The following is a 72,089-nucleotide window of genomic DNA, read 5'->3' on the forward strand; positions in this document are numbered from 1 at the left end:
CCTTTTTACCACTGTTTTCAGCCTTTTTTCTCAAGAATTACGTTTTCTTATTGTATTCTTGTACATTCAGTCATGAATTTCTGTCTGCCTTAATTTTGTCTTTCTACAAGAGATCTAAAGAACCAAGCCCATCAAAACAGAAGAGTATCAATAAACTATCACCAGCCTTTACAGGAAAAAGTTAGTGTATTTGCCTATTCCGTGTCCTTCTTCGTAGCATATCTGAGAAATGATTATATTAAAAACAGGCCCAGAGTTAGGCAGTAATATTGAAAATGATGGTAGGAAAAGGAAGTACGTTTGGCATGGAGAAAACACTAGCATGGACTAGTCTTCTGTTCATAACAGGCCTGGCTGGAATGTGGTCAGTGTTCATTTCTATTATGTTTATTTTCTAATTTCCCGAATAGCTTTCAGCTTGAACATTCTTTTAAAGATAGAATTATTATTGGAGGAATATGAAAGTTGTTTACTTTCTTTACCTTTTATTTTTTTTTTAGAAAAATTATTTATTTATTTATTTATATAGGTATATATATATATTTTTGGTTGTGTTGGGTCTTCATTGCTGCACGCAGGCTTTCTTTAGTTGCAGTGAGTAGGGGCTACTCTTCGTTGTGGTGCATGGGCTTCTCACTGTGGTGGCTTCTCTTGTTGAGAGCACGGGATCTAGGTGCATGGGCTTAGTTGCTCCGCAGCAGGTGGGATCTTCCTGGACCAGGGCTCGAACCCATATCCCCTGCATTGGCAGGCAGATTCTTAATCACTGCGCCACAAGGGAAGTCCCTACTTTTCTTATTTCACCTGTTTTTTTCTTAGGAAATGTATAAAGGCAAAGATAGGAAAAGTATAAATTATTTTTAAAGATATCTCATACATTTATTAAGTGATCTGCACTCTTCAAGTACAGAGATGTGTCATATTATTGCTTTAAGTAAACACTCAATGTACATTTAAAAAACTTGGTTTAGTTTAGTTTTCTTCCACTAAAAAAATTAAGGATTCATAGTTTTCATATTTGGTAGATGAATATTATACTATTAAGAGCCAAGTAATCTTGAAATATCTGAGTAAATTTATTAAGTGAACAAAACTGGGCCTTTTAATCATTTGCAGTTAGGGAAGAAGAGGAGATCACAGCTAACTAAAAGAAAGATTATTTCCCAATCATCTCTTTCTTAGTCCAATATATTCTTGTATAACAAAAGATGCTGCAGTGGTGGTGGATTACGTGTCCCAGCAATGTCCCACACAAGTGTTGTCAGGTTAAAGGAAATTTTACTGACCTCCTGTCAAGATGCAGGAATAGCAAAATACATGCACAAGGAAGGCTAATCCAGAGAGTAACCTGCAAGTTCTCTCTTCTTGGCTTCTCAAATGCACAAATAGGTGATGAGCTCCCTGCCATCTTGCTTACCTTTCTTTGAATTGACCTTTATTCACAATTACTTTAATATTCCATTCCCTGAGTTTGTCTTTGATCCCCCTCTGGAAGGAAGCATGAATGTGCACTTCTAGTTCCAAGGTATATGTAAAACTATCACAAAATCCATAATTTTATGCTCATTACTTTCCTGTTTCAGTTATACAGACCCTAAATTCTCTAATCTCATATGCTTGTAAAATGAATTAAGAAAAAAAAGTAACTCACGCTTATTAAATTGGGACATACTAGTAAACACAAGGGACCCTCACTCTTACCTGTGATTGTAAGATTTCTTTGCTATAATGTAGCCCAATGCAATAGAGGGAAAAAAGAGAAAAAAAAAACCTGAGTCAATAAGTGTTTTGCTTTTGAAAAAAAAAGATAAACATTATGTACTTCCATGCAGCTGTCAAACAACAGAGAAAACTGACTTAATTAGGACAAACTCAAGGTCAGTTTACAAGGCTAGGCATTGATTACTAAAATGTCACCTATTGACCTCCTCAAATAATTAGATTCTCCGTTTAAATATTCACTGAGAATGCATTTTAAAAGGCAAAATAACTGCCATTAAACCATTCTGTTTTACTTGAGGTCTCAGACACTGTTTTGTCACCTCCATAGTGTGCTGTTAGGAATTTAAATAATTAAGCTTTGGAAGACTGGTATGTTAATTTAATTAAAACTTCTCTGACAATTGTTCTTCCTGTTTTTTTGCCATGTGTCATTGCTAGTAATTTCATACACTGTGGAAGCCGTGAGGAAAGAGTTTATAATTTGCAATGAATTGCTCTTTCTGTTGAAAATGAGAATGATTATAAAATTTTATTTAGCCATTTATCCAAGATGGCAATACACTACACCCAGGATTATAGGCCTGTAAGTTTGAAATCTTTCAGTGATTTAATGCTACTGTCCTCTTCCAGCTCCATGGTAACCTGATTATACTGCCTTGAAGTAGTAAACATACTGCCTGATATCTAAATACATGCAGAACTTTTGCCAAAGTCACAGCATTTACTTATGAATTTCAGTGGTGTCGGTCAGGGGAGTGTTAGTGAAAGCCAAGGCTTTAACTTGAGCCTTGATACTGATCACCAAAAGAACTTGGCTGGAGACAATGTCTTTAAGCCACAGATTTTGCAGGTGAATTAGCAAATTAAAGGTGACAATATGAATTTTTTAAAAGTCTGAATAAATGCAAGTGTAGGCAGTGACCCAACCTAGGAATCAGAAGACCCAGAACTAGGCCATGTTCCATACTTTGAAACTTTGCGGAGAAATACATTTACCTTCCAGAAATTATTTACAGGGATTTTGATTTAACATGAAATAAGAAAGCATAGGACCTACTATAAAATGCAAATATAGTTAGGTACTATTTTTTTTTTTTGCGGTACGCGGGCCTCTCACTGTTGTGGCCTCTCCCGTTGTGGAGCACAGGCTCCGGCCATGGCTCACGGGCCCAGTCGCTCTGCGGCATGTGGGATCTTCCCGGACCGGGGCACAAACCCGTGTCCCCTGCATCGGCAGGCGGACTCTCAACCACTGCGCCACCAGGGAAGCCCAGTTAGGTACTATTAACAGATGGGAAAAGAGGCTTAAAGAAATACAGTATTCAGTACAAGTTAGTAATTGGGAGGATAAGGATTTAATACCAGGCCATTGGATGTCATACATAAGCCACAAGCTTAACTTTTTACACAACATTATATTTGCTCCAAACTGATAATTTAGGGGTCAAGTAGTGGAGGTAAAGAAAACTCAAAATGAATAAGTCATCTCAAATATTCCACTTTCTACCTTTCCCAGAAGTGACCTAACTCTCTTTATCTCTTACTGGCCAGGGCCATTCACTCTGGTGCCTACTAGAGAGGCCATGGGATCACTCCCTGCTCCATCCACAATAGTCAAAGCCATCTTAGCTATCTTTATTTACACAAGGAAAAAAGAAGGTAACAGTGAATCTATGAAAAAAAAATCTTTGAAAACATGGGAAAAGAAGGTAAGCCCAAGCTAAGTGTTTTGTAATCATTTTAATTCTAAAGTTGGCTGATGAATTAAAATATTATGAATTATTTGACACGCTTACAGTGAAGAGACCTCTCCCCTTGAATATGGGCAAACTGTGTGACTGCTTTCACCCATTGAATATGGAGAAAATGATGTAGTTCCATCTTCTGGGCCCAGGCTGCTTTCACTTTCTGTCTCTTACGACACACATCTTTAGAACCCAACTATCATGCAGTGGGAAGCCCAAGATACACTAGGATCCATGCAGGGACAGTGCATTCTGCAACTGTAGCTGAGCTCACAACCAACAACCAGGAGTGCTTCTCAGCAATGTGAGTGAGACATCTTGGATATCCTGCCATGTTGGACTTAAAATGGCTCTGTTCCCAACTACTCTTCAACTGTATTCACAATGAAAGGCATCAACCAAGAACTGCCCAGCTGATCCTAGCCAACTCAGAGAAACATGATAGAAAATAATACATTGTTTTGCTTTAAGCCATTACATTTTGTGCTGTCTCAAATAGCAAGAGACAATTGGAGCAGGTTATCATATACCCAGTTATCTATCCATCACAGCAAGTGTAATGCTTTATACCAGCTAAAATATACCTGCACCTGGCATGGCCCAACTCTGGCATCTGTTTAAAATTTGTTACCCAGGATCCTGTCATAACTTGACCCTCAATCAGTATCTTGATGTGTCTCAACTATTTTGGATTTCTCTATGAAGAACTTCTGCAGGCAGTTCAAACTTAAGTAAATTTTACCTTCCTTCACCATGTCTATTTCTTCCTATATTACTTTCTCAGGTTAATGGAAATAGATCTTTAGAGGATATGTGACTCTGAAATTCGTTACTTTTTGCTTGAAACGTTTTTGGAATCTGACCTCTTTCTATTCCCATATATTGAATAAAGCGTTTCATATCCAGAGTTTCTCTGTCCAATTTTCCACTTACCAATTTACCTTCTACATAGTTCCTTGGATTGTTTTTCCGGAAGCAAAACATAATAACGCCATTACTACACTTAGTTGATTCATTGTAGAAAACATTTTTTTCCCTCAATCTGTAAGATGCCGGGTAAAAGTTGCACTGGACAGATCTCTGAAGGTTCAGACTTCGGGATTAACTAAGATTCAGAGAGCCAATACATGTCTTTGCAGGAATAAAGCCACATTAAAAAAATAGTAAGAAGAAATCCTCAGGTAATATTAACGATGACAGATACTGTTCTAAACATCCTTCATATTTTTACTCATTTAATCATCACAATATTTTTATTAGGTAGGTACTATTATTATCCCACAGAGGTTAAATAATTTGGACCTACTGCACACCTATATCCCTTTAGAATATGAATGCTTGATAAGCATTTGAAATCTCTAACAGTTTTCATAGATATCATGAGATTTATGAAATACATGAAAAAAAGCAAAGCATATAGATTAGGAAATCTAGGTCTGCTTCAAAAAATCATAGTATATAGATATCAAGTTGCTCCATCAAAGCATAAGAGTATACTGGACAGGACTTCAAAGTCATCTCCAGAGCTAGGAAAATTTTTGAAAGCATACATTTTCATAAAAGGAGGAATTTTATGGGAGCAGCTTCTGTAAAACTGAAATAAATGGTATAGAAGGTGTGTCCTAGAATATAAACTCATGATACTGGTCAATTTTTATTAGCACTTCTCACCTTTTTCCCCTAAATGTGCATAGGTAAAAAGATACATGTTAGAACCCAGAGTAAAGGATGTGGGTCACAATATCTCTTTATTCTGTCCCTCCTAATGTATGTTACATGTATTACACATGTATAGTAGAAGTCATAGAAATTTCATTTTTTTTCTGAGATTTTTGACTCAACTCTGAAATTTGAGGACAATAGGAACTCTTGAAAAAGAGTAACCCAGAAGCTGACAGTGTCACTCACCCTCAAGCCTTGCTGAGAAATACACTAACTCCTTAACATCACTTCCTTCACCCCATCCTATCTATATAATCAGAAGAGACTGGATAATCTATATAATCAGAAGACTGGAATTCACTGATAAAGGGAAATCATTGGAGTGGTGAGTCCTTTGACTTTTCCTATGACTCTGTTGCATATGAATAATGAAAATAAGATTTTTCTTATACTTGAAAATTAAGATATAAGAAGGGTGACTTGATATAAAATGGCTGAAAAAATGATGAAGTGACATATAAAGACATTTCTATTTTAACAGAGTCCATATTTTTTAATATATTAGTATCAAATAGTATAGAGCAGTTTAGGAATAACAATCAATAGCACATGTGACAACCCAGTTCTCCACATATTTCTCAAGGTATATTTTCTCTTTAAATTTCTACTTTCGTTTGTTTGAGAATTAGCTCCATACCTTTATATGGTATAATACCACTACTTTTTTATTTTATAAGAGAGTATTGATCCCTACTATGGAAGATGGAAATTCTAACTCACTTGGCATCTCTCCATTGCTGACCTCAAATATGTTTGAAAGTTATAATATTAATTTCCATTCTTGTATTTAATGGAAATATCTTAAAATTAATGTTCTTTTCTAAGTTACCTTTGCACAGAGTTAATTATTTAGTTCTAAAAAAAAATCAGCCTGACCCAGAATCAAATTACTTTCCATTGCCTACAAGCTATAGCTTTCAACAATTTTAGCTGATCATTTTGGCATTTTTTCCCCTGTCTCTAAATTGCATGCTTATCTTGCTACTCTTTTTTGTATGTTTTAATCACTAATTACATTAATCTGTGAAATACATGAGTTTATTCTACCTTTTCCATTTCTCTGGCTTTTCATCTTCCAAGCCTCTCAAAGCTGATATATTGTAAATTTTGTTAGATCACTATTCAGTCATTATAATGTTATTACCACATGAATATGTCCAGCAATGCTTCATTCTTTCATTTAACAATATTCAGTAAGTGCCTATTATGTGCTAGACAATCTTCTAAGCATTTAAGATACATTGGTGAGTAAAAATAAAAATGCTTCACCTTATGGAGTTTACATTAAAGAGAAGAATATAAACAATAAACACAATAAGTAAATTTAAGAGAGTATTGGAAGGTGATAAATACTATGGCCAAAGTAAAAAGTGGAGCAGAAAATAGGATATCTGGAATTGCCTGTAGGAAATGTAGGATACAATGTAAATAGGGAGCCACGCAGTGAAAGTGACACTTGAGCAAAGAAGTGAATGAAATAAAAGGATCACCCATGCAAATACATTGGTCAAATCATTCTAGGCAGAAAAAATGGTGAGCGTTAAGGCCTCTTTGGCTGGAACACATCTAGATTAAATCCAGGGATTTAGCTAACAGGTTAGTAGTGGATGTGGTGTGGGAGAAAATAAATGGCTAGATCATGAAAGGCCTTGTGAACTATTGTCCAAACTTTGGTTTTATCTATGAGGGGAATGAGAAACCGTTGCAATATTGTGAGCAGGTAAATGCTCATACTTAAAAAAAAAAAAAAACCACCTGGCTGCTCTGTTGAAAATGGAACGCTGGGCAGCAGCTGAAGGAGTGGAAAGAACAGTGATAAGCTCACAGCAAATAAAAAATGATGGTAGAACAGACTCAGAGATAGCAGCTGAGATGGTGAGAGGTGCTCGGATCTAGATGCATTTTAAATGTGAGCAAACAGGATTTTCTACGTGATTAGACATTAAAAAAAAAATGAGGATTCAAGCATGACATCACAGTTTTTGTGATGAACACTTGAAAAGATGGAGTTGCCATAAAATGAGAGGCATGGCCTCAGGAGGAGCAGATTGAGGTAAAAAAGAAAATTAGGAATTCATCTTTACACATGTTGAGTTGAGATGCTGGACAGATAAACTTGTAAGCTGAAGCTGAGACAAAGGCCAGTATTACCAGTGGAATCATGGAACTTAGAATATAGATTAAATGCATGAGACTGGAAGAGAACACCAAGGAAATGAAAATAGAAAGAAAAGTTCTGAGTATTAAGCCCTGGGACACTTCAACATTAAAAACAAAATGGAGAAAGAAGGAAGAATCAGCAATAGATGACAAACCTACAGCTAACATCATACTCAATGGTGAAAAGCTGAAAGCATTTCCTCTAAGATCAGGAACAAGACAAGGATGTCCACTCTCACCACTTTTATTCAACATATTTTTGGAAGTCCTAGCCACAGTAATCAGAGAAGAAAAACAAATAAAAGGAGTTCAAATTGGAAAAAAACAAGTAAAACTCTCACTGTTTTCAGATGACATGATACTATACATAGAAAATCCTAAAGATGCTACCAGAAAACTGCTAGAGCTCATCAGTGAATTCAGTAAAGTTGCAGGATACAAAATTAGCACACAGAAATCGGTTGCACTTCTATACACTGACAACAAAAGATCAGAAAGAGAAATTAAAGAAACAATCCCATTTACCATCACATCAAAAGGAATAAAATACCTAGGAATAAACCTATCTAAGGAGACCACAGACCTGTACTCCAAAAACTATAAGGCGCTGATGAAAGAAACCGAAGATGAAACAAACAGATGGAAAGATATACCATGTTCTTGGATTGGAAAAACCAAGTGTCAAAATGACTATCCTACCCAAAACAATCTACAGATTCAGTGCAATCCCTATCAAATTACCAATGGCATTTTTCACAGAACTAGAACAAAGAACATTAAAAATTTGTATGGAGACACAAAAGACCCTGAGTAGCCAAAGCAATCTTGAGAAAGAAAAACAGAGCTTGAGGAATCAGGCTCCCTGACTTCAGACAATACTAAAAAGTTACAGTCATCAAAACAGTATGGTACTGGCACAAAAAGAGAAATATAGATCAATGGAACAGGATAGAAAGTCCAGAAATAAACCCATGCACCTATGGTCAGTTCATCTATGACAAAGGAGGCAAGACTATACAATGGAGGAAAGACAGTCTCTTTAATAAATAGTGCTGGGAAAACTGGACAGCTACATGTAAAAAAATGAAATTAGAACATTCTTTAACACCATACACAAAAGTACACTCAAAATGGATTAAAGATCCAAATGTAAGACCAGATACTATAAAACCCTTAGAGAGAAACATAGGCAGAACGCTCCTTGACACAAGTTGCAGCAATATCTTTTTCTGTCTCCTACAGTAATAGAAATAAAAACAAAAATAAACAAATGGGACCCAATTAGACTCAAAAGCTTTTGCACATCAAAGGAAACCATAAACAAAATGAAAAGACAACCCACAGAATGGGAGAAAATATTTGCAAATGATGTGACCGACAAGGGATTAATCTCCAAAATATACAAGCAGCTCATGCTGCTCAATATCAAAAAAACAAACAAACAAGGCAAAAAATGGGCAGAAGACCTAAATAGACATTTCTGCAAAGAAGACATACAGATGGCCAAGAGGCACATGAAAAGATGCTCAACATTGCTAAATATTAAAGAAACGCAAATCAAAACTACAAGGTATCACCACACACCAGTCAGGATGGCCATCATCAAAAAGTCTATAAACAATAAATGCTGGAGAGTGTGTGGAGAAAAGGGAACCCTCCTACACTGTTGGTGGTAATGTAAACTGGTATAGCCACTATGGAGAACAGTATGTAGCTTCCTTAAGAAACTAAAAATAGAGCTACCATATGATCCAGCAATCCCACTCCTGGGCATATATCCAGAGAATAACATGGTTCGAAAGGATACATGCACCTCAATATTTATTGCAGCGCTGATTACAATAGCCAAGACATGGAAGCACCCTAAATGTTCATCAACAGAGGAATGGAAAAAGAAGATGTGGTACATTTATACAATGGAATATTACTCAGCAATTAAAAACAATGTAATAATGCCATTTGCAGCAACATGGATGGACCTGGGGATTATCCTACTCCAGGTAAAGTAAATGAAGTAAATCAGACAGAGAAAGGCAAATATCACATGATATAGCTTATATGGGGAATCTAAAAAAAAAACAAACATACAAATGATCTTATTTACAAAGCAGAAACAGACTCACAGACTTGGAGAACGAACTTATAGTTAGCAGGGGAGAAGGGTGAGGGGTACAAAGATTGGGAGTTTGGGATTAACATGTACACACTACTATAGTTAAAATAGATAACCAACAAGGACATGTATAGCACAGGGAACTCTGGTCAATATTTTGTAATAACCTAAATGGGAAAAGAATTTGAAAAATAATAGATACAACTATATGTATGACTGAATCATTTTGCTGTACACCTGAAACTAATACAACATTTTTAATCAACTATGCACCAATATAAAATAAAAATTAAAAAAAAGAAAAAGAGACTAAGAATGAGTTTCCAGAGAATAAGAAAAACTCAAGGAGTGTGAGCTGTCTTGGAAGCAGAAGAGGGACATGTATGGATGAAGAGAGTGATAAACTATCAAATTATGTTCCTAGTTTTCTGAAATGTTATGTTGATATGCTTTGCCGTAGGTCTTCATTGGTTCATTTGTTGGCACTCTAGGCCTGTCACTCTTCCTTTCTTTGGCTCTGTGAACTCCTCTCAATGTTCTCTCTTCTAAAACTTCTTTTATTTCTGTGTATACTTTGCAGATGGATTGTTTGATTTTTTTGTTTTTGTTACTTTCTAATAATTTCCATTTCATCTTTTCTATTTTATTAGAGATTTCTTGTTCTTTTATTTAATGTCTCAAATTATTTTTTGTCCTCTGAATATTGCTTTTAATGGCATCCACTTGACTAATGCTGTAACCTTTTTTTAATGTCCAGAAGCTGGCCATTTTATCTTCCTGAACAGTTTCTGATCTTTACCAACTGTTTTTATTATATCCTTTTTTGTTTATTGCAGTCTCAATCTATTACAATAGAGGCTTTTTGGTTTCATTGTTTGTTTTTTAAAGCAAAGTTCTAGTGATCCCTGGCTGTTTTCTTATCTTTAAAAGCAGAGTTATAAAAACACTGTTTGAAAATTCTGCACTTACAGATGGGGCTTCTTTTCTGTGGTCATTACTGAGGTATCACCTAGCTGAGCCATTTCAGTAGGGAATCCTCTATGTCAGAACTTTTAGTCATTCTTTGAGCTAGTAAGGTTTTCTAGCTTGGAAGAATATATGCCTGGCTAAGTGCTCTCAAAAGTTGTACAATTGTAGCAGGAAAAGACATTAGTGGGTCCCAACATTTATAATATTGGTATGTAAACTTTCCTTTAAACAACCATACCTGTTACCTGTCAGTCCAGGGCCTTTAATTACCCTCTTCAGAGAATAATGCTTAGTTTCTGCTATATAGAAGTGGAATCATCCCCAGGCTGCATGGAATGAGGCAAGTGAAACATGGGTATAATTTCCTTTTAGATATACTGTCAATCAATCTTCCTGTTTTCATATCAAGTTCACCCCCACTTACATGTTTGTTACAGCCAATTCCAGAAACTGATGGGAGTTCAAACCCACAAATCAGATTGTTCCTCGGCACACTATACAGTTTCCAGAACATTGTTCCTGATTTTTCCTCCCCTGTTTCCTTTTTAATTTAGTCCTTAAAACTTACTCAATTGGTATATTAGGAAGGTTTTGTGAGTTTGTGGAGGTTCAGTGCTGTCTGACATGAAGATGTCTCCTGTAACATTTTAAACTTTAATATGATACAATATTTGTGTATTTCCTTTCATTTTTGCCTTATCATCCATGTTACTCAAATTAGCAACATTCTTAACTTTACACTAACACTTATATCCTGTACTGAAATTATAATACTTATCACTTTTCTAAGTTTCCTAAAAATACTAGAAAACCATAGACCTGATTTAATCAGATTTATAGTAACTTTGTCATGTCCTATTGTTTTCTTTCTTTCCCTATGAGTATTTTAAAAGTAGCTCCAGAATATTTGAAGAGAATGTTTTTAGCATCTCCAAAAAGTGGATTTACTTTTCTTACATTCAACTAATTTCTTAAAACCATTCTAAATTATAATGCAGTGATTTATGTTCATTTTTTATTTGGTTGACTGTTTTTGTTATTTATGGAGGTTTATTTGCCCTCTCTGCTAATGGAAATATGAATAGTACGCCTTTTACACATTCTCATGTTTATAAGTTTCATCATTATACCTATTGCATAGAATCCTATTTATTTCTGGAGATATCCACTTGTGAGACATATCATGTGGAACCAAAATGCCCATCTTCCCCTTATCCTTTTCATAATTAAGTATGCATTTCTTTGAACAGAATTCCTTGGTCTGTTTATATTGTACAGACATTTTTGTTCTACTTTTGGAATTTCACATCATTGTTTTCTAACCCTGCTGGTCTTTCTTCCCTGATTGTTAATCTAATATTTCTGTGATCCTATTAAGTACTGTAAGGTAAAAGAAAACCCATAGAGTTTATTCAATTTTACTAACAGTAACTCATGTACCCTTAGCTTCTTCAAAAGGCTAAAGGAACAGAGATTAGACAATAGCTACTTTCCAGAAATAATCCCATGATCTGACATTTATTGCTAGGACAGCTAATATAGTCTAGTTCCTTATGTTGGGAATAATTCAGTATTTATGTGGCACTTCATATCTTCACAATGATCTTCAATCATTAATAAAACATTTCCCATGACATTCCTGTCAGAGAGGTCAGTATAACTATCAGTAACAAGAACCTCTTAATAACAAAATAGTAAAAGAGTTACCATATCCTCTTTGTTTCTTGGTGTTAATTTTTAAGCATGTAAAATTTGAGCATTTATTAAATCCATTGACAATATTGCATTAGATTCATAAATTTTCAGTAAGGATGAGTTACTTTAAGTGATACTGTGAAAAGTTTAAGAAGTAATAATTCCCCTTTCAAAAGCAGGCTGCATTCAATAAAGTCTGCTAATAAACATAAATAAATAAAATAAATCCACTCTCAACTAAGGACTATTTGTTTAATTCAGAGAGGAGAGAATTCTAGAGTATCTAGTGTTAGCAATGCCTTGCCTAGAATTGAATAATGTAACAGAGATTGATTAGAGGTTAAAATCATATTTGAGAAAGACTGTTTTTCAAGTCAGTTTAATGAAAACCTAAGTCAGCATTTTGCAAATAGATAGTGAAAAATATTAGGCAGTATATCCAGATGCTGATGAACTAAGACATCTGGCAAACATTATGTTCTTGTGCTCAGTTACCACACAATAAAATTGCTACAAAATTTTATTTTTATCTTGGCTTCGTAAAAAGACTTTGGAAGTACACCCTCTATTTTTATTCTCCAAAGCTATCTGGACCTGATTTTTTTGTTTGTTCTCTTTTTATTTAATGCAGGGTAATCAATAATAACATTTATTTCTAAGTAGAAATATAGATATTCATAAATATTTTTTCTTTCTTGGCAGGTTTTTTTTTTGACAAATTTGTTCATTTCATCCCATATGTCAATTGTCTTCCCAAAAAAGTGATATTAACATATTATTTTCTAATATTTGTATTTTTACAGGTAACTCCACTTTTTCATTCCTAATATTTTTAATTTGTGTTTTCTATTTTGTCTGTGATCAGTCTTTCTCGGGTGTAGTTACTGTAGCAATTCTTTCAAGTAAACAAATTTTGGCTTTAAAATTTTTTTCTATATCAAGAGTTGGCTTTTCTTTTCCTGTAAATGGTTAGATAGGAAATGTTTGGGGCTTCATTGACCATACAGTCTTTATTGCAACTACTCAAATCTGCCATTTCATCATGAAAACCATCATAAAACACATAAATGAGTAAGCATGGCTGTGTTCCAATAAAACTTTGTTAAAAAAAAAACAAACTTCATTGCTGTCATGAGTTCAGTAAACATTTGATAACAGAAATACCAGTGCTTCTTTGAAATATCTCTGTGCAATGTGTCACATCATCTACCTGAATTTTAGAAGTAAAAACTGGCAGGACTTGGCTTAGAGGATGATTCTAAAGTTTCTGACAATGAAAATCAGAACCTATAACTTTCTTTCTTAAAAATCTCCAATCACCACTTGCTTCTCATTTTTAATTAGAGTAAACCTACTGGCTCACTATGGTCTTTAAAACTCTACATGATCTAATTTCTTTGGACCTTGAGCCAGTCTCCCTCAATAACCACTTTCTAACCGCACTGACATGCTCTTTATGCCTTGATAAAGCCAGTTTATAGTTACTTGGCTCCTTTTGTCCTTCTGACTGACCCATTCTTCCTTCATGTCTCTGTTTACCTGGCTTGGGTGTAATGTAAAGGCTAGGACCACTGGTCTACCACCAGACCATTCTCATATCTCATAAATTTGACACCTAGAGGTCATTTGTAACATTCCCCTTTCTCCATTTGGCATTTTTAATTTAACTTTATTTTTTTGGTAATAATCATGGGATGAAATAAATAATGATAGTGGCCAGAAAACAAATGTAGGCAGTGAATACTTTCTTTACCGAACTTCATATCTATAATCATGTACTAAATTAGAATTTAAAATAAATAATAAAATAATAATTTCAATATAAAAAAGAAAATAAGAAATGGATTAATGTTCTTTAGTTACAAATATGCAGTTCCTGAAAAAAGAAGAAGAAGAAAAAAAAATGAAGACAGCAGCCATGCTCATGGAAGCCAGCATCATGACCAATTACCTGTTGACTGAAACACCAGGCCTGCCTGTTTGCCCACAGATCCCTTAGCAGCTGGTCCACCCATGGTCCCTGCCACCTGGCCCACCAGAATCTCTGGCCTGGCCTGACTGTGAAGGGCTTTCCCTTTCAAGGCCAATCTGCAAAGACCAGAATTGGTGACTATTTCTTCAAACGTGCAAGCAACAATAAAAGGATACAAAGATCAATAGAATTAGGAAAGCATGATTCTACCAAAAGAGCAAATTACATAAAGCACCAAAGAAATGTTATTGAACTGCCTGAAAAACAAAAAAACAAAAAACAAACAATCATCTTAAAGAAGTTCAGTCATCCATTAGATAAGAAACTAAATGAAATCAGGAAAATAATACATAAACAAATGAAAAGTTCAACAAAGATATAGAAACCATAAAAAAAAAAAGAACCAAACAAATTCTGGAACTGAAGAATAAAGTGTCTGACATAAAAAATTCAACAGAAGCCTTCAAGAGCAGACTTGGTCAACCAGAAGAAAGAATCAGTGAAGTCGATGCCAGATCATTTAAAATTATCCAGTTAGAGGAAGAAAAAGAAAAAAGAATTAAAAAAATAAGGAAGACAGTGTATGGAACTTATGGGACATGATCAAGTGAACCAATATATTCATCAGATGAGTTCCAGGAGAAGAGAAAGAGAAAGGGGCAGAAGAGTTATTTAAAGTAATATTGGCTGAAATTTTCCCAAATCTATGGTGAGCAACCAGCTTCATGAAGCCCAAAGAACAAAAACTGAGGGAACTGGTCACTAGACTTGACTTACAAGAAGTGCTAAGGGGACTTTTTCAAACTGAAACAAAAGAAAGCAACAAGAAAGCATTTGAAAGCTCCCTATTAAAGTAAATGTATAGTCAAATTCAGAATACTCTAACATTGTAATGGTGGTGAGTAAAGCCCTCTTATCCCTAGTATAAAAGTTAAAAGACAAAATTATTAAGAATACCTATAATCCAAAAATTTGTTAATGAATATACAATATAAAAAGAAGTAAATTTTGACATCAATAATAAAGTGGGGGAGGAGGAGTAAGATTGTTGATTTTTTGCATGTGATTATAGTTGTTACCAGCTTTATTTTAACTATTTATATAACTATAAGAAGTTTTATTCAGACTTCATGGTAGCCACAAAGAAAAAACCTACAGTAGATACAAAAAAAAAAATCAAAATATATCATTACCAAAAAGAATCACAAAGGAAGACAGTAAGAGACGAACAACAGAACTACAAATCAGACAGAAAACAACAAAATGACAATAGTAAGTCCTTTCAATTATCTGTCAATAATTACTTCAAACATAAGAGGATTAAACTCAAACAAAAGATAAGGAGTGGCTTAAAGTACTAAAAATCAATAAGATCCAACTGTATACTGTTTACCAGAAACTCAATTTAGATTAAATGACACAAATGGGCAGAAAATAAATAGATGGAAAAAGATATTCCATGTAAATGGTAATCAAAAGAGAGTAGCAATGACTGTAATAATATTAGACAAAATAAACTTTAAGTTTAAAACTCTCACCAAGAGACAAAGAAGGTCATCACATAATGATAAAAGGTCAAATTGACAAGAAGATAAAAAACACATATACATATATATATGTGTATATATATATATATAGTTGACCCTTGAACAACATGAGTTTGAACTGTGTGGGTCCACTTATACACAGATTTTTTTCAATAAATATAGTACTTGCATTTTTATTTTTACAGATCTTTAAGTGTGTGGGAATAGTTTGTGTTTGATAAAAGATCACAATATGCAGAATCAAAAGAAATTAGAATTTGAGTCCTGATTATATCCAAACTGCTTCAGCTTCCTGGCCTTGGGTCAGTCATTTATCAACATTTGCTTTTGAGGCAGAGATAGCAGTATGCAGATTTTCAACTGTGTGGGGGGTTAGTGCCCTTAACCCCACATTGCTCAAAGGTCAATTGCACATCCAACATCAGAGCCCCTAAATATAGAAAGCAAGTATTGAAAGATCTGAATTCAGAAATACACAGTAATACACCAATAGTAGACTTCAGTACCCCACTTTCAATAATAGATCATCCAGAGAGAAAAGTCAATAAGGAAACAGCAGGTTTGAGCAATACTATAGACCAAATTTACCTAATAGATGTACACAGAATATTTCACTCAACAACAGCAGAATATGCATTCTTCTCAAGAGCACACAAAACATTCTCCAGGATAAATCACATACTAGGTCACAAAGCAAGTCTTAACAAATTTAATAAGACTGAAAACATTTCACATATCTTTTTCCAACCACAATGGAATGAAACTAGAAATCAAACTGGAGGAAACAGAAAAATTCAAAAATACATGAAAATTAAACAGTATACTCGTGAATAACCATTGGATCAAAGAAGAAATCAAAACAGAAATAAATCTTGAGACAAATGAAAATACAATGTATCAAAACTTATGGGATACAGCAAAAGCAGCACTAAAAGGGATTGTTTATAGTAATAAACACATACATTTAAAAAAGACTAATTTCAAATAAACAATTTAACTGCACCTCAACATGTAAAGAAACTAGAAAAAGAACAATCTAAGGTCAAAGTTGGCAAAAGGGAGGACATATTTAAAAATAGAGAAGAAATACGGGAAATAGAAAATAGAAAAACAATAGAAAAAACTGCTAAGATTGAGTTGAACTTTTGAAAACATAAAAATAATTAACAGAAACTTAGCTAGGCTAACCACGTAAAAAAAGAGAAAAGACTCAAATAAATAAAATCAGAAATGAGGGCTTCCCTGGTGGCGCAGTGGTTGAGAGTCTGCCTGCCAATGCAGGGGACATGGGTTCGTGCCCCAGTCTGGGAAGATCTCACATGCCGCATAGCGGCTAGGCCCGTGAGCCATGGCTGCTGAGCCTGCGTGTCCAGAGCCTGTGCTCCGCAACAGGAGGGGCCACAGCAGTGAGAAGCCTGCGTACCGCAAAAAAAAAAAAAAAAAAAATCAGAAATGAAAGAGGAGATGTTACAACAGATGTCACAGAAATTTTTAAAAGATCAAGGCAAATTATTATAAATAATTATATGCCAACACATAGGATGACCTACCAAAGACTGAATCCAGCAGAAATAAAAAGTTTAAAAAGACCAACAGCAACATAGGAGATGGAATTAGTAATCAAAAACTTCCCAACAAAGAAAAGCCCAGGATAAGATGACTTCCCAGGTGAATTCTACCAAACATTTAAAGAAGAGTTAATACCAATTCTTCTTAAACTCTTCCAAAATATAGAAAAGCAAACACTTCCAAACTCATTCTGTAAGGCCAATATCACCCTGTTACTAATGCATACCACAAGAAGACAAAACTATAGACCAATATCCCTGATACACATGTAGGCAAAAATTTTCAACAGAATACTAGCAAACGGAATTCAATACCACATAAACATACAGGATCATACACTATAACCAAGTGGGATTTATCCCTAGGGTGCAAAGATGATTCAATATACACAAAACAGTCCATGTGATATGCCACATTAACAGAATGAGGGATAAAAATCAGATAATCATCTTGATAGATACAGAAAGGACATTTGAAAAAATTCAACACACTTTTATGATAAAAAAATTTCTCAGCAAATTAGGTATAGAAGGAACTTATCTCAACAAAATAAAGGCCATTTAAAATAAGCTTACAGCTAAATTATACTCAATGGTGAGAAACTGAAGCCTTTTCCTTTAAGATCTAGAACCATAGAATTATACCCACTCTCACCACTTCTATTCAACATAGTACTAGAATAACTAGCCAGAGCAATTAGATGAGAAAAAGAAATAAAAATATCCAAATTGGAAAGAAGTAAAATTATTTCTGTTGGCACGTGGCATGATCTTATATATAGAAAACCCTAAAGAATTCCACCAAAAAATACTGCTAGAATAAACAAATTCAGTAAAGTTGTATTATACAAAATCAATATAGAAAATCCAATTGCATTTCTATACACTAAAAGCAAACTATCTGATGAAAGAAATTCAAGTAGACACTAATAAATGGAAAGTTATTCTCTGTGCATGCATTGGAATTACCATCTAATATTGGAATCTCACTTTTTTGGTTATATATCCAAAGGAACTGAAACCAGGATTTTGAAGAGATATATGAACTCCCTTGATCATTTCATCATTATTCACAATAGCCAACATATGGAAACAATTTAAGTGCCTATATGTGGATGAATGTATAAAGAAAAGAGAGTATGTACATATGATAGAATATTAATCAGCTTTAACAAAGAAGGAAATCCTGTCATTCACAACAATGTGGATAATCTTGGAGGACATTATGCTAAATGAAATAAGCCAAAAACAGAAGGACAAGTACTACTTTATACTACTTAGATTAGGAATCTAAAATAGTCAACTCAGAAGCAGAGAGTAGAATAATTGTTCCCAAGAGCTACAGGTAGGGGTGAATGGGGAAGCATTAGTTAAAGGATACAAAGTTTCAATTATATGAATAAGTACTAGAGAGTCACTGCACACTATAGAGCCTATAGTTAACAATACATATTATACACTTCAAAATTTCTCAGAGTGTAAATCTTATGTTAACTGTTCTTACCACAGAACAATGACAGTAATAATAAAGAGATCATGAGGAAACTTTTGGAGATAATGGTTTGTTTAGGTCACATATTGTGGTTATGGTTCTACAGATGAATATTTATCTCTAAACTCATCAAGCTGTATACATTGAATATGAACAGCTTTCATATATATAAATGAAACCTTAATAATGTGGTTTAAACAAATGTAAAGAAGTGTTTCCAAAAGAATAACCTCCACAAAGCTCAGAGAATGATTTGCACATATACTGACAGCTTTAGTGCAAATCAAATTGTTTCTTCATCTTTATGAACACTGAGCTATTATCCTTTCTTTGAAAACTACTGCTTAAGCACACTAAAATTCAGACTATAGGGTGTGGGGACAGGAACTGCAACTGACTGAAACCAAGGGGAACAGTTTCAAATTATTATGTACTGGCTCTGAAAACAAAGGTCTATGGCTGAAAGTGGTAATGTGTGGGAGAGGCTTATAACTGGGGATTCTCTAAATCAGTTTTCATGTAAATTATAATATTTATTAAGGAATAAGTAAAATGTATAAATATAACCTGCCTGTATATTACTATAATGAACATTACTGACAAGAATCATTTAGAAATTAGGACACCAAAAGTTTTTTTTGCAGGTGATAGTAATTTATCACTGACAATAATTCTGTTTAGATTTATCAGTAGTGCTGATAACAAAAAGTAGACTAGTGTTATTTGGTTTTCTTATTGTTTTTACATGCAGACAATGCATCCCCTTCATTTCTGCACCCAGAGCAGTACTACTCCCATTATAGGACCTTTGCCCCATTACCTTGCCTTTATTATGCCACTGAGTAGAAGGGTGACTCAAATCCAGGCCCTATCATTTACAACAATATGACTGTAGGAGAGAGATTACTTAACTTTCTGTAAGTGGGGAAGTTTTTTCTCATATGATTAGTGTGAGAACTAAGTTAGTACATACATACACATATATATGAATATAAATATTCATTTGAGTATTTATATACTTGAGAAAATATGTCTATTCACACATGAATATTTATATACAAATATGTTGTCTGTGGTATACGCACACACACACACACACACACACACACAGATAATTTGCACTATTTTACCAAACTATACATTGTAATTCTAATTCATAATCATTCTCATACTGATATCTTGTCCTATTTAATTATTTTTTCTATATGAAATTATATAATTACAATATTATGTGTATACCATTATGATATATTAATCATATCACATATATAATTATTTTCTCTTGCTCTTTATAGCATATGCACATGAAATCAATCCTTAGCAGTCCTTATCTGTCTTTTTACCATTTAGAATGATGTTTGACAAATAGTACAAAAGTACAAACTCAAATATTTCTTGAATTAAACAGTGCACATATATATGTAGAGAGAGAGAGAGACAAAGAGATAGCAAGAGTGAGACAGAGAATGATACAATTATATAAACACCTGGGCCAATAGCTATGCCATTTGTTGGTTAGTATTAGAAGAGGGCCAGGTTTTAGGGAAGAGTAAGAGTTTTGTTTTGAACCTGGTTTAAGTATTACTAAGGACAGGATTAAGAAGATACCAGTGATAGCAGGATAAAACTAGACATGAGTGCTGACACATTATTTAAAGAGAAAGAAATTTTAAGGAAATAAGACATCAACTGTGCAACAAGATGATGAGAATTCTAGTTAGAAAACTTTCCATTTGGTTTAGCAACATGGAGATATTAGCAACAGTAGTGATGATGGATTTGTAAGGGTGGAAGCCAGCTGAGAAAGGGTAAAAGAGTAACTGATAGATTAGGAAGTAGAAGTTGTTTGTAGAAAACATTTTCGAGAATAGTAATAGAGAGCCAATCAATATGGCCATGGCTGGAGGAAGATTTTTTATAATGATGCTTTTAATAAAAAAGAGCTACACTGGTCAGTAAGGTAGAAACTGTTCACGGTGCCTGTTGAGAACTGGAAAAAGTCCAAATTGAGATGTGCCATAAATGTAAAACACATACCAGATTTTGCAGACTTGGTAAGAAGAAAATAAAGTAGATTGTTTCTTACACATATCTTCAGTGCATATCAAGGTGATAACATTTTTAATATGTTGAATTAAATAAAATATATTATGAAAATTAGTTTTTCATGTTTGTTTTTACTTTTTAATGTAGTTATATATGTGGCTTGCATGATATCTCTATTGGACAGGGCTGATGTATAATATATTTGAATGCCTAACTCAGTTGAAGGAGAAAGAAGAAAGGAAGAGGAAAATATTCTCTCAAATTCTCAAGACAAAGAGAAGATGAGATTGTGAACAAGGTAGACTGGATTTGATCTTTTTTTTTTGCGGTACGCGGGCCTCTCACTGCAGTGGCCTCTCCCGCTGCGGAGCACAGGCTCCGGACGCGCAGGCTCAGCAGCCATGGCTCACGGGCCTAGCCGCTCCGCGACATGTGGGATCTTCCCGGACCGGGGCACGAACCCGTGTCCCCTGCATCGGCAGGCGGACTCTCAACCACTGCGCCACGAGGGAAGCCCTGGATTTGATCCTTGAGAGAAGGTAGGGAATGCATATAGATACAGGAAGGCTTCTTGAATTATTGGGGGAAAGTCAAATGTTTATGTATGCTTTCTGTGTGTGATATTTGTGCCAGTGTTTCAGTAGATTGCTTTAATGTGGTTTGGATCCAAGGTGCAAGCTGTGGTGGACATATACTAGGGTGGCCCCTCATGATTCCCATGCCTTAGTATTCATGCCTTTTATAATTTCCTTTAGGTGTGGGTGGGATTTGTGACTTGCTTCTAGCTAACAGAGTATGATGACAAAGTTGAGATTTTGCCAATGTAATGAAGATCGCCAATAAATTCTATTAGAATTAATCAGATGAACAGCCTTAAAAGAAGCGCTGGGACCTCCTTGAGGTGAGATATTGCCCTTGCTGGCTTGATGAAGTAGGCTGTCATGCGGAGGATGCCCACTTGCCAAAGAACTGTGGATGGCCTCTAGGAACATTAAGCATCTTCTAAGACTTAAGAGTGGCCTCCAGCCTAGGACTAGCAGAAAGCCAATGCCCTCAGTTACACAGTCACAAGAAAATGACTCTTACCAACAACGTGAATGATCTTGGAAGTGGATTCTTCCCTAGTTGAGCCTCCAGATGAGGATGTTATCTGGCTAATAACCTGATGGTAACCCTTTGAAACCCTGAACAGAGTAGCCAGGGAAGCCATGTTTGGACTCCTGACTCACAAATACTGAGAGATAATAAATGCAGATTGTTTAAAATCACCAAGTTGGTGCTCACGTGTAACACAGCAACAGAAAAATAATAAAAAGGCTTTTTCAATTAAACAGTTTGAATGGTGCGCATCAGAGTTCTACAGACCTGAGTTCTAGTCTGAGATGTAGTGTTTAAATATTTTTTAATCTATGCACTTCCCTGTTGTAGATCACTTTCTTCTGCAAAACAAAAACAAAACACTCTGGCCTAAATTCAATCTTTATGATTATCTCCAAATCCAACATTCTATTATTGTTCAATTGGTAAATATTCAGAGAATGATTCTCAATGGTCATTTTCTACAACTTTCAGAGCCATATTAAAACTTGGCACTTAAACTTTTCTGCAACTTTATACCATCCACAGACATTGGCAACAGACATATAATGTACAAAACAGTGTGCACCAAAAGAATAAATATATAATTAATATGATAAAAATGTCATACAAATCCATTATTTAATTTGTATTTGGAAGTTTGCCAACAATGACTTCTGAAGATCTTTTTGGAAAGAAAAATCTACTGGTGTTTTATATTAATCTTAGATTTTTAAGTGCTTAAAAGCTTGAGTTTTCTTTAAAGTCAATAATACCTAACCATGAAAATGGAATATTATAGTAGGCATACAACAACATTTTCAATACAAGAAACAACTATTTGTGCCTTTCTAAAATTACCCAGCCAAATCTGTATCACCTGGTAAAAATAAAAACCTGCTTCTCAGCCCTAGAAGTTGAGTCTGATTATGAAGAGACTCAGCTACTTTCTTCCCTTCTTATAAATGTGTCAAATTACAGATGAGCTTATATTTTAATAGCAAACTTAATGGGAGGGTCTTAGACTAAAATGTACACACACACTTCATAAAAGCAACTGGCAGATTTTGAAAATGAATGATGGTAAATAATAAACTCAAGATAGGAAGTACCTTGTAGGGTGGTACCGAGCCCTATATTTATTCCTGTCAGAGTTAATATTTCCATTGATGATCTATAAAAATAAGTAAAGCATCCCACTAACCATATTTTCACGTGAAATTACATTGATGATCTATAAAATAAGTAAAGCATCCCACTAACCATATTTTCACGTGAAATTACATTGATGGAACGTATGGAGGGAAGAGAAACTGTGCAAAACAAATAGACTGTGACAAGATCATAGCAAACCCCTCTAGTTGTTGACAGTGTAAAACTTCAATCTAAGAGTTCTTCACACAAATCAGAGTAGAAATGAATGCCAATGGGGTCAGTGATGACTTCATTATTTGGAGCTGAAAAACAGAAAGGCATGTGAGAAAGAAATATTGGAATGTGTCAAAAAATGATTCAGTATTGCACAAAAATTTAACACAAATATATTCAGGAAGAAATAGAAAGGAAACACAACAGTATGTTTTCTAACTTGAAAATGAACTGTAAAATTTGAAACAGTAGATCTGCAGAAATTAAATGGCCTAACATATGAATTTGTTTGGGTGGGAAAAAGAACCATGAGGCCTGAATTAGTCACAAAATCACTCCTTATGTCATCTGTTATATATAAACTAAAATAACAACATCATTTTTACATTGTGAATGACGAACTGTTTCTGATAAGTGTAAAGCACATTTGGCACAAAGTTGGGTTCTTCTGGAGATAGGGTCTTTCTTGTGTTTATTCCTATACTTGAAAGCAAACATTGTACTTTCTTTTTCTTTGGGAAGTTAATATTTGTGATACATAGTTTCTTCTATCCTTCCCAGGTATTTATAAAATAAAATTATACAACAGCATTTGCCCTCTTTCCAACAACATTATTCTATGAAACAATAACTTTTCAGGTACCGTTCATGAATGAACGGTTACCTTCAGGAATTAGAAAAAGAGATACTTGGAATGAGGTGAACTCCATATTTTCCCAGCTATGCTTCCTAGGCTAAGTAGCTAAATTTCTCTGAACTTCTGTTTCCACAACAAGAAAATGGAAACACTGATATATAATTCAGTGTGTGAAGAGACTCAAATAAGTTAATTTTATCTGCAAAAATACTGAATGCATATAAATGATATGTATATAAAATGTTATGCCAACTACATTTCATCCTATCCAGGCAAAAAATACATAAAGTGCTAGCCATCAATGGCTGGGCTGACAATTACTATCTCTATATCCAATGCATTTCCTTTCTTCATAACCTGCTTCCATCTGCCTTCTATTGATTGTGTGAGCAAGTTGATTGTTTCCTCATACTCTCCCCTGCTCTTCCTCCATGCATCTAAAAGTTGTAGAACAACTTGAGAGCCAAGAAAGCAGTTATAGAATTTCCCCCTTGAGCAAAGGTTTTTAAAGTTAAAATCTTAAAAATTGAAAGCAAATTAAAATCATAAAGATGAAAACATAAAACATCAATGACATCACATTCTTTCTTCAGACTTACTGTAGAAACACACAATCCAAACTTTCCTGTTTTGCAATAATCATCAAAATTGGAATTCAAAACAGGACATGTGAAGCAAGTTTTGTGAAACTATTATGTATTATTTCTATCATATTATCATATCAAACTTCTGTCAAAGTTTCTGATCATAGGTACAAGAAGAGATGGGGGAAGGGAGATAAATGTTCTACTTCTTTTCTTCTACCCTTTAAGATTTAAATCACTTTAAGGTAAAGCAATAAAAGTTGTCTAAAGTGGCTTATACACAGTGATGAAACCAGACTACTTCTAATATATCCATGCATTTGAATCTTTTGCAGAGGGTTCATTAATCTTATATCTCTCTCATCTTTCTTTCTTATAATAGTATTTTTGACTAATATCTGTTCATGATTTACTCACTAACTGAATGTAGACATTGACATCTTTGAGACAAACAATCCTAGGCTGGTTGATTTAGTTACTTATTTGTCAATTATTTAATATTCCTAAACAGTTGTTCGCTTGTTAACAAAATGAAGATATTAATAGCTTTCAGTACTAGATAAACCCTAAGCCAATTAAAGGTACAGGGTCTGATGAGGGGCATTGGAAAAAAACATTTTCATAGCCTTTTCTATTTAACTACATCAAATAAACTGATATAGCTAAATAGAAACTGATCAAACAAACCTATAAAATCTAACCTTCAAAACAATGACTTATTAGGAAGCAGTAGATGATGGGAGAGTACTGAGCCCCAGTCTTAACACTGGGCGGAATGGCCTACTGGTTGAGTGATAGTGTGCCACCTCACTTCATTCCTTATCTTCCAACAAATAGGCATTAAAAATAAGTGGTCCCAAGGTAACCAAGCCACAGTCCAAGCAAAAGCACTGAACTTATCACCCGACACATAATTCATAAAGGAATACATCTACTCTTAAGAGAATATGTCCACAGTTTGAGATTATCTAATAAGAGAAAAGTGGAAATTAGGAGATATTGGAAAATCATACATATTTTTTGCCTTGTCCACTGTTTTTCTTTCCTTGATAGAATCCAATGTTATTCTGAATATCTATTAAATAATTAGGTATTTTTATAAGGGTTGAACAACAACAAAAAAAACCTCACTTGAAAATGAGAATAAAATTTTTGTTATCATGTAAAGATAGCCGTACTAGTAATATAAAGAGCAGGAACCAATAAGAAACTATTTTTAAGGTAGTACAACCTTGAGCACTGGCACTTTGGCTTTTCATTATTTTCCTAAGGTGACCCACTTGGACCAACCTTAATTAAGAATTGTACCCTCATAAAATAGATATTACCTTGATTACTATGCATGGAATGTCAATACTCATACTCCCACTTGCTATTTGTAAAGGGATAATAATCAAAACATATTTATTCTGAAGCTATAAAGAAGCATAAAGCTGGAATGCATGGTAAGGTCATTTTGTCTATTTTCTTTTTTTATGTGATTGCAATTAAAATAAATGACTAAAACTCTCCGTTTGAAAAACTTTAGAGCATATTTTTCACCTTTTTAAAGCAATGTCAAAACAACACCACAGGAAAAAAATGTGAGCTTAAAAACATTTTTATGGTATGTGTGTTATAATTTGACTCATTGTTTTCCCATTGTTCTTAAAAAGAAGTTTTAATAATCTTCCAAAATTAGTTTCCATTTTTAATACCCCCAAGTCCTACATATGCCATGTGAAAGAATTTCAATCTAAAATGGAACCAGAGAATATAAAATGGAAAATCTTCTACACGTGCCCTCAGGAAAACAAAACTTAAGAACTGAAGTACTGATTTCCCGTAAATGTCTGATTTACAGAAAACTGATAGTATTGGAATGTTCTTAAATGATAGGAAGTTGGTCAGGGAACCTTGGGAAATTTTGCTTATGGTTTCCAGAGGCATGAACAAGAAATGACTCTGGGTGAGTTGGTCTCATAAATTAAGCTGAACTGAGCTTTGTTTGCGGACTGGGCTGGTTTTGTCTCCTCAGAAATTTTCAGAAATGGTCTCCATTTGTTTTTTTATTTTAGCAGACTCTAACTGAACTCTCACTTCTTTATACTCCCTGTCCATAAATACAGCATATCCCAAATCCTCAGCGACTCATCTGCAGCTTGCTACAGTGTATGTGTTCTGAACTGCAATTCTGCTGATCCTAAATGAATCTCGGCTTTTCGACAATTTTGAGCTTGCCTCATTTTATCTTTTTTTTAGGTAGACATTCCTTGGCACTGGAAGTGGGATCCAAAGGAGATGACCCCCGAAAGGACAATGACCCTCGGAATTGTGTGAAGTATCCGCACAAAAGCCCTTGAGCTCATTGCTTCTGTGAGTTATTGTCTACTTTCGGCTTGGTGATTCTCCTCTCAGATTCTGGTCTCCCCCCATTCGGTTGAGCTTTCTGAATTTGTTAAGGGTCTGTTTAAAGGTTTTATCCTTTTTGGTGAGTGCTTGTTTGTTTTCCTGTAGGAAACATGCTAGAATTTCAGTGTAATTCCTTTGGAATGCTAGAGAGCAAAAATTAAAAATTCTATCAGTGGGCACAGGTTGAGCAAGTAAATGCTGTTAGAGTGCTTGCCACCTCCCTTTAGAGACTTTGGTCTCTAAGGCAAAGGCTTATGTGAGAGCACAAATTGGTCACAGACACTGGTCACAAATGTCAGGCCAGACTGACATTAGGTCATCTGCCAACTGCAAGACAATTTACATGTAACAAGGGACAACTGGTCACAGGTCGAACAACTAGGGCAAACGCTGTCTTCCAGGAGAAAAAAAGAGAAAGACAGTATGTATCCCATGAAAGGCACACTGTAAAACAAAACATAACTCCCAACCCTGAGCACACCCATTAGGCTATTTAGGAATTCTTCTTTTGCTCTCAAGAAAACCTCTGAGATATGAGATTCCAGTCATCCCAGTGCTCTTCAGGGATCCTAACTGATTTTATGTTAAAAAATTATGGTCTCTCCTCACACGCATTTTTGACTAGATGGTCCAGTCTTACTAAAGATAACGTAGAACTCCAATGGCTGTTATGAAGAACTTTCAGTCTGCCCGAACATGATTTTCTCCAGACTAGAAAGACTGCGGCAAAAGAACTAAACAATCTGAGTGGGATAACTATTTTAATTGGTACTTAGAGGCTTCTAAATATATTCAGGATTTAAAAATTACCTCTTTGTAAAATATTATTTCTAAGTTAACTGAAAGAAATAAACAAAGGAGATAAACAGGCAGCTAAGGCCTCTTCCTTGGTGACATGAGCCAAGGTTCCCCTAAACCCATTACTTTCCCCTCTCTATATCCACCTTTGCCTTCTTCAAACCCCCTTTCCTTATCTAGACTCCCCTTCTTCTCTAGTGAGTAAACTTTACCAACTGATCCAATTAAAACTTTCCCTTTTAAAATTAGGTCTTCTGGGGACTTCCCTGGTGGTCCAGTGGTAAAGAATCCACCTTACAATGCAGGGGATGCGGGTTTGATCCCCGGTCAGGGAACTAAGATCCCACATGCCATGTGGCAACTAAGCCCGTGTGCCACAACTCCTGAGCTCTCGCACCTCAACTAGAGAGCCTGCGTGCTGCTAACTACAGAGCCTATGTGCTCTGGAGCCCATGCACCACAACTACAGAGCCCACGGGCCCTGGAGCCTGCATGCCACAACTAGAGAGAGAAAACCCACATGCCGCAACTAGAGAGAAGCCTGCATGCTACAACAAAAGATTCCACATGACTCAACGAAGATCCTGCTTGCTGCAACTAAAGACCTGATGCAGCCAAAATTAAATAGAAATAAATAAATAATAAATAAATCTTTAAAAAAATTAAGTCTTCTGAGGATCCTGCTAAACCATTAATTAATTTTGTTCCACGGACCAAAATGGAACTTGGAGCTATAGTAAACTATTTTCCCAAGGTAACTGGGGATCCTCATAGATTTGCCAAATCAGTATTATAATTCAAACTTAACCTGATTTCTTCGATCTTTATCAGTTAATCCACATGCTTTATTGGAGGAGGTCAAGCCCAGCATTGAATGAAAACTGCTTATTGGGAAAGCCCCAAACAATCTTTGAAATTCCAAGTCAGTCAGCCAATAGCTCTTTTATATGACCAAGCTCCTGCCATACCCCAAGGCTACATCTTGGCAACCTGAGGGCTTTCCATAAGCCAGTACCTGGGAACAAAATTAACGCATGCACCCAAAAGCCTGTTGAATCTATTCATGATTACTACAGCAGAATCCAAATTGTTTTTAAAGACAATATGGACTCCCTATATACATTGTATCTAGCAGGGTGGCCTTTAATTCAATGTTTTAGTTAAAACAGAGATCTATCTCTGTTAGTCAAGAGAACCCACACAGAATGAAAAATAATGTCCACCCTGAACTTGTCAATGTAGCTAACCAGTTAACCCGCACCCCAGAAGATGATTCCAGAAAAAGGGCAACTAAAACTTTACATCTCCGACTTCAACAGATGGAATCTCCCAAGCAGACTCTTCCTGATTTTGTCATTATGGTTAAAAAACAACAACAACAAAAAAAACCTGGCCATTGGAAGAGAGACTGCCACAAATTTTTTTTAGAAGTCTAAACAATCACAGCTTTCCAAGACCCAAGGGTCAAACTCATCCCAGTGATGGGACTCCAAAGACGCACATAGACTGTTCCCATTCTACCATTAAATAGACTGGGGAAACTACTCTCCAGATCCAGTAAAAATCCCTTACATATCAATTGACACAGGAGCTACTCTATCAGTTCTCAACCCTACTACAAATAAACAGTCCCTTCAAATAGTGGGGAGTTCAAATTAACCACAATGTGTCTTTATTTCTCAATCTATACTCTTTTGTTTGGGACCTTTCAAAGATAAACACCTGTTTTTTTCTCAGTGATTAGGCTCCTGTTCATTTATTAGGATGAGATTTCCTAGAAAAATATCATGCTGCTATTTCTTTCTCTTGAAAGAGAGAAATAAATCTTGTTAAAATCTCTTGAATTTAAGTCCCTTGAATCTAAGCCCCAAGAAAATCCAAACCTTTTCTCTCTCACATGTACTTTACAAGCCATAGAAGAACAAATTTCAGGTACATCTCTGTTATTAAATTTAGTGTCTCCTAGTCTATGAGCAAAATCTTCCACAGACATAGACAGAATTCATATTGCTTTTCACTATGTTAAGATCCAAGTCAATCCCTCAAAACCTCTCTCCAAAATTAATCAATACCCTATAAACAAAGAAGCTTTACAGGGCATAAGACTTATCATAGATGAGTATAAAGCACAGGAACTTATTATCCCTTGCAGTAGTCCTTGTAAAACCCGTTTTACCTATAATAAAACGTAATGGTCAAGAATAAAGATTTGTTCAAGATCTCCATGCAATACATAACATTGTTATTCCTCACCATCCTGTTGTTCCTTATCCCCATACATTATTAGCATTATTCCCTACTGAAAGCAAATTTTTCATCGTGATCAATTTATGCAAGGCATTGTTCAGTATTATAGTTGATGAGGCTGGCCAATATATTCTTGCTTTTACCTTGGAAGGACAACAATATATCTGGACAGAAATGGCCCACAGTTTTTCTAAAGGTCCTTCTTACTTCTCACAAAATTTAAATGCTGACCTCGATGACACAAAATTTTCTGGAGGCTCTACCATACTACAGTATGTAGATGATTTATTTCTCTACTCACCCTCTCAAGCCTCCTCACAAGAAGACAGATTTCACCGTTACAGCTCTATCCAATATTTAGGATATTTAATCTCAGAACAAGGATAACACCTAGATGCTGATAGGTTTCATGGCATCTTGAGCTCCCCAAAATCTAAAACCAAATGTCAATTATCAGGTTTTCTTGGGCTAGCTGGTTATTGTCACAATTGGATTCCAAACTTCTCTTTAATGGCCCAGGCTTGTATATCTTACTAAAAACTACTAAGCCTGACCCTGTTATCTGGAAAAACCAGGATGATCTAGCCTTTAAAATCTTAAAGGAAAGCTGAATAAATCCTCTTGCCATTGGATATACAAACTATAAACTACGCTTTTTTCCTTTTTGTTTATGAAAAAGGGGGTAAAACCCTCAGAGTACTTACTCAAAACATGGGGGCTACCACAACATCTAGGTTATTACAGCCAACAATTAGATCCCATGACCCAACGTTACGCTTATGCCTTAGGGCTACACCTGCTACTGCCTTTCTGGTAAAAGCCACTGAAGAAATAGTCTTAAGATCCTCTTTGACCATCTTTGTACCTCATGCTGTCAAAGCTCTCTTGAACTCATATCATTCCCAACATTTTTCAGCTAGCTGTCTTACTTCTCATGAAATTCTCTTGCAGGACTGGCAAGATGACAGAGGAGTAAGATGTGGAAACTACCTTCCTCCCCACAAATACATCAAGAACACATCTACATGTGGAACAGCGCCTACAGAACAACTACTGAATGCTGGTAGGGAACCTCAGACTTCCAAAAAGGCAAGAAAATCCCCACGTAACTGGTAGGGCAAAAGAAAAAAAGAAAAAGGAAAGGAATTGGGATGGGACCTGCCCCTCTGGGAGGGAGCTGTGAAGGAGGAAAAGTTTCCACACACTAGGAAGACCATTCCCTGGCGGGGACTGCGGGGTAGCTCTGGAACCTCAGAGGAGAGGGCAGCAACAGAGGTGCAGAGGCAGAGCAGAGAGATTCCCACACAGAAGATCGGTGCAGACCAGCACTCACCAGCCTGAGATGCTTGTCTGCTCACTCACCGGGGCAGGTGGAGGCTGGGTGCTGAGGCTTGGTCTTCAGAGGTCAGAACCCAGGGAGAGGACTGGGGTTGACTGCATGAGGACAGCCGGGGGGCGGCTAGTGTGCCAGAGCTAGTTGGCAGAGAGTCTGGGAAAAAGCTGGGCCTGCCAGAGAGGCAAGAGACCTTCGTTGCAGGGTGCTTGAGGAGCGGCCCGCCATAGGAGCTTCCTGCTTCACGCACTCACAGACAGCAGGACAACACCTATGTGAGCACAAGCACAAGCCATGGCTGTTATATCTGACCCCAGAGGCTGCCGTCCACCGCTGCTACCAAGAGTCCTGTGTGCAAGGCAGGTCACTGCCCACACCTTCCCAGCAGCCTGTGGAGCCCACCACTGCCGAGGGTGCCGCGATTGGGGCCAACTTCCCCAGGAGAACGCACAGCACGGCTCAGGCTCTTGCAGCTTCATGCTGGCCTCTGCCACAGCAGGCACTCCCTGCACGTCCCGATTGTGATTGCCACATCCCTCCCTCTCCCCAGCCTGAGTGAGCAAGTGAGCCCTAATCAGCTGCTGCGTTCGCACCCTTTTTCCTGTGCAGGGAACAGATGTCTGAGGGCGGCCCACTCCCAGAGGTGGGGCCAAAACCAAAGCTAAACCCCAGGGGCTGTGCAACCAAAGAAGAGAAAGGGAAATCTCCCCGTGCAGCTGCAGAAGCAGTGGATTAAATCCCTGCAATCGGCTTGGCAAACCCTGTGTCTGTAGAATACCTGAATAGACAACAAGTTTTCCCACAACTGAGGCTGTGGGCTTTGGGGACAAGTACATGTGGGAGTAAGGTCAGATCAGTCTGAGCTGTGGCCACAGCGCCCATGGTAGATCCAGAGACCTACCTAGAAGTACTGGAGGACATCCTGTGGAGGCAGGGATTGGCTGTGGCTCACTATGGGGGCAAGGACACTGACAGCTAAGGCTACAGGAAAATATCACTACTTTTTTTGTTGTTGTTGTTCAGTTGTTCTTTTTTTATTATTCTTTTAATTTTTTACTTTTTCTTTTTTATGCTTTTATTTTTAATATATTTTTATTATATTTTTTTCCTATTTCTATTGTAATTTTTCATTACACTGTTTTTTCCTTGTTTGTTTTTTCCTTTCTTTTGCTTTGTTTTCATTTTATTTTTAACTATATTTTACATTTTTCTATTTTTACTTTACTACTTTGTTGTTTGGTATTTTTTCCTTTTGTTTTCATCTTTCATCTTTGCATTTTTTTTGATTTTTGTGGGTTAGTTTTATGCTTTCATTGCCTTTTTTTAGTTTGCTTTCTGCATTTGATGTGTTTCTGGTTTTATGTGTTTTGTAGTTTTTAGTGTTTGTTTTCATTTTTGGGTTTGTTTGTTGATTTGGTTGCTCTCTTCTTTTTCTTTTCTTTTTGTGAGTGTGTGTGTGTATGTTTCTTTGTGTTATTTGTCTGTTTAGTTTTGTTTTTACCACTTGTCTTGGGGTTTTGTGTGTTCGTTTGTTTGGGTTTTTTGTTTGTTTGTTTTCTTCTTCCTTTTCTTCCACACCGTGTGGTTTGTAGGGTCTTGGTGCTCCAGCCGGGGGTCGGGCCTGAGCCTCCAAGGAGGGAGAGCTGAGTTCAGGATTTTGGACCACCAGAGAACTCCCAGCCCCATGGAATATTAATTGGTGAGAGCTCGCCCAGCGGTCTCCATCTTAACACAAAGACCTGGCTCCACCCAATGGCCAGCAAGCTCCAGTGCTGGATGCCTCATGACAAACAACTAGCAAGACAGGAACACAACCCCACCCATTACCAGACACCCTGCCTAAAGTAATACTAAGCTCACAGACACCATAAAGCACACCACGAGAAGCAGCCCTGCCCATCAGAAGAACAAGGTCTACCTCCACTCACAGAACGCAGGCACCAGTGCCCCCAACCAGGAAGCCCACACAAGCCAGTGGGGACAGACAACAGAAGTAAAAGGCACTACGACCCTGCAGCCTGCAGAAAGGAGACCCCAAACACAGTAAATTAAACAAAATGAGAAGACAGAGAAATATGCAGCAGATGAAAGAGCAAGGTAAAAACCCACCAGACCAAACAAATGAAGAGGAGACAGGCAGTCTACCTGAAAAAGAATCCAGAGTAATGATAATAAAGATGATCCAAAATCTCGGAAAGAGAATGGAGAAAATACAAGAGACATTTAACAAGGACCTAGAAAATCTAAAGAACAAACAAACACTGTTGAACAACACAATAAATGAAATTAAAAAGTCTCTAGAAGGAATCAATGGGAGACTAACTGAGGCAGAAGAACGGATAAGTGAGCTGAAAGATAGAATGGTGGAAATAACTGCTGTGAAGCTGAATAAAGAAAAAAGAATGAAAAGAATTGAGGACATCTATCATTGGACATTTAGGTTGTTTCCATGTCCTGGCTATTGTAAATAGTGCTGCAATGAACACTGGGGTACATGTGTCCTTTTGAATTATGGTTTTCTCAGGGTATATGCCCAGTAATGGGATTGCTGGGTACAGGTGAACCTATTTGTAGGGCAGGAATAGAGATGTAGAGGAAGAGAACGGACATGTAGACACAGTAGGGGAAGGAGAGGATGGGACGAACTGGGAAACTAGGTTTGACATAAATACACGACCATGTGTAAAATAGATAGCTAGTGGAAACCTGCTGTAGAGCACAGGGAGCTCAGATCAGTGCTCTGTGATGACCTAGATGGGCAGGGGTAGGGGAGAAGGGTGGTCCAAGGGGGAGTGGATATAGGTATACATACAGCTGATTTACTTCATTGTACAGCAGAAACTAACACAAAATTGTAAAACAATTTTACTTCAATTAAAAAAAATAAAAGAATTGAGGACAGTCTCAGAGACCTCTGAGATAACATTAAATGCACCCACATTCAAATTATAGGGGTCCCAGAAGAAGAGAAAAAGCAAGGGTCTGAGAAAATATTTGAAGAGCTTATAGTCGAAAACTTCCCGAACATGAAAAGGAAATAGCCACCCAAGTCCAGGAAGCACACATTCCCATACACGGTAAACAAAAGGAGAAGCACACCAAGACACATATTAATCAAACTATCAAAAATTAAATGCAAAGGAAAAACATTAGCACATATTCCCGGACACGGTAAACACAAGGAGAAGCACACCAAGACACATACTAATCAAACTGTCCAAAATTAAATGCAAAGAAAAAACATTAAAAACAGCAAGGGGAAAGCAATTAATAACATACAAAGGAATCCCCATAAGGTTATCAGCTGATTTTGCAGCAGAAACTCTGCAGGCCAGTTGGGAGTGGCAGGATATAATTTAAATGACGAAAGAGAAAAACCTACAACCAAGATTACTCTAACCAGCAAGGATCTCATTCAGATTCAATGGAGAAATTAAAACCTTTACAGAGAAACAGAAGCTAAGAGAATTCAGCCCCATCAAACCAGTTCTACAGCAAACGCTAAAGGAACTTCTCTAAGTGGGAAACATGAGAGAAGAAAAGGACCTACAAAAACGAACCCAAAACAATTAAGAAAATGGTAATAGGAACATACATATAGATAATTACCTTAAATGTGAATGGATTAAATGCTCCAACCAAAAGACACAGACTAGCTGAATGGATACAAAAACAAGACCTGTATATATTCTGTCTGCAAGAGACCCACTTCCGACCTAGGGACACATACAGACTGAAAATGAGGGGATGGAAAAAGATATTCCACACAAATGGACCTCAAAAGAAAGCTGGAGTAGCAATACACAAATCAGACAAAATAGACTTTAAAATAAAGACTATTACAAGAGATAATGAAGGATACTACATACTGATCAAGTGATCAATCCAAGAAGAAGAAATAACAATTGTAAATATTTATGCACCCAATATAGAAGCACCTGAATACATAAGGCAAATGCTAACAGCCATAAAAGGGGAAGTCAACAGTAACATGATAATAGTATGGAACCTTAACACCCCACTCACACCAATGGACATATCATCTAAACAGAAAATACATAAGGAAACGCAAGCTTTAAGTGACACATTAGACCAGACGGACTTAACTGATACTTATAGGACATTTCATCCAAAAACAACAGAATGCACTTTCTTCTCAAGTGCACATGGAACATTCACCAGGATAGTTCACATCTTGGGTCACAAGTTAAGCCTAGGTAAATTTTAAAAAATTGAAATCATATCAAGCATCTTTTCTGACCACAACGCTATGAGACTAGATATAAATTACAGGGAAAAATCTGTAAAAAACACAAACACATGGAGGCTAAACAACACACTACTCAATAACCAAGAGATCACTTTAAGGAATCAAAGATGAAATCAAAAAATACCTAGAAAACAATGACAATGGAAACAGGATGACCCAAAATCTGTGGGATGCAGCAAAAGCAGTTCTAAGAGGGAAGTTTATAGCAATACAATCCTACCTCAAGAAGCAAGAAAAATCTCAAATAAACAACCTAACCTTACACCTAAAGCAATCAGAGAAAGAAGGAAAAAAAATACCCCAAAGTTAGCAGAAGGAAAGAAATCATAAAGATCAGATCAGAAATAAATGTAAAAGAAATGAAGGAAACAATGGCAATGATCAATAAAACTACAGACTAACTTGAAAAGATAAACAAAATTGATAAACTATTAGCCAGACTCATCAGGAAAAAAAAGGGAAAGACACAAATCAACAGAACTAGAAACAAAAAAGGAGAAGTAACAACTAACACTGAAGAAATACAAAGGATCATGAGAGACTACTACAAGCAACTATATGCTAATAAAATGGACAACTGGAAGAAATGGACAAATTCTAAGAAAAGTACAACCTTTCAAGACTGAGCCAGGAAGAAATAGAAAATATGAACAGACCAGTCACAAGCAGTGAAATTGAAACTGTGATTAAAAATCTTCCAACAAACGAAAGCCCAGGGCCAGAAGCCTTCACAGGCTAATTCTATCAAACATTTAGAGAAGAGCTAACACCTATCCTTCCCAAACTCTCCCAAAATATAACAGAAGGAGGAAGACTCCCAGACTCATTCTAGAGGCCACCATCACCCTGACACCAAAACAAGACAAAGATGTCAAAAAAAAAAAAAAATGACAGGCCAGTATAACTGATGAACATAGATGAAAAAGTCCTCAACAAAATACTAGCAAACAGAATCCGACAACACATTAAAATGATCATTCACCATGATCAAGTGGGGTGTATCCCAGGAAGACAAGTATTCTTCAATACAGGCAAATCAATCAATGTAATACACGAAGTTAACAAACTGAAGGATAAAAAGCATATGATCACCTCAATAGATGCAGAAAAAGCTTTCGATAAAATTCAACACCCATTTATGATAAAAACTCTCCAGAAAGTGGGCATAGAGGGAACCTACCTCAACATAATAAAGGCCATATATGACAAACCCACATCCAACATCACTTTCAATGGTGAAAAACTAAAAGCATTTCCTGTAAGATCAGGAACAAGAAAAGGTTGCCCACTCTCACCACTATTATTCAACGTAGTTTTGGAAATTTTAGCCACGGCAATCAGAAAAGAAAAAGGAATCCAAACTGGAAAAGAAGAAGTAACAGTGTCACTGTTTGCAGATGACATGATACTATACATAGAGAATCCTAAAGATGCCACCAGAAAATTACTAGAGCTCATCAATGAATTTGGTAAAGTAGCAGGATACAAAATTAATGCACAGAAATCTCTGGCATTCCTATGTACTAACAATGAAAAATCAGGAAGAGAAATTAAGGAAACACTCCCATTTACCACTGCAACAAAAAGAATAAAATACCTAGGAATAAACCTACCTAAGGAGCAGAAGACTCTATGCAGAACACTATAAGACATTAATGACAGAAATCAAAGATGATACAAACAGATGGAGAGATATACCATGTTGTTGGATTGGAAGAATCAACATTGTGAAAATGACTATACTACCCAAAGCAATCGACAGATTCAATGCAATCCCAATCAAATTACCACTGGCATTTTTCACAGAACTAGAGCAAAATATTTTACAATTTGTATGGAAACACAAAAGACCCCGAATAGCCAAAGCAATCTTGAGAAAGAAAAATGGAGCTGGAGGAATCAGGCTCCTTGACTTCAGACTATACTACAAAGCTACAGTAATCAAGATAGTATGGTGCTGGCACAAAAACAGAAATATGGATCAATGGAACAGGATAGAAAACCCAGAGATAAACCCATGCACTCATGGTCACCTTATCTTTGACAAAGGAGGCAAGAATATACAATGGAGAAAAGACAGCCTCTTCAATAATTGATGCTGGGAAAACCAGACAGCCACATGTTAAAGAATGAAATTAGAACACTCCCTAACACCATACACAAAAGTAAACTCAAAATGGATTAAAGATCTAAATGTAAGGCCAGACACTATAAAACTTAGAGGAAAACATAGGCAGAACACTCTATGACGTGAATCACAACAAGATCCTTTTGACCCACCTCCTACAGAAATGGAAATAAAAGCAAAAATAAACAAATCGGACCTAGTGAAACTTAAAAGCTTTTGCACAGCAAAGGAAAACATAAACAAGACAAAAAGGCAACCCTAGAATGGGAAAAATATTTGCAAATGAAGCAACTGACAAAGGATTAATCTCCAAAATACACAAGCAGCTCATGCAGCTCAATATCAAAAAGACAAACAACCCAATCCAAAAACGGGCAGAAGACCTATATAGACATTTCTCCAAAGAAGACATACAGATGGCCAACAAACACATGAAAAGATGATCAACATCACTAACCATTAGAGAAATGGTTATCATCTCACACTGGTCAGAATGGCCATCATCAGAAAATCTACAAACAACCTACAAACAATGCTGGAGAGGGTGTGGAGAAATGGGAATCCTCCTGCACTGTTGGTGGGAATATAAATTGATATAGCCACTATGGAGAACAGTATGGAGGTTCCTTAAAAAAACTAAAAATAGAACTACCATATGACCCAGCAATCCCACTACTGGGCCTATATCCTGAGAAAACCGTAATTCAAAAAGATACATGTAGCACGGTGTTCATCGCAGCACTATTTACAATAGCCAGGACATAGAAACAACCTAAATCTCCATCGACAGATGAATGGATAAAGAAAATGTGGCACATATATACAATGAAATATTACTCAGCCGTAAAAAAAAAGCAAAACTGAGTTATTTGTAGTGAGGTGGATAGACCTAGCGCCTGTCATACAGAGTGAAGTAAGTCAGAAAGGGGAAAACAAATACTGTATGCTAACACATATTTATGGAATCTAGAAAAATGGTACTGATGAACCTAGTGGTAGGGCAGGAATAAAGATGCAGACGTTGAGAATGGACTTGAGGACGCAGTGGGGGAAAGGGAGGCTGGGACATAGTGAGAAAGTAACATTGACATATATACACTACCAAATGTAAAATAGCTAGCTAGTGGGAAGCTGCTGCATAGCACAGGGAGATCAGCTCAGTGCTTTGTGAAAACCTAGAGGGGTGAGATAGGGAGGGTAGAGGGAAGGCTCAAGAGGGAGGGGATATGTGAATATATGTATGCATATAGCTGATTCACTTTGTTGTACAGCAGAAACTAACACAACATTGTAAAGCATTTATATTTCAATAAAAATGTATAAAAAATATTCTCTTGCTAACCAACCTTCATGTCACTCTCATTCATCATAACTGCCTCAATCCAGTTACTCCTTTTCCTCCTTCCATGGACAAAACCTCCCATATCTATTTGAGTTTGATGAATCACCTATCAACCCCTTGTAATGAGTTATAAGAAACCCACTTGACGAATGTCAGTTGTTCATGCTTTACTGATGGCTCTTAATTGAAAAATGAAAATGGCAAATATTGTGCTGGATATGCAATATCAACTCCTTTTGAGGTCCTTGTGGCTGCACCCCTACCTTTGTCCACTTCAGCCCAACAAGCTGAATGATACGCTTTTATTCAAGCATGTATTCTAGCAGAAGGTAAAATTGCAAACGTCTATACTGGTATTTGTCATGCCTTTGGAGTAGTCCATGATTTTGGAATGTTATAGAAACATGATTTCTTTACTTCCAGTGGAGACAAATTTTAAAATGGTCCTTATGTCCCAAAGTTGAGATGCCATACTCTGGCATGCAGCTTTGGCTATTATTAAAGTCCCTGGGCATTCTCTCCGGAATCCAAAGTAAAGCACCTCACTGATATCTCTGCAAAAATGCTGCTCTTATAGGATCCACAGACCAAACCTCTCTCATGGTCCAGAAAACTACTTCCCCTAGTGACAACCTAAGAGAATTCACCAGGGAAATACAACAACTGGCCCCTGAAGAAGAAAAAGAAAATTGGAGATCTAAGGTCTGCTGGTATCATGAAGAAAAGAAACTCTGGTTCAGACCCAGTAACAAACTGGTCCTTCTAGAAAATTTAACATTTCTATTACTATCATACCTAAATTAAATCATTGGCCTACAGATAAAATGATAATATTCATGAATCAATATTGGTGGGGAAACATTGATAAGGCTGCAGAAAGCGCTTATCTCGCTTGTTCCATGTGTTCTAAATTTAACCCGGGGAAACCTATCCAAACTATTCCTGGATATTTTCATTTACCCAATGAACCATCTAAGATTTGGGAAATGGATTTCATGCAATCACCCCCACTCATGAATGTTCTGCTAATGGTTTGTATATTTTCACATTGGACTGAAGTTTTTCATGAAGATATGTGACTGCTTCTTCTGTAGTTAAATCCCATTAGAAAAGGTTACTTCTAGTGGGGGAACCCCCCTTGAACTTCATAGTGATTGGAGAATGCACTTTACTTATTAAATATTTTGACAAGTCTGTATTGTCTGGCCAGTTCTGTAGCACCTTCATTGTGCTTATCATGCTTAGTCTTCAGGACTGGCCAAGCATACAGATCTAATTATTAAGATTCAGTTAGCTGAATTAGTTGAAACCCTCCAAATGCCCTGGCCAAGAGTATTACTGTTGGTTCTTCTAAATCTTAGATCTACTTCCTTCAGGATGCAAAAACTTATGTCTTTTAAAATAATTACAAGACAGCTGATGCACTTAGCCTCCCACTTCTTTTGACCCACAGCTAATAAAGAAGGATATCTTTCAATTTTTCAAAGGCCTAATCAAGCCCATAGAAAATAACCATGCTCTGATAGAGCAATCTTTCCACAGTGCACTTCCGGGAGACAAAGATATCAAACATCACACCTTACAGCCCAGAGGTTTCATCTGTCAGAAAAGACATTTCCAAAAAGACTCTTCTTTAACCTTGCTGGAAGGGACCCTGCCTTAGGTGATATTAACTAATCCTGGTGCAGCCAAACTTCAAGGATTCATGTGTCACAACTAAAGAAGCCCCCAAATCTGAAGAGACATGTATACTAACTTGTGACCTAAAGCTGAAAATTTCTAGGGACTGAAGTAGATGGCATGTGAAGTAGACAGCTTACCTAAGATATATGGACCGGGCCTGCATAACTTACATTTTTTTTTTCTTCTCACTCTATACCTGGTTAAATCATGTCATTCAGGCCTTCAATTGTTCTTTCCCTTGTTTTCCTACTGCCCTTTACTTTAGCTTTAGCACATCCTTGTATCCACACCTTACAAAAATTCTCTGATTCTACTAAACTTACCGATTGCTAGATTTGTGCCAGAGCAAACAATACTCATGATGAACATGGACTGGTGGCCTAGCTTCTGTCTTTAGAAGGACAGTAAAACATGTGGTAAAGATGTAGGATTTTCCTTTGGTAGCTTTGAAACCGCACATATCTTCCCTTCCAGAAGATTGGCACCAGATATTACGGCTTTCCATTGGGTACCCCCAACTCATAAAGGAATGCCCCTCACTCAGGTCTGGACTCTTATCCCAAACTTTTCTTTATGTTTCAAAGACAATGATGAGCATGGCAAAACTCTAGGGTATCTCCCACTGAAAAATTGTAACTGTAATATTTTATATATCTTTGGGAACATGAATTCACTCCCCATTGGAACATACAAGCTTATATCATCTCCTCCCTTAATGTAACTCCATAATGGAAATGAAAACAATAATAATACTGGGAAAAGAGAAGCTGATGTTCTCCCACTCAATGGTATGTTACTGGGAATTGACCAAAAATCTGGTGAATGGTGGAAACTTAATTAAACTTGCTTCTCCCCTAAAGATCTTCCAGACCTCCACCAAAATCTTACTTATACTAGATCAGTTCACTTGTTACTTCAGATCTATAGAAATTTAAGGTGCTCAAATAAACATTCTCATAATGTGAATGGACCAGATTATCATGTGCTCTGTATAATAAGTATATTTATGATCATGAGATGCCTTCTTTCATTCCAGGAAAAGGAATCTAAGCAAAGGGACCCAATTATGCCTTATCCTTACAAGACATTGGGAATTTCTTTTCATGTGGAAAAAAATGTATACTCTATCCTTCCTCTTAATTGGAAGGTATACTGTGTGATTGTTGCCCTCACCCATGATTCCAAAATTAGAAAAACTCTTCCTTCTTCTTATATACCTAATCTGGGATTTTTCTCTTATTAACTTAAAAAGATACATCAGAGCTGGGAAGGTTATAGTTTGGGTGAATGACTACAAATAACAATACAGTAGATAGAAAGGGCTTGGGCATGCACTCACCAAAAACTTTTTTCTTAAGTTGGAAGAGCAGAATTTGAAAAACGAATTCACAATCCTTTTATAGTTATGTCTACCACTTTCAATGCTTCTGTCCAAGCTTTTAAATATCAACAAACCCAAATAAATAGCCTTTCAAAAGCAGTACTAAAAAACCTCAGAGACTGAATATCTCCTCATTGCTCAGCAAGGGGGAACTTGTGCCCTACTTCACCAAGAATGTTATTGGTCAATAGGTCAGGAAAATAACACAAGAACTAAAAATAACAAAGGACAATACCAAGCAGAATTTGGCCAAGCTCCTGAACCTTGGGACATTTTTGACCTATTAGGCATAAACAGTTAGGGAAACTGGTTGAGAAGCATATTTCAATCAATAGCTATCATTGGGCTTCTGGTCATCAGTTTATTTCCACTATTTTGTAATAGTAAACAAATACCTTCCTCACAAATGTATTTACAAATTTAAATTCTTTTCCTTTCAAAGGCTTTTCCTGAAACTCGACTGACCATGGAAACTAAACCATCCACCATAGAAAAACATAACTGAGATTCTTCTTTTTTCAATCCTTTCAAATGAAGCCAATGAAACTCCCCATCATTTTCCTCCTCTGTGGGACAATACACCTGAGCATGATGCTCCTCAGCTTCATGAGAAAAATACCTGAAGACAGCTCTCCTCAGATCCACGGGACATATAATGCAATCCACCTATAAAAAACTATACCTTTGACAAAAATTAACAGCTGAATGATACTTGATCAGAGATGCTTTTTGCAAAAGATCTTGAGCAAAAGGGGAAAATGTGAAGGAATGGAACCAGAGAATATAAAATGGAAAGTCTCACACATGTACCCTCAGGAAAACAAACCTTAAGGACAGAGAGATTGACTTCCTGTAAATGCTTGATTTACAGAAAACTGATAATATTGGAACTTTCTTAAATGACAGGGAGTTGGTCAGGGATTACCTGATTACTTAACTTTGTTAAATGACAGGGACTTGGTCAGTTGGTCAGGGATTACCTCATATCAACCTTGAGAAACTTTGCTTATGCTTACCAGAGGCATGAGATGACCCAATCAGGTTGGCCTCAGAAAATAAGCTGAATTGAGCTTTGTTTGTGTGACTGGACTGGTTTTGTCTGCTCGGGGAATTTTCAAAGCAGTTCTCCATTTGTTTTTTGTTTCAACCAACTCTCATTTAACTCTCCCCTCTTTACATGCTCTGCATATATTTTCAGCCCACCCCAAACCCTCAGCTGACTCACCTGTATCTTGCTATTTGCATGTCCTGAATTACAATTCCTCCGCTATTCCCAAATAAACACACTTTTGTTTTGACAATTTTGAACTTGCCTCATTTTACCTTTTTGTTTAGGTCAACAGCCAGAACTGCTAGCAATCATATATTGGAATTAATACACTTTATCTTAATTAAAGCTCTTTCCTATTTTTTAAATTTACTTCAGCCAAAACTTTAGAATTAGAATTTCTAACAAATATTTTAGAAATGGAATGGAATATTTAAAATTTTAACTTTGGTCTTATTAGTTCTTAGATTGATCATAGTGATTTCAATCTTAATGAAAAAACACTCTGCACCATTTAAATTCTGGGTCACTTCAGAATTTAACAGCATTATTGTCTGTTTAGTTGAAAAAACACAATTTGGGGGCAACACAATTTATTGTTTTCCATGTTCTCACTTATATATTGAATCCCAAACTTTATATTAAAATGTAATCTTTTTGATAAAGCAGGAAAATGAAAATGGCCAGATTTTAGATTAAAAATTATCCTTATTAAAACACATATATAAAGTATAACTGAAAATCCTGAAAAAAATGGAATACTGAAAAAAATCACTGTGTCTAGAAGGACAATTAAAAAATAAAATTTAATTTTTTGTATGGAATGTTACACAGATGGCCTTTTTTGTAGAAAGGGTTGGTTTTCATTAATATTATGAGAGTTTTACATAGAGTCGTATTTTTATTAATTTTTTACCTCATATTTCAGATCAGCCAAATTTTCTAGTAGGAAAATATTCATCCTGTAGAGAATAAATTTAATCTTACCTTAAATGTTGAAAATTCAGAAAATAAAAATTATGTAAAACTCTTCAAATATATTGAATGTAAACTCAAAAAGATATTAACAATTATATCTATTATTGTAAATTATGGTTTTGTGGAACTGAATGTTACATTGCTTCAGCCATTTCAGAAATTAGTTTTATTATACAGTATATTTAAAATAACAGATGACTTTCTGTATATAAAAGCACGTGTTTTTGACACTAACAGTGAAAAGTGGCATCTGTTTTATTTGCTTTTTCTCAAGAGTAATGATGTTATAATCTTTCATGTGTTTTCATTATTAAAGCTTATGTTATGATAATAGACTTGTAAAACTTACATGTAATGGATTTATTTTAAAATTATTCATTTTGGGGTAGAAAATATGTAATTTTTAAAAATAAATTTCAACAAAGTATAATTTATGTTCAGTAATTCTTTTAGTTTTACAAATGTCCACTGAAATATCTGACACAATCACATATAGAATGTTACATTTTGTAGACCATCCCTACCACCCTCCATGCCTGGAACAACAACTGCTCCGCTTTTGACTAGAGGTTAATTTGTGCTTACTAGAATTTTACATAAATGGAAGTATACAATATGTATTTATTTATGTCTCACACTAATATAATTTATTGGTGTCTTCAAGTATATAAGTAATTCATTTCTTTTTATTGGTCAGTATTATCCCATTGTCAGATATACATTTTGTTCATCCATTCATCTTTTGATAGGTATTTCAGTGGTTTTAAATTTTGGTTGTTGCAGCCAAAGCTGCTATAGAAATGCATGTACAAGTCTTTGTTAAATCATACCTTGTCAGTTAATTTGTTTATACACTTAAGAGTGGAATGATTGTGTCACAAGAAAACTTTGTTTTACTCTTTTCAAAAATTGCCAAACAATTCTTCAAAGTGGTTTTACCCTTTTACATCCCTGGCAAGACTGTATGAGAGTTCTAGTTGCTCTAAATCCTTGTAAATTCTGGGCATTGTTTCTTTTGTTATTATAAAAGATATGTATTAATACCTTAGTGTGGACTTAAATTGTGTTATTGAAGAATAATGTTGAGAATCCAATTATGTGGTTTTTGTTCATTTGTTTATCATTCTTGTGAACTGTCTCTTCAAATTTTTGCTCTTTTTTTGAAAAATTTGGTACTGTTGCTTTTTTAATATTTAGTTGAAGTTTATATGTATTTGACACATTTTGAATAATAAACTTTTATATCTAGGAACTTTCTTACCTGGAAACAAAACAGAAAGCACAGGTAAGTCTGTGTGTGTGAAATCGTCTCCTTAAAGATAGAAACATACAAAGGAGTTTGTCCTTTAGGTCATTATGCAATACCGGTCTTTTTAAAATTCTAACAGTGCATTATTTATAAGTTGACAAGGTGGTAATAAAATTTTTATTAAAATAAATTATCAAGAATAGTTAAATAACATAAAATGATAAGTAGGATTTTTAAAGCTAGAATAGTAAAACTGTCATGGTGTGCAGTGATACCCATGGAAAAGAATGTGTAGCTCAAAAAGAGACATACACTGCAGATGGTACGTGTGATATACAGCATACAGGGCATAGCAAATCAGTAGGAAAAAAGATTTTTTTGATAAACCATAATAGGATAATTGGTTATCCATATGGCAAATAAATATAATTAAATATCCTTCTCATGTTAAATATATTTTTCTTTAAATACTTGACTATGAATAGCAAAATAATTTAGACAGAATGTAGAAAAATATGTTATTAAGAGACTTAAGAATTTTCTGACCAAAAAAAACCTTCTCTTGAAAGACTAGCAACAGATAGAAAGAAGTGCAAATAGCTCATAATGTGACAACAGATTACTATCCAGCAATATGAAGAATTTACAGAAGTTCATAGATGACAATTCAAAATCTAACAGAAGAACAAGTGAAGAATATCTTGTAAATGCAAATTGTATAACAGGAAAACTTAATGGCTAACTAAACATACAAAAACTAAATTTGTTAAATGCAAGATAAAAAATAACCATGTCACACCCATTAATAGATGTATGTGTGTGTGTATATATATATGTATATATAGTACCGCAATATGCCAATAGTCTCAACAATACAAAGTATTGACACAGAGAAAGAAACAGGGGCACTCATAGATCACTTAATATGTTGGAGAATAACTTGGTAAAAGAGTTTACTTGAAAATTCACAGGGCTTATGGCAGAACAGTTGCAATTATAAGTACATAGTGAAATGTGCATATGAGTCCGAAGAACCATATATGATGAAATTATTGAGACACATATTTAAAATAATGGCCAAAACTTCAATATCCCTTTGTAGAAAGATAAATAAGTAAATCAAAATATGCTCATGTATATGAGTCTCACAGACGGAGACAAGTTGGCAGAGTAGAAGGATGTGAGCTTACCTTTTCTTACAAAAAATATCAAAATCACAATTAACTGCTGAACATCCACTGACAAAAAAGCACTGGAATCTACCAAAAAAAAGATATCCTACATCCAAAGACAAAGAAGCCACAATGAGACGGTAGGAGGGACGCAATTGTGGTAAAATCAAATCCCATACCTGCTGGTGGGCAACCCACAAACTGGAAAATAATTATACCACAGAAGTTCTCCCATAGGGGTGAAAATTCTGAGATCCACATCAGGCTCCTCAGACTGGGCATCTGGCAACAGGAGGAGGAACTCCCAGAGAATCTGGCTTTGAAGGCCAGCAGGAATTCCACAGGACTGGGGGAAACAGAAACTCCACTCTTGGAGGGTGCACAAAGAGGTCTCATGCACACCAGCACCTAGGGAAAAAAACAGTGACCTCATAAGAGACTGCACCAGACCTACACGCTAGTATTGGAGGGTCTCCTGCAGAGGTGAGGGGCAGCTCTGGCTCACTGCAGAGATGAAGACACAGGTAGTGGCAGTCCTAGGGTGTACTCATTGGCATGAGCCCTCCAGAGGCCACCAATGTCTCCCCAAAACCTGGCCCCACCCAACAGGCTGTAGGCTCCAGTGCTAAGATGCCTCAAGTCAAACAACAAACAAGGCAGGAACACAGACCCCCTCATCAGACAGGCTGCTTAAAGTCTTCCTGAGCATAGCGCTGCCCACCAGAGGGACAATATGCAGCTCCACACACCAGTGGGCAGGTACCAGACTCTCCCACCAGGAAGCCTGCACAAGCCTCTTAGACAGCCTTATCCACCAGGGGCCAGACAGCAGAAGCAAGAAGAACTACAATTCTGCAGCCTATGGAATGGAAACCGCAATCATAGCAAGTTAGATCAAATGAGATAGCAGAGAAATATGTCCCTGATGAAGGTGCAAGGTAAAACCCCAGAATAACAACTAAGTGAAGTGGACATAGAAACCCTGCCCCCAAAAGAATTCAGAGTAATGATAGTAAAGATGATCTGAGGTCTTGGAAAAAGAATGGAGGCAGAGATCAAGAAGATACAAGAAATGTTTAACAAAGACCTATAAGAACTAAAGAACAAACAAACAGAGATGAGCGATACAGTAACTGAAATGAAAAAATATACTAGAAGGAATCAATAGCAGAATAACTGAACCAAAAGAACAGATAAGTGACCTGGAAGACAGAATGGTGGAAATCACTACTGCAGAACAGAATAAAAAAAAAAATGAATGAAAAGAATACAGTTTCAGAGATCTCTGGGACAACACTAAACACACCAACATCTGCATTACAGAGGTCCCAGAGGGGAAGACAGAGAGAAAGGACCTGAGAAAATACTGAAAGAGATAATAGCTGAAGATTTCCCTGACATGGAAAAGGAAACAGTCACCCAAGTCCAGGAAGTGCAGAGAGCCCCAGGCAGGATAAACCCAGGGAAGAACACACTGAGACACATAGTAATCAAACTGACAAAAATTAATGACAAAGAAAAAATATGAAAAGCAACAAGGGAAAAGCAACAAATAACATACAAGGGATTTCACATAAGGTTATCAGCTGATTTCTCAGCAGAAACTCTGCAGGCCAGAAGGGAGTGACACAATATTTTTAAAATGATGAAAGGGAATAACCTACCACCAAGAATATTCTACCCAGCAAGGCTCTCATTCTGATTCAATGGAGAAATCAAAAGGTTTACAGATGAGCAAAAGCTAAGAGAATTCAGCACCACCAGACCAACTTTGCAACAAATGCTAAAGGAACTTCTCTAGGTGGAAAGTAAAAGGCCACAACTAGAAACAAGAAAATTATTAATGGAAAAGCTCACCAGTAAAGGCAAACATACAGTAAAGGTAGGAAATCATCCACACATAAATATGATATCAAAACCAGCAATTGTGACAAGAGGAGAGCACAAATAGAAAATATTGCAAATGCATTTGAAATTAAAAGACCAGCAACATAAAACAATCTTGTTTATACATAGACTGCTATATCAAAACCTCATGGTAAATGCAAACTGAAATTCTACAATAGATACACACACAAAAGGAAAAGGAATCCAAACACAACATTAAAGTCAGTCATCAAATCACAAGAGAAGAGAACAAAAGAGGAAGGGGAAAACAGACCTCCAAAAACAAATCCAAAACAATTAACAAAATGGCAATAAGAATATACATATTGATAATTACCTTAAATGTAAATGTTCCAACCAAAAGTCATAGACTGGCTGAATGGATACAAAAACAAGACCCATGTGTATGCTGTCTACAAGAGACCACTTCAGATCTAGGGACACATACAGACTGAAAGTGAGGGAATGGAAAAATGTATTCCATGCAAATGGAAATCAAAAGGAAGCTGGAGTAGCAATACTCATATCAGACAAACTAGGCTTTAAAATAAAGTATTTTACAAGAGACAAAGAAGAACACTACATAATGATCAAGTGATCAATCCAAGAAGATATAACAATTGTAAATATATGCTTACCCAATATAGGAGCACCTCAATATATAAGGCAAATACTAACAGCCATAAAGAGAAATCGATGCTAACACAATAATAGTGGGGCACTTTAAGAACCCACTTTCATCAATGGACAGATCATCCAGACAGAAGACAACCAAGGAAACACAGGCCTTAAATAACACATTAGACCAGGTAGACTTCATTGATATTTATAGAGCATTCCATCCAAAAGCAGCAGAATACACATTATTCTCAAGTGCCCATGGAACATCTTCCAGGTTTGATCACATGCTGGGCCACAAAGCAAGCCTCGGTAAATTTAAGAAAATTGAAATCATACCAAGCTCATCTTTTCCAACTACAATGCTATGAGATTAGAAATAAACTTCGAGAAAAAATCTGTAAAAACACAAACACGAGGAGGCTAAACAATATGCTACTAAACAACCAGTGGATCACTGAGGAAATCAAAGAGATAATTAAAATAATACCTAGAGACAAATGACAATGAAAGCACAATGATCTCAAATCCTATGGGATGCAGCAAAAGTAGTCCTAAGAGGGAAGTTTATAGCAATACAATCTTATCTCAGGAAATAAGAAAAATCTCAAACAACCTAAACTTACACCTAAAGCAACTAGAGAAAGAAGAACAAACAAAACCCAAAGTTCGTAGAAGGAAAGAAATCATAAAGACCAGAGCAGAAATAAATGAGATAGAGATGAAGGAAACAACAGAAAAGATCAATGAAACTAAAAGCTAGTTCTTTGAAAAGATAAACAAAATTGATAAACCTTGAGCCAGATTCATCAAGAAAAAAAAGGGAGAGGGCTCAAGTCAGTAAAATTAGAAATGAAAAAGAAGTTACAATGGACACCACAGAAATACAAAGGATCATAAGAGACCACTACAAGGAGCTATATGGCAATAAAATGGACAACCTAGAAGAAATGGACAAATTCTTAGAAACATACAACCTTCCAAGACTGAGCAGGAAGAAATGGAAAATATGAACAGACCAATCAGAAGTACTGAAATTGAAACTGATTTTAAAACTCCCAACAAACAAAAGTCCAGTATCAAATAGCTTCACTGGCAAATTCTATCAAACATTTAGAGAAGAGCGAACACCTATCCTTCTCAAACTATTCCCAAAAATTGCAGATGAAGGAACACTCCTAAACTCATTCTGTGAGGGCACAATCACCCTGATACAAAAACCAGACAAAAGTACCACAAAAGATAAAATTATAGGCCAATATCACTGATGAAAAGAGATGCAGAAATCCTCAGCAAAATACTAGCAAACCGAATCCAACAACACATTAAAAGGATCATACACTATGAGCAAGTGGGATTTATCCCAGGGATGCAATGATTTTTCAATATCCAAAAATCAATCAGTGTGATACATCACATCAATAAATTGAAAAATAAAAACCACATTATCGTCTCAATAGATGTAGAAAAAGCTTTTGACAAAATTCAACAATTTATAATAAAAACTCTCCAGAAAGTGGGCAGAGAGGGAACACACCTCAACATAATAAAGGCCATACATGACAAACCAAGAGCTATAATCATAATCAATGGTGAAAAGCTGAAATCATTTCCACTAAGATCAGGAACAAGACAAGGATGTCCACTCTTGCCACTTTTATGCAACATAGTTTTGGAAGTCCTAGCCACAGCAATCAGAAAAGAAAAAACAAATAAATGGACCCAAATTATAAAAGAAGAAGTAAAACTATCACTGTTTGCAGATGACATGATACTATACATAGAAAATCCTAAAGATGTTACCAGAAAACTACTAGAGCTTATCAATGAATCAGTAAAGTTGCAGGATACCCAGAAGTCTGTTGCATTTCTATATACTAACAATGAAAGATTGAAAAGAGAAATTAAAGAAACAATCCCATTTACCATCACCTCAAAAAGAATAAAATACCTAGGAATAAACCTACCTAAGGAGACAAAAGACCTGTAGTCCAAAAACTATAAGACACTGATGAAAGAAATCAAAGGTGACACAAACAGATGGAAAGATATTCCATGTTCTTGGATTGGAAGAATATTATCAAAATGACTATATTACCCAAGGCAATCTGCAGATTCAATGTAATCCCTATCAAATTACCAATGGCACTTTTCACAGAGCTAGAACAAAAAAGTCTTAAAATCTGTATGGAGACACAAAAGATCCTGAATAACCCAAGCAATCTTGAGAAAGAGAAACAGAGATGGAGCAATCAGGCTCCCTGATTTCTAACTATACTGCAAAGCCACAGTCATCAAAACAGTATGGTAGTGGCACAAAAACAGAAATATAGATTAATGGAACAGGATAGAAAGTCCAGAGATAAACCCACACACCTATGGTCACCTAATCTATGACAAAGAAGGCAAGACTATACAATGGAGAAAAGACAGTCTCTTCAATAAATGGTGCTGGGAAAACTGGACAGCTTCATGTAAATAAAAAAAAAAAAAACTCAACATGGATAAAAGACCTAAATGTAGGACCAGATACTATATAACTCTTAGGGGAAAACATAGGCAGAATGCTTTGCGACATAAATTTCACTAATATTTTTCCTTATTTCCCAGAGTAATGGAAATAAAAACAAAAAAAAAAAAACAAATGGGGCCTAATTAGACTCAAAAGCTTTTGCACATCAATGGAAACCATAAACAAAATGAATAGACAACCCATAGAATGGGAGAAAATATTTGCAAACAATTTGACCAACAAGGGATTATTCTCCAGAATTTACAAGCAGCTCATGTGGCTCAATATCAAAAAGCAAACAACCCAATCAAGAAATGGGCAGAAGACCTAAATTGACATTTCTGCAAAGAAGACATGCAGATGGCCAAGAGTCACATGAAATTTGCTCAACATTGCTAAGTATTAGAAAAAGGCAAAGCAAACTACAATGAGATATCACCTCACACCAGTCAGAAAGGCCATCATCAAAAAATCTGCAAACAATAAATGCTGGAGAGGGTGTGAAGAAAAGGGAACCTTCTACACTGTTGGTGGGAATGTAAATTGGTACAGCCACTATGGAGAAGAGTATGGAGGTTCCTTAAGAAACTAAAAATAGAGCTACCATATGGTCCAGCAATCCCACTCCTGGGTGTATGTCTGGAGAAAAACATGGTTCGAAATTATACATGCACCCAATGTCCATGGCAGCACTGTCCCCAATATCCAAGACATGGAAGCAACCTAAATGTCCACCAAAAGAGGAATGGATAAAGATGAAGTGGTACATATATACAGTGGTATATTACCCAGCCATAATAAAAGAATGAAATAATGCCATTTGCAGCAACATAGATGGACCTGTACGTTATCATACTAAATGAAGTAAGTCAGACAAAGTCAAATATAATATGATATCGCTTATATGTGGAATCTTAAAATAATGATACAAATGAACTTATTTACAAAACAGAAACAGACTGACAGACTCAGAGCATGAACTTTTGGTTACTGGGGAGGGAGGGGTGGGGGGAGGGATAGATAGGGAGTTTGAGATTGACACGTACACGCTGCTATATTTAAAATACATAACTAACAAGGACCTACTGTATAGCACAGGGAACTCTGCTCAATATTCCGTAATAACCTAAATCGGAAAGGAATTTGAATAAGAACTTATACATGTATATGTATAACGGAGTCACTTTGCTGTACACCTGAAACTAACACAACATTGTTAATCAATGATACTCCAATATAAATAAAAATTTAAAAAATAAAGATAATGAGATTCCTTTAAAAAAAATAAAACATACACATTTTGACATTAAAATACCGAAAAAAACCCCATGTTCCAGAAGGATGTCAACAATACATTATTCATATGAAGTTTATAAATTAATAGAAGCCTACTATGTATTTTAATTAACATTATTTATTATGAGTTCATTAAGTTACTCTTTATTAATATTTATATACATTTATATATATTTATAGTAATAACAATATATAAATGGTCTGGGTGAATTCCCAAGAAGATGAAAAACATGGAAATTTATAGAAATGAGGGGAATTGTAGAGGAGTAGGAGTAGTTATCTAAAACCTATGAGAGTGAAAGGAACTGCAATTGCTAACTCTAATTTTTCTTCCTTTTTTTTTTTTACAGGCATACAAATGCCAATAATTTTTAAAATCTCATAGTTGGTATGTGCCTGAAAGTTACCAGCCATACCTTTTATTTATTTGAATATTATTTTATAAGATTGGAATTAACATTAAAATGGAAACAAAAAAATGTGTAGACATAGATTTTTATAGAGCGAGTTCCGTGGAGGCCAATGCAAGGAGGGGAGACATTTTGAGAAAGAATTACTTTGAACTTGACTTGCAAGTTGATAACTGTTGGGGAAGGGAGTTTAACGCAACATAAACTAAGAAATATTATTTTATTTTCTTCTAGCCTTTGAAATGTTTCAACTGAATTAGTAGTTTAAACTTGGCACTGAAGAGCTAGTAAATAAAGATATTCATTAAATTCAGCAAATAAGTGGAACCCCTTTTCCACTTGATGACAAGGTAGATAATCTTCATGCTTCCTGAATTCTCCCTTAGGATTGACATTACTGGAGGTGTGTGTATGTTGGTGTTATGGCCCCACTGGGTCATTACTTTTCTAGTTTCATTACTTCATTTGTTAGAGCTGCTCTCAAAGGGTCAGTTTACTGGTTGAGTTTTGTCTCAATGCAATGCCAGCTTTAGTATGTCAGAGCTGTTACAATCCCTGAGATTGGTTTTAACCCCAGCTCTGACTTTGTCTGTCTCTGTGCCATTTTTTTCTATCTGCAAAATGGGGACAACTACTGTAGAAGGTTAATGCATGCAAAGGTGTTAATACAAGTAATATCCTTATAAGAGTGAGTGGCATGCTCAATAAAAGTAAAAAGAAAACAATAATATTCGTGGGGGTTCTCTCAGTCATTTCTGTATTTCTGTCTGCAACTTCTTTTTCTAATGACTGGAGCAAAGCCAGGTTTTCAATACAATATCCTCTTTAACTTTATCATATTACTATTATAAATAGAGAGCTTATCCTTTTCGGTTCAAATCCTTCAGTGTTTCTTAGAAATATTTATGACAATGATAAAACTCACAACATTTCACTGGGCAAGCTGCCTCTGATATACTGTGTTTTCTAGACTTAAACCTACTGCAAGTTTGAATCCTCTTTGGTATGAGCTGTGCTTTTCTTTCTCAAAGGGCAAGAATACATCACTGTATCATTTCTAAGAATGTCTTTTATATTAAATCTGACACCAGCCTTTCCTTTACTCATACTGAATGATGTCACTTCAGAAAGCATTTGAAGACTTGCATAAGAAACATTTCAGGGAGGAAGATACATAGCAAAATTGTGGAGGTAAGAATGGATTTAGGTATTTTCTGCTTTTTACAATACTGGAATAGCTTGTAACAGATTAATTCAACTGCTGAAAAAAAATAGGTAAGTTCGTTAAATTAAAAGAATATTATTTGTGGGCATCAGAGAGATACAAAGCTAGAGTAGATTTGATGGACTAAGTCCTAAAAGAAGGAAATGCATCATTGTGAGTCTGATACTCTGCACCACTTTTTCACTTAGGTAATTGCCAATTCATAAGCCAAATTATCAAAACACAGTAATATAGATGTATCTCACCACCACAGCCAATTAAATGTCGGCCAAAGAAGCTAGAGAAAAAAGAACACATAAGGCATGAGTACACTTATATAAATTTAAAGGATTTTTTGTTGGTAGGAGTAATTATTTTAAAGAGAATGAGGTTTAGTTCACAGGAGGGTTCATATGAGAAGCATCTGGTATGCTAGTTATGACCAATTTCTCCATCTACTGATAGCTAGATGGGTGTCCTTCCTTGTGAAAATATACAATTTGTGAACTCTGTATGTCTGACTTTAGTAAATATGCCACTAATAGTTAAAATTTTCCATTTGTCAATGTTAGGAAACAAAATCTTGTGTCCTAACTAGTGCTTGGTTCAATGCAATGACAATATGCACATTCAGTCACAGTAATTAATAGAAAAAGAGACTTACTTTTTCTTAAAAGAAAAGGAAATAAACTTTATCTTTTGATGGGAAAATTAGGAAATTAGCTTCATTAATTCTTCCTCTCCTTCACTTGTCTGCCTGCCTGCCTTCCTTCTTTTTTCTTTTACTCTTTCAACAAATATTTCTCATCTATACTCTGCCAGATGCTGTACATAATATCTGGGCATTCTGTCATCATTGAACTATTTTTGGTGAGATGAGAATCTCAATTTACAAAATAAGATCATGGAGAAGAAATCTATCAGATAGAAAGTTCAGACAAAACATTTGTAGGAGAAGTGAGAGACTCTCATGCTATTTAAGTCAAGGGAAGAAAGGATTGAAAGAGGGAGCAATTATTTGAAGGAAGGGATGTAGATATTTTAATTGGAGAGACGGGGAAAAATGGAGAGGAGGGTGGAACTAGTAAATGGGAGGTTAGGCAGTCAGCAGTCAGAACCCTAAATGGAAACAATGCTTTCAGCAAGTTAGATTTGAGCTAAAGATGTATATGTGGTTCTGTGGTTTAGAGTTTGTGATTGCTTGTCTTTAGATCAAAGAGAATGGAACATGTACAGGCATACCTCAGAGGTATTGTGGTTTGGTTCCAGACCACTGCAATAAAGAAAATATCACAATAAAGTGAGTCCCAAATTTTTAAAAATTTCCCAGTTCATATAAAAGTTATTTTTACACTATAATCTGTTAAGTTGCAGTAGCATTATGTCTAAAAAGACAATGTACATACCTTAATTGAAAAATACTTTATTGCTAAGAAATGCTAACCATAATCTGAGCCTTCAACAAGTTGTAATTTTTTTGCTAGTGGAGGGTCTTGCCTTGATGTTGATGGCTACCAACTGACCAGGGTGGTGGTTGTTGAAGGCTGGGATGGCTGTGGTGTTCCTTAAAATAAGACAACAATGAAGTTTCCAATATCAACTGACTCTTCCTTTCATGAACAATTTCTCGATAGCATGCAATGCTGTTTGACAGCATTTTACCGACAGTAGACTTCTTTCAAAATTGGAGTCAATCCTCTCAAACCCTGCCACTGCTTTATCAACTAAATTTATCTAATATTCTAAATCCTTTGTTGTCATTTGAACAATCTTCAGAGCATCTTCACCCGGAGAAGATTCCACCTCCAGAAAACACTATCATTGCTCATCCATAAGAAGCAACTCCTTATCTGTTAAAGATTTATCCTGAGATTACAGCAATTCAGTCACATCTTCAGGCTCCACTTCTAATTCCAGTTCTCCTGCTACTTTCAAAGTCACCCATTAGGGTTGGGATCAACTTCTTTCAAACCCATGTTGATATTCTGACCTTTTCTCATAAATCACAAATGTTCTTAATGGCATCTAGAATGTGGTGAATTTTTTCCAGAAGGTTTTCAATTTATTTTGCCCAGGTCCATAAAAGGAATCACTATCTATGTCAGCTATAGCTTTATGAAGTGTATTTCTTAAATAGGACTTGAAAGTCAAAACTTCTCTTTAATCCATTGGCTACAGAATAGATGTTGTGTTAGCAGGCATGAAAACAACATGAATCTCATTGTATATCTCCATCAGAGCTCTTTGGTGACCAGATGCATTGTCAATGAACAGTAGTATTTTGAAAAGAATCTTTTTCTGAGCAATAGGCTTCAAAGGTGGGCTTGAAATATTCAGCAAACCATGCTATAAACAGATGTGCTGTCATCCAAGCTTTGGTATTCTATTTATAGAGCACAGGCAGAGTAGATTGAGCATAATTCTTAAGGACCCTAGGATTTTCAGAATGGTAAATTATTGGCTTCAACTTCAAGTCACCAGCTGCCTTAGACCCTAGCTAGCTAGTCAGCCTGTTCTTTGAAACCAGGCATTGACTTCTCCTCTTTAGCCATGAAAGTCCTAGATGGCACCTTCTTCCAGTATAAGGTTGTTTTGTCTACATTGAAAATCTGTTGTTTAGGGTAGCCACCTTCATTAAGGACCTCAGCTAGATCTTCTTGATAACTTGCTGCAGCTTGTAAATCAGCACTTGCTGCTTCATCTTGCATGCACTTAACATTAATGGAGACAACATATTTCCTTAAGCCTCATGAACCAGTCTCTTCTAGCTTCAAACTTTCCTTCTGCAGCTTCCTCACCTCTCTCAACCTTCATGGAATTGAAGAGATTTAGGGCCTTCCTCTGGATTAGTCTTTAGCTTAAGGGAATGTTGTGACTGGTTTGATTTTTTGATGCAGACCACTAAAACTTTTTCCATATCAACAATAAGGCTGCTTTGCTTTCTATCATTCTTGTGTTCACTGGAGTAGCATTTGTAGTTTCTTCCAAGAACTTTCCCTTTGCATTCACAAGTTGATTAACTGGCAGCACAAGAGGCCTAGTTTTCAGTCTATCTGCTTTTAACGTGCCTTCCTCACCCAGCTGCATCATTTCTAGAGTTTGATTTAAAGTAAGAGACATGTAACTCTTCCTTTCACTTGAAAACCTAGAGGCCATTGAAGGGTTATTTACTGACCTAATTTCAGTATTGTTGTGTCTCAAGGAATAGGGAGGCCCAAGGAGAGGGAGAGATGGAGAATGGCCCATTGGTGGAGCAGTCAGAACACACACATTTATTGATTAAATTTGCTGTCATATAGGTGTGGTTTGCAGCACCTCAAAACAATTACAATAGTAACGTCAAAGATCACTATTCGCAGATCACCATAACAAATAATAAAACATTTTGAAATATTGCAAGAATTACCAAAATGTGCTGCAGAGGCTCAAAGGGAGCAAATACTGTTGAAAAATGGTGCCAGTAGACATGCTTGATGGAGGCTTGCCACAAACCTTCAATTTGTAAAAAATGCAATATCTGCAAAGGGCAATAAACCAAAGCACAAGAAAATAAGGTATGCCTGTATACATGCTAATGGAAATGGTAGAGAAGGAAAAGGTAGCAGTACCAAAGAAAAGAAAAAAAAAAAAATGGCATAACTTTGTTGAGATGTCAGGTACAATGGGATCCAGAGCCAGGGAGTGGAAGTGGAGGGGAAGACAGGAAAGTGTTTGGTAAGAAGACAGATGTCCCCTCCTGTTCAATAAGTAATAAAGAAAAAACAAGAGCATGTGCTGTGGGGATTGAGGGTAGGAAATTGAGGTAGTTTTGTCTTTTGGGCCTTTTAAGTTTTTGTGATATATCTGAAACATTAGTAAGAGAAAAGTATCTACATGTTCATAGAAATGTACATCTTTAAAGGATGAAATCTACTTTAGGTATATTAAATCACAATAATCCTGCCTTTAAAATGAGAAAAAATGAGTTACATTGACCTACCTCCCCTTTTTTTTTTGCTTCATCATGTAACGATACAATGATAATAAAAGTTATTTAGTCTCGGGAAAAGAAGAATGCAAAAATTATAAAATTATTTGTACAAATTAAGAAAAAATTATAATTTAGATGGTGAACAACTTGTTACTGTTTTTGATGATAATCAATGTATTTATATCACACTTCATGATTTCTAGTTCCTTAGAAATTGGGTAGACTGGCACATTTTTCTCTATTAAAATGATAAATGAACTTAAGTGATAGTAATAGATATGTTTATCAAATAATAAAAGCAATAAATAAGCTAAGAGTAGTAGCTTCAGTACATACTTATTAAATGTAAGATATATTGTATTTTTATTACTAGTGATGTGGCTGTTTAAGAGAAGTAATTGTCATGTATGATTCTTTTTACAGTTAGTTATAAATTATTTCCTTATCATGCTTTAAAGATGTCTAAAATATTATGGTTTCAGAATTAGGAAAGATCAAATGATTTTTTTTATAACCAATTCATGTATTTCTAAATTATCTTTATGAATCATAGCTAACCAAAAATTTCAAAATTCTGGGCCCAATAAATATTACTGACAAAATAATCATCTTAATTTAGTAATAAAGGTACTATTTTATTTTATTTTATTATTTTTGCGGTACGTGGGCCTCTCACTGCTGTGGCCTCTCCCGTTGTGGAGCACAGGCTCCGGACGCGCTGACTCAGTGGCCATGGCTCATGGGCCCAGCTGCTCCGTGGCATGTGGGATCTCCCTGGACCTGGGCACGAACCCGTGTCCCCTGCATCAGCAGGTGGACTCTCAACCACTGCGCCACCAGGGAAGCCCTAAAGGTACATTTTTAGTACTATATAGCACACTAACTAATACATACCTTTTTAAGAATATCAATCACAAATTTGAAGTATTTTTCCTGTTTGTGAAGAAGCTGCTTGTAACACTTTTTTTCCAGAGAAAGCCTTAGGCTGTGCTAAAGGATGAGGGCATGTTTCATATAGTGATAAATAACAACAAAAAAATGAAACATCAAAAGTAGTGTGAACTACAACAGACATGGAAATTTATTGAGATACTATTTCTAAGATTTTAAAAATCTTTAAAATTTATTCATTTTAAAAATTATTTTTAAGCAGCATCCCATATATAACAAACTCTTTTGTTAAGCCCTTTGTAATGTAGGAGTTTGAGAGGCTAATGTTCCTTTTCTAGAAGGATTATATCTATAGTGTCAGGAAGCAGCATAATCTACTTTTGTTACCATTCAAGTACCACAGGGGTATAAGCTTACATTGTAAAATTTTTACTGGAACATTTGACCACTTGATCGTTGTAAAAAGTTCAAACAAAAATGAATGTTTTTTGACATTCTATTACATTAAATATTACTTTCCTCTATGATATATTTTGCTGTATTTCCTACCAAGTATATATGAAGAACTCTGAATTTATTTTCTACCATAATTATTTATCCTATATTGTGTGTTTATTTGTTTCTGTGGTATGTTAGAGAAATAAGTCTTGACTACCTTCTGGCTTTCTAATTCTTTTTCTGGATTGTGCATTCTGTTATTCACACTACATAAAGATTTTTTTTTCATTTTTGTCTTTATTAGGACTTCCCTGGCAGTCCAGTGATTAAGATTTTGCCTTCCAATGCAGAGGGTGTGGGTTCAATCCCCTGTCAGGGAGCTAAGATACCACATGCCTCGTGGCCAAAAACAAAAAACAAACAAACCAAAAAACCATAAAACAGAAGCAATGCTGTAACAAATTCAATAAAAGACTTTAAAAATGGTCCACATCAAAAGACATTTGGCTTTATCATCTGAAACCTCTACTTGCCTCTTTCCAAAATAAATGCTTATTCATCTATTTTTGCTTTTCTGTTTATAATACAATATAGATAATAATACTGTATGTACTTTTCAAAAATTCTTTTCTCTAAAAGATATTTTGAGTATTGCTCATGTCTTTAAGTATGATACTTTGTTTCTTTGATAGTTATGCTACCTCAGATATATGTTTTTCTTATTGTAATCCAGACCTTTGCTTGATCAGCACAGATATCTAGAGGGATATCACTCTAATTAGTTTCCTTAGTTAAAGGAGGGATGTTTTCCTGAGTATGGAGACAATTCTGATAAGAAATAAAATGTCTTTGCTCCATGATTCTACATGAGAGTTGAGAGGACTCACATTTGAACAGGTTCTTCCATTGAATTCTCTCTTCCTTTTGTTTAAAGAGGGGGAACTACTTTTTAATCCTACTCTCACATTCATTATATCAGAGTGGTTTCATTGTTCTTTAGTCAATTGTTTGGGAATGAAAATCCAAGGCTCATTCCATCGCCCAGCTCTCAACTCTCCCACATATATTTTGCTAATAATGAGGAATTATACTAAGAGTATTTTGTTGATGGACTTATTCTATTGGTGTTGAGTGGTAGATTTTACAGGTCTTTGGATTTGAACACCTTCTGATCCCATTTGCTGTAGAACTTAACAGAAATGAAATACTGCTAAAAGCAAGAACTAATGGGTTCTGATTTTTAATTCTAGTACTATTGCGGATTTAATATTTTTACATTTGTTCTGCCATTTGAAATGGATTCTGATAGGGAGAGATAAATTCCTGTATATAATAAAATTCCTTGGGTAAAGCTCACTGGTTTCTTTAATAAAGCCTTTTTCTTTGCTCCTTCCAACATGTCAATAAAAATGTAATTACTATTTTTGTCAAGAGAAAAGGAAAATACTTGTTTTGTTTTTCAAGTGTCAGAAACAAAACCCTTACCTCACTAAAGAATAAGACAAAGATGTTCACTATGACTAGTACAGTTTTACTCAGCATTCGAGGTATTAACTAATGCAATTAGGTAAGAAAATTCAGTTCTAATCTAAATAATTAGAAAGGAAATAAAACTACATTCATCATCAGAGTATATGACTGAATATTAGGATAAAACCAATATCAACACAATAACTACCAGAAATGTGACAATAAAAGTAAAACAGTAAATACGCGATATAATGAGAGAGAAGATTCCATTTGAGTTAACTACAAAAAACAGTTACAGAAAAGTGCCTCAGTACAAACCTTAACAGTAATGTGCAAAACTGGAATGCACAGAGTATATATTATTAAACAGAAAGAAATGTCTATGCTCTTGAATAGGAAGTTGTAACTTCATAAACTGTCAATTTTCCATAACCTAATTTATAGATTTAATTAAATTCATATAAAATAAAATTTCCAACAATTGCTTTTCATGGAGCCAGCTAACTTGATTATGATGTTCATTTGGAAAACATGAGTAAGCAAAATAAATAGACAAAGAAAAAGTAGAAAAGCAATATTAGGGGTTGTTCTTCCAGCTATTTAAATGTATAGCCTCTATAATTAATTGTGTGTGGTATTAATGCACAAATATAAGAGCAACATATCAAAATTTAAAATGCCAGGAATATACACAGAAGATAGTAAAATTTGCTAGCTGATAAACTTGGCATCACATTACAATGAAAGAAGGTTAACTTTTAAATAAATTATTTAATAGATATTCAGAGGAGTATAGAATTGAACCTGTATGGTATTGTATAAAGGATAAATTCCAGATGGATGAGTGATCTAAATAGTAAACAGTGAAATAATACAGATGTTAAAAATGGTTAAATTCCTTTGTAATCTTGGAATGAGTAATACCATTGTAAAATTCCAAAGCAATAGTAATAGTGATTGATAAATACAACTCATTTAAAAGCAAACAAACCAAATCAGACTTTACATGCATTAAAAATAAAAATCAAAAAGGAAATCACAAATAGGAAACAAAGGAAAAGTATTTGTAATTTATGTCACACACTTACAATCTGTAATATCAATAAAGAAAATGAGATTATGTAAATTAAGTATATATTTAGAACTGAATATAGAATTTAAAAATATTAAACTCATATAAATATTAAATTTACTTACCTATCCGACTGGCAAAATCCAAGTTTGAGAATATACTGTAATGACAAGACTATGGGAAAATAGGCATTTTTCCACAATAAAATGAAAAATATTATATTCCTTTGATGATATCAACAATATATACATTTACCCTTTCACCTAGCAATTTCAATTCTAAGAATCTACCCATTCTGCTTTTTATAATGAGATATATATTTGTGCAACAGTTTCTTCATCTTTTCTTGAAAACTTCCTTTTATAAAATCAAGAATTCACTAAATACAATCTTGTAAGTGATTTAGTGCATAGGGAATTTCTGTACTCAACAACATGACCTCATTCTTCTTATGTTAGGGCATTTAATGCTTACTTTTGGAGTGTCTTTGGCAATTGAACACTGTATAACTTCTATCTTTGGTACTTATACTCAGTATATGAATATTATATGGGTACTTCTACTCAATATATGAATACTACAGAATAACAATGGAGACACAAGTCTAATGCAAGAAAAGCATTATCACAGTGTCCACCTAAATATTGGACCTCCAACTTAACCTAGGCTGCAAGAGATAAAATCAGCCTGTTAACCATTTTTGTCTGTACAGACTGACCTCAAATATATAAATTTTATTTTCTCTTCTCAAACCTAAAATCAATTAAAAATTTTAAGCTGTAGAAGATAATACTGATTTCTTCTCCAAGAATGACTTATACACAAATATGTTCATTTTGGCATTATTTATGACATTAAAATTTTAAAACAACCCCAAATTAATGGAAGGGCTTGAATGAATAAGTTTTGGTATACCTGCCCAATTGAATACAAAGAATCCATAAAAATGAATGGGGAAAATTTTTATACATTGGTATGGAGTCACACCTTCATGCAAATATTCTTAAGAAGACAAGGAAAAGGTGCAAGATAGTTTGTATGTGTATGTACACATATTAGCTGCATTTTATGAAAGAAATGAAGGAAAATATGCAAATATATATTTGAAAAAGGAAACACTGAAATAACCACAATTATAATACAAATTGTTTCTTTTAAAGAGTGAAAGGCATAGATTGGAGAGAATAGGAAGAGAAATATGGTGGGTTTTTTTCTAAATATTTATCATTTTACAGTTTTGCCTTTGGAATGGTATAATTTTACATATTTAAAAACCAAATTATGGTATCACACTTTCTGATTTCAAACTATACTATAAAGCTATAGTGATTATAACAGTATGATGCTGACATAAAAATAGACATAGACAAATAAACAGAACAGAAAGCCCAGAATTAAACCCCCATATATACAGTCAACTCATATATGACAAGAGAACCAAGAACACCCATTGTGGAATGGATAGTCTCTTCCTCAAATGGTGCTGGGAAAACTGGATAAACACATGCAGAAAAATAAAACTGGACCCCTGTATTACACCACTCACAAAAATTAACTTGAAATTTCAAAAACTTAAACGTAACACCAGATACCACAAAACTCCTAGAAGAAAATAATTGATCTTGGCAATGAGTTTTTGGATATGACACCAAAAACACAAACAAAAGCAAAATTCAACAAATGGGACTATATAAAACCAAAAACTTCTGCACAGCAAAAGAAACAATTAATAAAAAGAAAAGGCAACATACAGAATGGAAGAAAATGTTTGTAAACTGTATATCGAATAAGGAATTAATATCCAAAATATAAAAAGAACTCATACACCTCTATAACAACAAAAAATTTTTTAATACCCTGAAGAACTAAATAGACATTTTCCAAACAAGACATCCAAATGACCAACAGGTACATGAAAGTATGCTCAGCATCACTGATCATCAGGGAAATGCAAATCAAAACCCAATAAGATATCACCTCACACCTGTTAGAATGGTTATCATCAAAATGACAAGAGATAACAAATGTTGGCAAGGATATAGAGAAAAGGAAACCCTTCTGCACTGTTGGTGGGAATATAAAGTGGTTCAACCACTATGGAAAACAATATGGAGGTTTATCCAAAAATTAAATAGATCTACCATATGATCCAGCAATTCCACTCCTGGATAAATACCCAAATAAAAACATGACATTGAAGAGATATATGCATTCCCATGTTACTGCAGCAGTATTCACAATAACCAAGATACAGAAACTACCTATGTGTCCATCAGTGGAAGAATGAATAAAGAAGATGTGATGTGTGTGTGTGTGTGTGTGTGTGTGTGTGTGTATATAATATTATTCAGCCATGAGAAATAAGAATATTCTGCCATGTGCGACATGGATAAACTTTGAGAATGTTATGCTAAGTGAAACAAGTCAGACAAAGATAAATACCATATGATATCACTTATATGTGGAATCTAAAAAAGCCAAACTTGTAAAAACAGAGAGTGAAATGGTGGTTACCAGGGGATGGGGCTAAGAATGGAGGTGGGAGGGATAGGACAGATGTTGTTGAAAGGTACAAACTTGCAACCAGTAGTAGATAAGCCCTAGAGATCTAGTGCACAGTATAGTCAATATAGACAACAATACTGTATTATAATCGTCAAACTTACCTTAATTATTCCAACTAAAGAAATACTTATGTGATGTGAAAGAGCTACTAATTATCACTACAATGTCAGTCATATTACAATACATATTCAACATGTAGTACATCTTAAACAATGTATGTCAAATGTATTTCAATTAAAAAAATAAAAACCAAATTAATTACAAAAGCAATTTCCTCTAATTGAAAACTAACTAAAATAAATTAATCCAACCACATATCATATTGGGGACCTAAACATACATGCACAAAAGATAATTATTTCAAACGACTTTAGAATACAATATTTTAACTCTGTGTCTTTAGTGTAATATATACTAAAACCAAATAGAGCTTCTAAGAAATCCCAAATATTATTCAGGTGGCTAATACTGAATAGTAAACCAATAAGTATTATTGTACAGCTGTGTTTAAGTGCATGGAGCCCTGCTGCCTTTCTATAACATAGATTTGGGAAATGGGAATAGATATTCTGTTACTAAGACAAGTTGAAACACTGATTTTGAATAGGATATTAAAGACAATGTTCTGTAAAGCATTTGAAAAGTTTTAATTCTCTTCCAAGTTACATAGGTAATATGAGCAGACAGGGTCACTATTTTACTGTTTGCTTAACCTCTGCCTTCTTCCCACACTTTATCAGGATATATTCATGTCCCTCACCATGTGGTAAGATTTTATGTTGCATCAGTCTTTTACTGAACTTCTTAGGCATATGAGTATCTCTTCCACAATATGGGAAAAATTAAACCTGTCTGATTTGAACTAGCCAGGTTTGGCTCTAGATAGTGGAGCTGGAAGTAGGAATTTAGGATTCCAGATGATAAAAATTCATTGTTTTTATGTCACATGATTTTTGATTAAATGCCTTTTCCAACTCTTAAATTATTTTTCATTTGATATTATTTTCAGAACCTGAGGCATCCAGGTTACCCTTATTTGGGCAAATTGACCTGTCAAATTTTAACACAAATAACAAATAGGTGGATTACTCGAAATATCTTACAGACACAAATTAGAAGATAAAATGTATTTAACGTTTTTCCCTGTATCATTTATGGAAATAATTAGAAATGGAATAATCAATCAATAGAAATTAATGCCACTCAAAGCAGGGTACAAGAGACAGAAATGTATTTCCTTGGACACAGGAAAGCCAAAGTGAGATATAATTGGAAGGCATGCTTGGGCATTAATTCTGCCTCCTTTCTTAAGGAGGTAGCCTTGACATTGTAGAGCTTGGTGAGGTCACAGGCAAATCTATTATTTGCGAATATTCAGTTAAATAAAAGAGTTCAGATTGTTATTTTAACACCATACTGAATGGTGGCCTGACTGTATTATAAAAAATAGTGTTTCAGGAAGCTTAGTCTTTTTGGATCACCTAGGACTTTACCTTCTTTCAACAGTCATTAATAACTTCTTTCCTTTGCAAATAAAGGTCAGAGAAATCAGACCAAGATACTCTACAACTATTATTTTTCTTGTGAAATCACTTGTTTTTCCAGAAATTTCTGAAATCATTCCTAAATTGAGATTTTGTATTAATTGTGTGTTCGGTCTCCTTCTGCCTATATTAGAGCCAATTATAAAGATGTTTTTATGTTAAACATTCTTTATTTCAAGATTTAGGAGCCAGAAAATGAAATTTCTTTAGCCAGGAATAGTTTCACATTGGTCAAATAGTCATAAAACGTTCAGTTCATGTTCTCCACACATCTTTCTATACTTAAAAAGTTCATTATTGATCACATATATTGTTAAATTCACCTAGTATAAATAATAAATATTTAAAAGATAAAGATTAAATTCATGGATAACAGTAAAGCATATTTTCTTCTATAAGATTCCCTTTCTTGACCCTGTGGAATTTAAAGTTTTCCCTTTCTTTAAAGTGCTTAACAAACCAGAACTGACTCACAGCAACATATACTGATGAACAAAGGTAAAAGATCTCTGACATGCCCGAGAATATCCATGGAGAATTTTAAAATCGTAAAAGCTTAGATTAGTTCAAACGGAAGCAAAGTGGACATTCCAGGCTCACATTTTTTCTAGGAAAATAATTGTATCCATTTGAGTCTGGCAGAGATAGGTTTTTGGATGAAGTTTGATGGAAGACATAGTATGAAGCTCAGTTTAAAAAAAATCATAGTAGAAACATCCAATAAAAAACATACAGTTAAATTACTATGGAAATGTAAAAGACTGTAGTTTAATAGCACTGACAGGCGATGAAAAGCATACCTATTTTCACATTCAATGGCCAGATTATACCTTTAGATACGTTAATGACATCCAATAATGGATATGGGCTCACATTTTGTGCAAAAAGTTAAAACTGACCTAATAATATCACTGAAATTAACTTGAAGCCTAGATAGTAATAAATGTCCACTCAATGAAGTGGAAATTGTGTTATATTGTAATAAATCAATAAATACTACTATATGGGATATAGTATTTTAAAAGCCTGGGAATTGTGTATTTTTCCATGGCGTACAAAGGGACTTTCATTTTCTAACATAAAGAGAAATGTAGGGGCTTCCCTGGTGGCGCAGTGGTTGAGAGTCCGCCTGCCGATGCAGGGGACACGGGTTCGTGCCCCGGTCCGGGAGGATCCCACATGCCGCGGAGCGGCTGGACCCGTGAGCCACGGCTGCTGAGCCTGCACGTCCGGAGCCTGTGCTCCGCAACGGAAGAGGTCACAACAGTGAGAGGCCCGCGTACCGCAAAAAAAAAAAAAAAAAAAAGAGAAAAGTATATTCAAATCTTCCAAGTCTCAGATTTAGAAGCTGGTCAAATTTAATCTCAGAAATATATATGTGTGTGTGTCTGTGTGTGTGTGTGTATACACACACACAGTATTTAGCAGCCTCAAAAATGTATATTGTAGAAAATATTAGAATAAATATATTAAGACAAATGGGTTATCATTTTCTAAGTTTATTAAAGGTTGTCAAAGTTGGGATTCATGATCTATGGAGTCCATTTATGTTTTTTGGGAAGTCCAATTGTTTTTGTTAGGAATGGGTATGTAGCTTTTTTATTTTTTCAATAAGAATTAGAGTCACTAAAACGAGTAATGGTAATATGAAAATCCAAAACAAGAACCAGTGGAATGGGACTTCCCTGGTGGCACAGTGGTTTAGAATCCGCCTGCCAATGCAGGGGACATGGGTTTGAGCCCTGGTCCAGTAAGATCTCCCATGCCACGGAGCAACTAAGCCCGTGTGCCACAACTACTGAGCCCGCATGCCTAGAGCCCATGCTCTGCAACAAGAGAAGCCACCGCAATGAGAAGCCTGCGGACCACAACAAAGAGTAGCCTCTGCTCACTGCAACTAGAGAAAGCCCACGCGCAGCAACAAATACCCAACGCAGCCAAAAATAAAGATTAAAAAAAACAAAAAACCAGTGGATCATCATTTGCAAGATAGGAAAAACAAGAATGTTCAAGAAAATATACAAAAATAATTAAAAACATAGTCCTAAATTTGAGAAGTGCAGATTACTTCAAAAATATTTTGTACCTATTCTTGTGAGAGTAATTGTACCATTTACGTTTAATTAGTACCATTTTAATTAGTATCATTTAAAACTTAAATTCATATACACTTTTCCAAGAGGGTAGTTATATGTTCATGCCCCTAAAGTTATATGACAAAGGGGGCTTCATGTGACCACTGAGGTACAGCCAGTCTGCTTAGAGACAGCTTGGGAGCCTCATATAAAGGTGTTAGGTTTCTGCAGGTTTTTACTCTTTTTCTAAATACTTCTAAATGAATAGCATAATGCCAATTATTATCACATTAACTCATCAAATGCTAGTGGGTTTATCTTTCCTTTATCAATGTGTCAGTGTTGTTGATACCACTTTCCAGAGGAGATTGAGGAAAGATCAGTGATCACAGCATAACTTTGTGTAGGATGACTATGAGGGTCATGATTTAATACCATTTATCCTAAAGTAGAAAGTTTAAATATTTCCATTGGGCCCTTTTTAGGAATTTTCATAATCTTATGATGAAGCATCATTTTAGTTTACAGATTTGTCAGAATTGGTTAAAGCTCTCTATTAACAGTGACCTTTCCCTCCTCCAACCCCTAAATAAACAAAAAACATATTTAAAAGCATTTCAAGGTAAGGCTTATTTTTCTTACAGATCACTTGACTAGGGTTTTACTGCTGAATATGTTCTATATTCTTCCTAATACCAAAACAAAAGTAAAACTGCAAATGATGAACATGGGTTTTTTAACCAATCAGAGCCTATGTCAAAACTCACTAAAATAATGAATCTTACTGCTGGAAGGAAGCTAAAACAACCTGCTTCAATAATGTAAAGTGGCAGAAGCATTTACATGTTGAAAGCAGTCTTCTTTCTACGAAATCTCAAAACTCACAAAAGATAATCAAGCCCTAGGGTAATAGAATCAGAACAGGACACTTTAAACACACACAAACACATGCATGCATACACACACACACACGCACAGACCATAAGAATAAAAAAGAATTCTCAGGCACAATGTGAGGCAGAAAAAAAATTAAGCTAAAACAACACAACTGTTCTCATTAGTGAATTTATATAGAACCTCACTAACAAATATTATATTTGAATCTTGTTAGAATGACACTTGGAAATGAAAAACTGGAACCATATTGCCATATCGGATACTGTGTTTAATTCTGGTGAATATAATAAAAGGATTTTTTGTTTGTCTCTTAAAAAGTTTATATATTTGCTAAGTAAAATGCACAATGGTTAAAAGCCTGACCATCAAAAAACAAGTAGCTTGATCTGGAACCCAAGATTGCTTTGAAAGTAATTCTGACGTACGTGTTCTGACATAATTTTATCTGATTAAACCTAATACTATTAATTTTAATATAAAAATAAAGGTAATAATTATTATATGCCCACCATGTACTTCTTATGATCTCTGACTTTAAGTCAAGCTTCAAAGTAAATATTAATAAGGAGGGTTTACACACAAGGAAACAGGTTTGAATAGTTTAAGTAATTTGCCCAAAATAATAAAACTATGACACAGCAAAGCTAGGTTGTAAACTAAGGAATGTCTTTGTTCCAAATTTTGCAATCTCTTCTATTAAATCATAATAGGTTATATTATTAATATTTGGTTTTCTGAGGTATAAGTAAAATTAGATAATCATTAGGTATAAAAGACTATTAATAAATGGCACTGTTTCAAAACTTTTTTACTTATCAGTGTCGGGAAAAGAAAATCACACGCTCTATTCAGTCGATATGGTTTGTACTCTAGGGGCCATTTCTGTCTGGTTCAAAATTGTACCTGCAATGTAAAACACAGTGCTTAGTACCTAAGAGGTGCTGAGTATTTTTTTGAGTAAATGAATGAATATTGGTGGGTTTTATTTAACACTAAAGTTAATTTTGCTATATTAGAAATTAATTCCTCTATGGCCTGCCTTATATTATTGTGATATTTTAAGAACTTAGTAAACAAAGCAGAAAACAAATTGTTCAATAAGGAAACAAACTCTTTTATGTGGAGGGCGGCAGGGTTTTTGTTTGCTTTGAAAGTATTAAAACTCTATCTATATATATCTATAGAGAGAAAATTTTTTAAATATATATATATATTTTACTGATTAATACAATCAAATTGTAAAATGTAAATTCAGGAAATACAAAAGGAATAAACTAGTGATATCATTAGTCATGTTGGACATCTACATTTTCATAATATTTAACTGGAGGAAACTCAAGAGCATGATCAAATGTGCAGCATGCCAGTAATATTGAATTACTATGATTCTTGGGCAAAACAGCCCATCTTACTATTTCCTAAGAAGAGAAATGTGCTATGTGATTGAAAAACTACTTTTCACATGAGCATTGACTCATAAAATGCATAAAGTGTTAGTCAACATTCCAAAATGTTAAGGTTAATGCTTACTATTTGTATTAGTTTGCAAGGGCTGCCATAACAACACACCACCGACTAGGTGGCTTAAAGAAGACTAATTTATTTTTTCACTATCCTGGAGACTAGAAGTCCATGATCAATATATGGTCAGGTGTTATTTCTTCTGAGGTCTCTTTCCTTGGCTTGCAAATAGCCACCTTCTCTCTGTGTTTTCACCTGGTCTTCCCTTTGTGCACATGTGCCCCTGGTGTCTCTCTGTATGTTATAATCTCCTCTGTTTATAAAGACACAAGTCAGAATAGATTAGGGCCCACCAAACCAGCCTCATTTTTAACTTAACTACCTCTTTAAAGACCCTACCTCCATATATAGTCATTTTCTGAGGTACTGGAGGTTAGGACTTGAACATATGAATTTGGAGGAACTCAGTTCAGCTTATAACACTAATACAAATATTACAATTAATTAAGTATAACTTGTTTAGGTAATCAAGATTGGCTCATCTAGGAGATGACAACTGAATCCAGGTAAAAAGAAAAAGTCAAAAGTAGGCAAGACATAAAGGAGTGAAGACACTAAAACCCAAAATTTTTTTAAAAAGCAGAAAACAAAACTGTTTTAATTCTAATCAATGTGTTATTTTCTAAGCAATTCTAAAATTTTCCTTTCCTGCATTGCCTGGATCATGAAACAACATTTTCAACCATCATTATTATTCTCTTTTAGAGAAAATTATGTAAGAAAATTGTCTGACAGCATTCAAAAATGTTGTTTATATTTTTTTTTACTTCAATCATATTTTAAACTTAGATTTATTTTTAGAGCCCATAATTATACATTTTAGGCAAAATGTAATATAAGATATGATGATCCTAAGACTACTGAATACTGGATTGTTACCAGATAAGACAACACTCCTTCTCCTGAGATTCTCAACAGAGAAAAACATCAAATATGAACAAAAACAAAAAGCAAAAGCATTTGATTATTAATTGGCCTTACACTCCTACTTCTCAATTCAGTAGGCTCTGTTAATAGCATGCAACTAGTGGCTTAAAAGGGAGACCTGAATTGTCTCCGTGTGGCCCTAAGTATAGAGCCAACTGAAGACTAAGAGAGATAAGATAACAGAGTGGGTAGAAAAATGGGGAGGGAGGGCTTCCCTGGTGGCGCAGTGGTTAAGAATCCGCCTGCCAATGCAGGGGACACGGGTTCAAGCCTTGGTCCAGGAAGATCCCACATGCCACGGAGCAACTAAGCCCGTGCACCACAACGGCTGAGCCTGCACCCTACAGCCCGCGAG

The 72,089-nt window shown here is 35.3% G+C and overlaps 1 long non-coding RNA gene across 1 annotated transcript; it reads right to left on the reverse strand.

Annotated features, from left to right (window-relative positions):
• Positions 1–7,645: 7,645 nt before the first annotated feature.
• LOC149749837 (uncharacterized) lies at positions 7,646–36,786 on the reverse strand. Its single transcript, XR_016392549.1, has 2 exons — positions 31,187–36,786; positions 7,646–23,285 (listed from the first exon to the last, which is right to left on the reverse strand). It is a non-coding gene; the product is annotated as an uncharacterized LOC149749837 (long non-coding RNA).
• Between the last annotated feature and the right edge of the window lie 35,303 nt (positions 36,787–72,089).

Source organism: Delphinapterus leucas, chromosome 3, assembly GCF_059928025.1.
Source record: "Delphinapterus leucas isolate spDelLeu-1000000601 "Yukka" chromosome 3, BTC_Dleu_Yukka2, whole genome shotgun sequence".
Taxonomy (NCBI): domain Eukaryota; kingdom Metazoa; phylum Chordata; class Mammalia; order Artiodactyla; family Monodontidae; genus Delphinapterus; species Delphinapterus leucas.